Genomic DNA, 57594 nt, shown 5'->3' on the forward strand with positions numbered 1-57594 from the left:
ATCTGTTGATCTATTTATGTATTAATATAGACAAACATTCAAGGATATTACCGGATATGGCCTAGCTGTGCCTAGCAAGTAATAAGGTTACAACATACAGTTAAGTTAATATAGATGGCTCTAGGATTGTGATTTGTAAAATATTTCACTCGAACAGCTGTTGAAATCCGCATTTCTTGAAAATAAAATTTAGATACATTTCGCTGTATTAAGGATTTTCTCGAAAAAAAATTATCCGAGAGTACTTTATTTTTACATACAATAATATTTTTGATTATAGGTATTATCACAGACTTGGGTTGTTGAGGAAGTGATTATGAGGAAGAGGAGGAGGAAGAGGAATTTTCACACACAAATTTAGGGGATGCGGATGAGGAAGAGGATATTTTTTTGAGGAAGAGGATGCGGATGAGGAAGCGGAAGAGGAAGCGGATGAGGATGAGGATGATAGGAAATTATAATCATAATTAAAAAAAAAAAACTTTTAAAATTAAAAATTAAAACAAAAGCCATTCTCCTGTCTGTACATATTGATGTTTGGTTAGGGGAGGTTAGCTCGCCCGATCGCGAATTTACAAAGCCTCTAAGTACTATACTATTTGAGTCACGAGCCGGACTCAGATGAGCTTTTATTTATGAATATTACTCGAAAACTCTTAATCTATCTCAGTGCCAGAAGCGACATTAGGCGATTTCCACAAAAAAAAACTAACTGGTAGATATTATGTAAGCTTAAACAACTAGTTTGTTTTTTAATTTAAAATGACTTTTGACACACATAATTTGGTAAAATATATGTTTCTTCTGAGTATGAGAGAAAATGTTATATTATTACTAGCGGTCCGCCCCGGCTTCGCCCGTGGTACATATGAAAAATAGATGTTGGCCGATTCTCAGACTTACCCGATATGCACAGAAAATTTCATGAGAATCGGTCCACCCGTTTCGGAGGAGTATGGCAGACTAACATTGTGACACGAGAATTTTATATATAAGATGTTTAGAGATAAGTGTTAGGCGCAGATATAAATATTTCGGTAAGACTCTACTCTTGCTCGTTAGTAGAGCCCGACTCGTAACTCAAATACATAGTTAGTCTAAACTCTAAATAGGCTTTGTAAATTCGCCGCCCGATCGGATCAGCATCCTCATAAATTTCCTCTAAATTTTGAGGAAGCGATAGCGGAAGAGGATTTTTTTATTTTCATTTTTGAGGATGCGGTAACGGTAGAGGAACCCAAAATATTGCGGAACTTCCGCATTATGAGGAAGCGGAAGAGGAATCCTCAACAACCCTATCACAGACTAATAATAATATACTACGTATACAAGTATTATGTGCTAATGTGACCACTTCATGAAATTATCGGCTACAACATGACGTATAAACATAATAATTACAGTTATTCAAAAGGTGTATTAGTTCCTATCCCATACTGTATTAGTAATAAGTAATCTTAACTTATATCTAAGAAGTTCCTATAGAAATATCAAACAATTTATAACTTTATAGCCTATCAGCCTAGCATCATTAATCTTCAAGTTTACGATATAACTCATAACGATTTGGCAATCAATCGGCAATCACTATAAAGTGCAGTTATAAAATAAGGTTTATTAACACATAAAGTAACCAATAAATGGTTTATGGTAAAACCATCGCATCTCTCGAATATTTCTATCAATTTTGAACTAATATTATGATGAGATTTTGATTTGATCTCATGTATCAGTAACAAAACAATATTATATCAAGGTATTTTATATGTAGGTATGTAATTTGATTGATTTCGGGTGTACAAATGGTATAGAGCGCTTCTATGAGCTTTCAGGGGCAACCGATGAGGCCAGAAATTACTATTATAACCAGCCAGAAATTACTATATACTATTATACATATTTTAAAGGTTCGCACAGACCAATAAAGGTTCATACATTTGTGAAATTAATTACAATTAATTGAGGCTTTAATTTAGATACCATAGGTAATTTTCATGCCAATAGCTTCGTCTTGTGACGCTCTATTATTACTTGTTCTCTGGTCACGTTTTTATGGCGAATACAAAATGAATCGTAATTTAGAATTGATGGATATTTTTAATTGAAATATTAAATACTAAAAAAATTAAAGATGCCGTTAGTTATGCTTTAATGACGGTTATAAATATCGAGATCGGCAATCAATTCTTTAGTATCAATAGGAAAGGCGGGAAAATAATCAAGATGGCCGATTTTCCCTCGTTTTGGCAAGGATGTCGGGCGCTATTACAATATTTAAAAATCGAACTTGATTTATAAGTAATGTCAGATAAAAATAGACTTTTTTCAGTTACAATAAGGTTCAATTTGTTTCTTTCGCTTTTTTGGAATTTAAGAGGATATCAGCCACAAGTCAAGGAGCAAATAGAAAACATTATACAGATTAAACTTTGTGGGATTTATATCGAGTAGATGCTATTTTTTTCTTTTCTATGCTTTTATCAGAGGGATAATACTAAAATGAATGGGGTGAAATTTTGGTATGATTTTGTTGATATTTGAAAGGAATCTACGTTCAGGTTATAAATTGTATGTAGGTACATCAAAATAAAATACATCCGTAGAACTGTTTTGAGTTTACGAAAAATCAACTTAAAACGTGTGTGTCAACAGCCCTTATGTTTTTAGAATATATAATTCATTTTTAACAACTCTATATAGATCTTGATCCCCGAAAAGGCCACTAACAAATCCACAAAGAAATCTTGTATTTCCAACATACATATATGCGTGAAATTTACATATTATACCGATTCAACTAACTTATTACTGTTTCGAATGAGGAAAATCGGTTGAGAACGTAAATTAAGCGGGAATTTAGGGTGATTTCCGATTATGGTGTAGCCATTTATAAAAATTAATGTAATTTTGTTAATTCTTTTTTAAAGCGAAACAAATACTTTTTAAATATTGGTCTATATTATATATGTGATAAATTCGTTAATTCCACAACAACAAAGAAAACAAAAAAAAATTGCAAGTAACTAAGTACAAAAAAAATATGCATTCATTGTTAGTTTAGAATTAAGTAAGTAGGTACTGTAGTCCTCAACATATTATATTGTAATTTGTACTACAATATGATGAATTAATGCTAATATCCGTAGTATATTATTATTAGTCTGTGCTAATATCAATATTACTTATATATTTTTGCTATTTTATATTTTTATATGAAGAAGATATATATTTATTGCTCTCATACAGCGTGCGTATTTTAATGCCGATATAATAAAAGTATAGTGTATCCTATATGTATTAACAAATATGTCTGTATATAATGTTATAGAATAAAATCGAGTTCGCTCGCGCGCGTCTTATAGCCCGGTTGTGATCTATGTCACTCCTATAAAATAATTGATTTACAGTTAAAAATAGTAGTTTACTGGTGTTGAATGTTCATTATAAGTTTTAATATGGACCACAAAGAATAAAACATTTAACTTTTTAACTCAATAGTGTATAATTATAAAATAAAAACATTTACTAAACTCAAAGTGGTGTTCGTGTGTTAATGCTCGATGTAGGTGATTTGAACATAAAAGTATTCACTGTACCGACAATCATCGCTTCGCAACTAATACTCTCCCATCTGTTCGTATAATTCACCTTTAAGCGTAGGCTCACAATTAGCGCTTACTGAGTAGTGCGGTCTGCAAGTTCGGAGAACCCAAGTTCGATCCGCATCAAGCACAAATAATATATTTTTATTTTTTCTTTTGTTTTATTTTGCCAATCATGATGCAATGTGGTGCATGTCTGCAAAGTATGAGAGAGAGTAAAAATAAAATTTTAAGTTGCTCCAAATGTCTTGAAACTTTCCACGCTCTTTGTGTATTTCAAAAAATGGAAGAATTTAACAAATTATCTGCTGAATTTAAATCTAATTGGATATGTACGGGGTGCAACGTCAAGCAAAAGAGGAGTGGGAATAATTCTGAAACTCCTATCCGATCGCCGCTTTCTACACCTACTACAAGCTACGTTACTCAGCGCGCGAAGCCTAGCTCCAACGCGAACCTTTTAGCATCTGCCTCATCGCCAGAATCCGCGAATATATCAACCGATGCTCTCAGGATTCTAATTCGTGAAGAGCTTAAGTATGTTCTGCATAATTATATAGAAGAAAAATTAGGTAACCAATTAAGTGAAATCAGAAAGGATATAGAGGAGTTTAGAACCTCACTTTCATTCATAAATCAGCAGTATGAAGATATAAAGACGGAATATCAGACAAAATTTAACACATTAGAAAGTTTGGTTGCAGCTAACACTTCACTTCGCTCCTCTATCCAAGATATGAGTTCCCGTCTAAACCAATTTGACCAGCTTAGTCGGGCCAGCAATCTAGAAATTCAATGTGTTCCTGAATTTAAAAATGAAAATATTCCAAACATGATTTCGCAACTTGCTCGCACAGTCCAATATTCGTTAGATGATAATGATATCCATTACTGTGCCCGTATTGCTAAGATGCATAAGGAAAGCCAACGTCCTCGATCCATACTTGTTAAACTAAACAGTCCTCGTACGCGCGACAACTTTCTCCGCTCAATCTTCAAATACAACAGGGAATCGAAAATAAAACTACAAAGCAGGGACCTTGGCATCGGCAGCGACCAATCCTCACCGATATATGTAACGGAGCACCTTTCTCATGAAAATAAACTTCTTCATGCCGAAGCAAGAAAGAAGGCTAAGCAACTAGACTATAAGTACGTTTGGATTAGAGGTGGTAAGATTTTCATGAGAAAGGCTCCTAATTCAAACGCCATATTAGTTAAGGATATTCACGTTCTTAAAAATCTTAACGAATAATTAATGTTTCATAAAAAAGTTCATATTAACTTGGCGTGTTGTACAACCCAACCACTTTTAGTTATAACTCTGATTTCTTTTTTTTATCTTTACCAATTTTACCAATTGTTTCTAGTAATCTTGACAAATTGTTGCAAGATCTTACTTTTATTATTATGTAAAACTTCCATATTTATTTGTTATTGTTTATCCATAATAATCACATTCATCTGGTCTGCGTTTTCGTTAATTGTCTGTGAATCAATTATTTTTAGTGATAGAATTACCTGTGCTTGTGATGTAAATGAAATTGTCAGTCTTCTTACACATTTTACTGTTGAATATATACCTGTATTGATGGCGTTGTTTTTGCATTTAATTATTTATTATCTCCAATCGATTACCCTACACACTACACAACTTATACAAAAAACTTTATCATGATTGACATGTCTCTGATTCGCGATATAGATGGTCCAGATTTATCAAGTTGCTACTATACTGACACACCCGAGGAATGCCAAAAACATATCACTAAAGCACACAATATTAAAATCGTTACTTTTAATATTCGCAGTTTACAACGTAATTTTAACAGCTTTTTAATAACCTTATCTCGTTTTAACATAGAATTTGATGTCATTATCCTTACGGAATGTTGGTTGAACGAAAATTCTGTTATTTATCCAATCGATGGGTACATCTCGTATAAGACAACAAAATATATTAACCAATCGTGTGGTGTAGTCCTATATATAAAAAGAACCCTGAATCACGAAGTTTCGGAACCAACACTACACGACGCGAATTGCCTTTTGGCCAAAGTGGACAACTTATTTAATCTCATTGGAATATACCGTTCACCTTCATTTAGAAACTGCACAAATTTTTTACAATCCTTAGAAAGTCTTCTACAAAATATTAACTTGATTTCTTCTTGTACAATTCTGGCGGGTGATATAAATATTAATACGTTGATGTCTAATATAAACAACGACTGTAACGAATACCTTTGCTTAATCGCAGAGCAAGGACTAAGTCCAACAATTAATATTCCCACCCGAGAAACAGCGTGTTTAGATCATATTATGGTGTCCGCCAATACTCGCGTGAACACTTTGGTTTATAGGACTACTATAACAGATCATTACATCGTTATGGCTGGTATAAACACAACAAATAAACCCAATCGCTTAAGGGTTGACAAGTTTATGACCAAGTTGGATTTCCCTGCCATTGTTGAGGAAGTTAAAAACACTGATTGGACTAACTTGCTAATGAATGTAGACGTAAATGCAGCAGTTGATGATTTTTCCAATATGCTGTCTAATATTATCACAAGCAATTCACAACGCTTAAGAATAAATCGCTCTAAAACCATTCTGAAACCTTGGATGTCCCCCGGTCTCGTTAGATGTTCAATGGTAAGAGATATGCTACATCTAGAAGCTAAACGTAACCCTAATAGCGAAATAGCTCAATTTACATTTAAACGCTATAGGAATTTTTATCATAATCTAATTAAGAGATTGCGAGATAGTTACAATGAGAAAATGCTCACAGAAAATCAAAATAACCCAAGTAAGCTTTGGAATACTATAAAAGATATCGCATACTTACAGTCCCCTAAAGAGAACCCATCCATATCTGCTATTAAAGGTAATATCCAGGATTCTTTGAATTACTTCAATAATCACTTTTGCGCAATAGGTCTAAACTTGGCTAATGATATTCTAACCGGTATTGGAGAAACTCAAGAATCTCTGGCTTCCAACGTTTCCATTGAGAACTTTCCAGACTCATTCTTCATAGTACCTACGGACAAAACTGAAATCGAGAAAATAATTACTGATCTCAAAACAAATAGTGCAACGGGTATAGATGGTATTTCCAACCGCCTATTAAAATACATTAAACCGTACATCTCAGCTCCTCTTGCTTATATTTGTAATTTAAGTATATCACATGGTGTATTTCCGGATAGGTGGAAGGTAGCTGCCGTATCTCCTATACATAAAAGCGGTGATAAAAAAGTTTTAAATAATTATAGACCTATCTCTCTTCTCAGTGCAATCTCGAAAGTCTTAGAAAAAATTATGAATAGCAGAATGGTTGATTTCCTGGAAAAAAACAATATCTTAACAAATCGTCAATATGGATTTCGTGCAGGTAGATCTACCGTTGATGCCGTATCTGAACTTATTCATATTGTGTCCTCTTCTCTAGATAAGGGCTTGGCCTGTGTCGGAGTATTTTTGGATTTAGCCAAGGCCTTTGACACAGTGTCAATACCAATTCTTTTGAAGAAACTGGAGAGGTATGGCATCAGAGGTATAGCTTTGGAGTGGTTCAGAAGTTATCTTTCGAACAGAAAGCAATGTACCAAATATCGCGATACTTTTAGCTCTCTTTCACCAGTAATTTTCGGCGTGCCACAGGGGAGTATTTTAGGTCCTACCCTCTTCTTAGTATATCTTAATAATATCGCCAACGTTGGGTTGAGAAATGCTGATATTATCTGCTACGCGGATGACACAGCTATTATTTTTCAAGATACTTCTTGGGACAAAGTCTTTGACGTAACAAAAGAAGGAATGTCAAAGATTGCTTACTGGTTAAACAACAATTTACTTACTCTCAATGCCGCTAAAACAAAATATCTATGTTTTCACAAAACTGCAGCCTCACAACCTTCATCACTTCCGGATCTGTCTTTTCATTCGTGCAATATTTCCTCCTTGTCTCATCCAGTTCCTCCATGCCATTGTAAAAACACAATCAGTAACGCGCATTCCATTAAATATCTGGGCGTAATATTGGATGATAAGTTAAACTTTGAAGGCCACATACATGCAACAACTGCAAGAGTTCGTAAACTAATATACCCCATGAAACACCTACGCTCTGTCGCTAAGTACGAGTTACTCAGGAGAATATATATAGCTTTATGTGAACCTATAATTAGTTATTGTATCTGTATTTGGGGTGGTTGTGGATCCTCCAAATTATTGGTTCTGGAAAGAGCACAAAGAGCCGTGTTAAAGGTTATGCTGCATCTCCCTATCCGCTACCCAACTGACTTGCTTTATAAGGAGATTGGATTGTTGAGCGTCAGAAAATTATTTATTCTCAATGTAACATTACTAACCCATAAAAATATTCTCTCTTCAAGTGATCACGCTAACTTACTCAACAATAGAATATATAAAATTCCTTTACCTCAGGTTAATACCTCCTTTGCCAAACGATTTAGTCAATTCCTACACCCGCTTATATATAACCGCGTCAACCAGGCATTGCATTCTATTAGGCAGAGTGGTGTCGCAAAGGCCAAGAAAATTATTAAAAAATGGTTACTCTCTTTGTCTTTTCAACAAACGGAAAATTTGATTAGGTCTTTAATCTAACGCTCTTACTCACAAGTTTTACCCCATGCATCTCTTATTCAGCACACACACATATAAAAAGTATCTATTTATTTATATTTTATTTTGATATTTATTTATTATTTTTTGTTCATTTAAGTTTTATCTAATGAAATAAGGCATAAGTAATAAAATATGAATTGCAATTTATTCTTAAAACATTAATAAATCGACATTTCATTTACATCCTTGTCTAGTTTTGTTTGTTTCTTTATATTTTGTACTGATGCCCACAATACAGGCCACGAGTCTAGTGTGGGCATCTTGGTTCAAATGATGTATAGAGTATACTACATATTTACTGTGTTAACAGCCTTATTGTAATAAGTTCAACGAGATTGTATGCTTGATTTTTTGAATAAATATTTTTTACTTTTACTTTACTTTAAAATATGTATAACGTTAGTATTAGATTAGTATCACTTTACTCTTATGTTTTATTATTAGGTATATGAATATTTTCTAGGCATTTGAAATGTACAACACTCAAGCAAACTATAACATTTTGTCACAACAAATCCTTATTTATACTATCATAAAACAAATCGACCAAAAATCTCTATGTTACATTAAGCAAATTACAATCGTAAATGTAATTCCTACGAATATGTTTCTACCAACAATGAAATGAGATTAATTTAGATAAAAGCTTCAGAAATGGGGGCAAAGTGGTCGTAATGTTAGGAGTGGCCATAAATTGTAGAGCGCCATCTATACGCCGCGGCCATGTTGTTTCATTCATGAGATGTGCTAATAGGTGGCGTTAGTAGTGATTTAATTCTGAATTTTTATGTGTTTGACTCGCTTGGGTTGCATTTGGCATTTATTAGCTGGTTATTTTGGAGTCATCGTATTTATGCTGTTTATATTTGGCGAAGTCAATTGCAATTTTGTTAATGTTTATATGAGCATCACGATTTTGAATATTAGTAGGATAGAAATACAGACTGGAGGGTAGAAAGAACTTACATTATTCGCAATAACTTTCAGAACTCGGCCTGCTCGAAAATTTTTCACTAGATACTGTCAGAAATCTAGAAACATAATGTGTTTACAAATGTTAAATTAATACATACTTAATATTATCTTAAAAAATAGGTTCTATTATTCTATACCGTCATCTTTAGAAGAGGAACACCGAACACCCTTTAATTTTAAAAAGTGTAGGTATCTATTTATTATGTAGGTATATTATGCTATATAGGTAACTTCATGTTCTTGTAATGATGGATGAGCAATTTTTGAACAAGTCCTAAAAAACATATGTTTTTGGACTAGACGGAATAATTAAGACCAACAGTTATAACGATACTTTTTGCTATACATACTATGTAGGTACCCAATTGTTATTCTCATAAATAATATGCTAACCACATAATATAGCAGATTATAGGAAGGAAAATATAATATGCAAGTACTTATACTGATATATACTGATAAGTGAAGCCTCTTTGTGTAGGACGGATGCTTATTACTTACCTACATTAGGTACTAGTTTTCCGCCCGCGGCTTCGCCCGCTCTTCAAAGGAAATCTGGAAATTCCTATGGGAATGAGATATTTTACTGCTGTAGGTAAACCTAAATATCTCCGACCAAAAACCCTACTAATATTTTAAATGCGAAAGTTTGTGAGGATGGATGTTTGTTATTTTTCACACAAATACTACAGCTACTTTTTATCCCAGAAATCCTATAGAAACGGGAACTATGCGGGTTTTTCTTTAAAAAACGGCGATGCCGCAGACGGAAATCTAGTCATTCATAAAAAAGCTTAATAAAAAAATACGTGTGGCACTCGAGGACTGCCGCGGTAAAGCTATTGCATAGCATCGCATCGCTGTGCCGGTTGGAGTGGGGGTCCCTGGGGGTGTTAGGTTTTTCGTTACGGAATTTTTACATTCGGTTGCCGCGCTCAAAGTCTGAGATAAAAGCTATGCAATAGCTTAAAATTTTCGCATTTAAAATATGTCAGAATTTGATCGATTTTATGGAAAGAATTTTGACCCATATAGCTGCTTTTCTTGGCTACGCTCTGGAAAATCCACGATATAAAAACGAAATAAAATAATTAATATATTAGGTCTACATACTATGTTAAAAATAAATGCAATAATGTAGCTTTCTATTGGTGAAAAAGTTCAGTAGTATTGGTCCAGTATTTTTGGAACCTATTCAATACAAACAAGCAAAATAACATTTTCTCTTTATATAATATTAGTACCTATAGACAGATTTGTAGATGCGATTTCGTTCCACCAGAACCAGTGTACTCTTAGTTGATTCTACTTACTACTTCATAATAATCTAAAAATTAATCATCAAATACATACCTACTTTATCCCCAAAAATAGCTCGTCTAGTAAATAAACAGCATATAGAATAGGTATCCATTGTACAAACGGCTGTCTAAACGATATACTTTGTCAAACAAAGCTCGTCGTAACTTGGTAGAGTGGCTAAATCGTGTTATCGTATGTTGGAATTGTGTGGATATGCCTTTTTGTTTTTATAGAATGGACGGTAGTTTATATTATAATTATTAAGGGTTTATGAACCAAATAACTTGTGTATCTATACTATTTTCTAAACTTAATATTATACAGCTGAAGAGTTTGTTTGTTTGAACGCGCTAATCTCGGGAACTATTGGTCCGATTTGAAAAATTCTTTCAGTGATAGATAGGCCATTTATCGAGGAAGGCTATAGGCTATATATCATCACGCTAAGACCAACAAACAATGCAATGCAATGTTGGAGCAATGCGGGTGAAACCGCGGAGCACAGCTACTATTTAATAATATTTGTATGAACTCGTAAGGGAAGGCACTGTTTTCTCAGACACACGTAATAACCTAGTTTAGAAAACAGAGCAAAATCACAGCAAAATTGTGTGATCACATTTTATGCAAACTGCAAAATATATGAGATCTTTCAAAGGAAAGTAGGTACTTACTTGTTTCTTGCATTTTTTCTGTAGGTTTAACTCTAGATATAATTAAGTAGATATTCATTTTTGCTTCTTTCCATAGGGATGTAGTTGTTTTGTATAGCTGTAAGGAAGATAATATAATAAGATAAGCATTGCAGACATTTTCTTTATTTAACATAGACAAAAACCACAGAGTTTTATTACATTTAAATTCAAATTCAAATTCCAAATTACCAAATTACCATTTTCCTAATTCAAAATTACCTTTAACAACTTTAATGTCAGTTATATTTAGAAAGACATATTTTAATGATAACTGTGTTAATATTTATAATATATAAAGCTACACTACCACTGACTGACTCACTGACATCGGGTTTCTCGGAAACTACGGGGAAAGTGGTGGGGATAATTATGTGATTGTGTAGAGGTGCGCCGAGTGACCAGAGGAAAAATATAGCGATCTCGATCACCTTCGAATACCGAGTGGACCCCTGGAGGTGCGCAGAAACGGTGGCACCTGGAGGGGGGGTGTCTGAACAAAAAATGCTCGGAACTGGTGGCGATTACCAGGGGGGGTGGAAAAATGGGGATTTTCGCGAAAACAAGATGGCCGCCGTACTTTGCCAAAATCGCCGTTTATGAATCCTTACGTCTCAAATTTGGCACACGTGCTCTGTTTGAGCCGGCGAATCGATCGGTGCCCCGTTCGAGTGGCTCCGGGCCCCAGTTTCCGACTTCCATACAACGTAAAATCCAACGGCCCGCGGAAACGGTGCGAGTTGGGTGGAGGGTCCCGGAACTAAAAATGATCACCACCCTGGGACGCTACCAGGGAGCTATAGTGGGTCGCTCGATTTTGGAATTTTTCCATTTTTGGCGCAAACATAAAAACGTAAATTTAGACGAGGTGGCGCAACGGAGAAATACACCAATGATGCATTCGTACTCGCCCAGCTCCCAGGATATCCAGAAAAATACGAAATCTTAAACTTTCCCTCATCTCTCGAAGACGGTCAACGGCCCGCGCAAACGGTAGCAGCTACATCTGGGGTGCTCGAACTAAACTTGTAGTAGACCTCGAGCAATTACCACAGATAGTGAAAAAAATTCAAAATGGCGGAAAAAATGGCCGCCGCCATACAAATGCTAAAACGGCCATCGCTGGTCCGATCGCGCTGAAACTTGGCACAGGGGCTTTAATCGAGCCTCACATTACGTTGGCATACTCATCATCGAGTTTCCATCGCTGGTTTCCGAGTTTCATACAACGCGAAATTCGACGGCTCTCCGAAACGGCGCCAGATAGGTGGGGGGTGTAGAACTAAAAAATGATAAGGAAGATGGGGCGCTACCAGGGCAATGGAGAAATTTCAAATTGGACGCAATTTTTTTTTCAAAAATGGCCAATTTTTCAAAGCAAGATGGTGGCGCCGGTTACTTTACGATCGGTCTGAAAATTGACTTCTATGCTCTAATCGGCCAGATTTACAAAACTGCATACTCAGAATTTCTCTCCGACCCCCGGTTTCCATTTTTCATACATCACGAAATTCAATGGTTCTCTGAACTGGTGGCAGGTAGGTCAGGGTCGCCGAAGTAAAAAATGCTTCAAAACCTGATCCGCTTCCAGATATATAAAAATTTTTGTTAAAAAGCGAAATTTTTTTTTCGAAAATTTTGTATGGAAATTTCCATAGTAGGAAGGGTAATAGGAATATAGCAACGGAAAAAGATGGCACCGCGGGCTGCTTGCTGCCCGCGCACCGCGCAACCTCGAAGGTCGACAGCCTCCCGGAGCAGAAAATATTTATTAACTTTTGAACTACCGCACGAGCCAAGCGAGCGAAGCGAGCGAATCACGGCAGCGGCCGGCGTAAATATTCAAAGAAGTAGCGAGGAGCGCAGCGACGAGCGAGTTAGGTTAACTTTTGAACTACTGCACTAGCCAAGCGAGCGAAGCGAGCAAGTCACGTCAGCGGCCGGTGTAAATATTCAAAGAAGTAGCGAGGAGCGAAGCGACGAGCGAGTTAGGTTAACTTTTGAACTACCGCACTAGACAAGCGAGCGAAGCGAGCAAGTCACGTCAGCGGCCTGCGTAAATATTCAAAGAAGTAGCGAGGAGCGAAGCGACGAGCGAGTTAGGTTACTTTTGAACTACCGCACTAGCCAAGCGAGCGAAGCGAGCAAGTCACGTCAGCGGCCGGCGTAAATATTCAAAGAAGTAGCGAGGAGCGAAGCGACGAGCCAGTTAGGTTACTTTTGAACTACCGCACTAGCCAAGCGAGCGAAGCGAGCAAGTCACGTCAGCGGCCGGCGTAAATATTCAGATAGGTAGCGAGGAGCGAAGCGACGAGCGTGTTAAGTAAACTCTTTAACAGTTTATTATGAAAAGTCACTGCCCGCTATCGATTAGACACCTCAAAATGATGAAATTCGGGGATCACGTTTCAAGAATTTAACCAATATTTGAATAAGTAATTTATAAACAGTTTCGACTGACTGTAGAATCGCTGTTAGCAGATGTAACAAATGGACAGGAAATTCAAATGCATTTTCAAATGACTGAAGATTTCTGCCCTGGGATGAGCCGCGAGCTGCTTGCAGCTCGCGCACCACGCACCCTCGAAGATAGACAGCCCCCCGGAGTAGAAAATATTTGAATGGGAAATTTATAAGCACTTCCGATTGACTGTGGAATCGCTGTTAGCAGATATTAATAAATTGACGGGGAATTTTTATGCATTTTCAACTGACTGAAGATTTCTGCCCTGGGATGCTTCGCGGGCTGCTTGCAGCCCGCGCACCACGCACCCTCGAAGGTGGGCAGTCTCCCGAAGTGGAAAATACTTGAATGGGGAATTTATAAGCATTACCGACTGACTGTAGAATCGCTGTTAGCAGATGTAACAAATGGACAGGAAATTCGAATGCATTTTCAAATGACTGCCCTATTGCTTCAACCCAGGGGCAAAAGAGGCTCGCGGGCTGCTTGCAGCCCGCGCACCACGCACCCTCGAAGCTCGACAGCATTTCAGAATAGAAAATATTTGAATTGGGAATTTATAAGCACTTCCGATTGACTGTGGAATCGCAGTTAGCAGAAAATTACAAATGGACTTGGAATTCTAACACATTTTCTAATGACTGCCCTATTGCTTCAACCCAGGGGCAAAAGGGGCTCGCGGGCTGCTTGCAGCCCGCGCACAACGCACCAGCTAGTTAAAAATATATAGATGTTGATAGTAAAATGTTAAAGCTTCAATTGATTTCACAAATGTTAAAGCTTCAATTGAGCTTGCATCTAAATTGAAAAGAAAGAGAATAATAAAATTATAAAAAGGTTTTGTGACAGATTCTATTCAATATATTGGCACTTACTTAATTCGTTATACACGAAGGCAATAGAGATAGCAAAGAGCTACTACCTATTATATTTTTAGGATGGTATTAAAAAATATTCAGCGTCATATCTACGTTATGCATTTGCGCCACAAACGAGCAATCAGCGAGCAATCGACACGACAATACCCCTCTTCGCGCCAAATTCAATTTGCACCAATCAACAGCCGTCTTCCCGCCTCCGGGCGCGCTACCGCACTGCCTGGACGTGAGCAAGTTGTTCGATTTTTGAACGCAATTCCGTGACTGTTTTCTTTTATAGATAAAAAAATAAAAAAATGGGCGATGGAAATCCGATGGACGGACGTGCTGGCTGTTTGTTGTTTTTTTTATTGACTGACAGGAATAAAAGGAGAATCGTAAATAGTAAAAGTAAGTGAATAGATCCCTGCATTGATTTTAATTATTTACAAACATTAAATATTTTAATGTTTAGTATCTAAATTATGCAATAACACAGCAATAATAATAATAATATAATTTTCGTATGAAATATGTGAGCAAATTGAGATGAATATCATAATGTTTTCATAGATAGAAGATATTAAGCATGCTAATCCACGCCCTACCACAGGGAATTATTCTGGCGTTTCCTGAGGGATTTGAACCCAGAGCATTAGTTAGATAAAACGCTAACATTGCAGTTAATTATCTCAATAAATTCATTCATTGCAATAAAATAATTATATGGGATATATTTATCTAAGCCCTGATGGTTTATTCGTTTAAATTCGTGTTTACTGTATTAATATATTTTAATAGGTAGGTACCACTAATTAATTATTTTTTACATAGAGGTAGGTAGGTATACGGCCAAGTTCTCTGTCATTACATTTGTGTATAATGTATATCTATTATCTACCTATAATAATACTTACGTACTTATAAAAAATTCAACATAAGTAGTTACTTACCTTAATATTTTTTTTTTGATAAAATCAATTGTTTGTTTCAAACGTCCGCATACCTATACCTAATTGCGTAGGTAGTGTGTTTAAATTATTGATAACTGATAAAATAAAAGCTGTCAACCGATAATAAATTTTAAACGTCAAAAAAGCGCGGCAATATGGCCGTTCGCTGTCACGAAATCAAATATCAAATATTGATATTCGCGTCTCAATTCTGTATTCTGTTTGAGGTGCCGGATTCTGTTTGCGCTCAGAGCGATCCGGGACATGACACCATTCTGTTATATTTTTGCCAAACTATTTGCATACACAAATGATACATTTCTGACAAAGGAAAGAGGGATAATAAAACAGAGGATACATACTTATTTTTAATATTTTATACAGATACTCTTCATATATGATTGTCAATAATAAATAATGTATAATTTTTTTTATAAATGTTTTTTTTTTTCAATTACATATTTATGTTTTTGAATTATAACGTAATTAACTGTACATTTTTAAAAGTATTTCAATTGATACGATAAGTCCAAGATGGCCGACATAATATTATCTTTGGTATCTAGGCGTCAGTTTGACATTTCTTTTCTTTTCGGTAGACGGTTCACGGTAAGTATTTTTCTCTACGCAAAGTGGAAACTTTATGATCGAATTAATTAAAACTTTAATAACGCAAACAAAGCACATTTACAATGGAACGTTGGCAAAATTGTGGAATCTCACTACTGCTATTACTAATAACAAGAATATTAATAACTAAGTTAATTCAAGCTAAAAAGTTCATTGAGGGAATAAAATTCAAAATGGGAAGAAGAAAATACATGAGTGAGTATAATTGTTTTAATATTCGCTAAATTTGTAATCCAAACATGTATAAAATACATTTTGAGTGTTTATTATTATGTTTGCATTGTTTCTTTCATATTTTTTCACGACGAGAAACGATGTCGTAGCTTCTAGTTAAATATGATGGTCCGGGAGCCAGCAGCAGATTTTATGACCAAGTTCCTCTCAAGCGGTAATTAGTAAAATGCATCAAAGTATAGTATTATGAAGCCTCGTGAACGTCAGCTGGAGCTCGGTTGGGGGGATGAGCGGCTGTAGCCTCCCGTATCAGCTGACGGTTTTTCCACCAAGATACAGCCAGCTGACATATATATTTATCCACAGTTACATATAAGCTATCATTAGGTAAATTTTTGTTTGAGAGGAAATAACGGAAAATAAATTTTTCTTTAAATTTAACTTTCATGTTCGAGACACCAGCTGACGTATAATACACCATGTTGTAACCAGCTGACTATTTTTTTTCGTTGAGATATTGGGTTAGCTACAATTTGACAAATTTTTAGCTGAGAGGAAATGAATGAATGAATGTATTTTCTTTCCTATGTGCGTGGGAGGCTACAACCGCTCACCCCCCCAACCGAGCGCCAGCTGACGTTCACGAGGCTTCATAATACTATACTCTCATGCGTCTGACGAATTATCTCTTGAGAGGAAATAGTTAACCAAATTTGCACCTGGCTCCCTAACCATGAAAATTCGTCCCAACAATCTCTTGGCATAATATTTTATTAAAGGTAGGTATAGTACGGAGTACCTAATTACTTAGTAATAATCTAAAAATCTAAAGGTGTTCAATTTTAACTTTTAAGGGCAAAGTTAAGTGATACTTAATTGTTTAAATCACGCGTACCTACAAGATAATTATTATTCTCTAATTAGGACCGTAGACATAAGTCTTATCATCAGGCTGTCTTCTTTAAAACCAACAACAAATCATCCAAACAGCAACACAGAATACCAAAGTTTGAATACCAATTCAAGTTTTATGCATTTAGAAGCTGTATATAATTATAATTGTAGGTACAATCCGTCGATACGGCGTCCGTAACGAAGCGGCGTAAGTTGTTTAAACAAAGGGCATCAATCACGGCTATACACGCCCTCTTGCGTATTTATAGGATTGACGTCAGTTTGGGATAAAAATGTAAGAAAAATTTGAACGAATTTCGTATGTCAAGTAAGTACCTAGATTGAAAAGAAGTTTCACTGAAAATAATGTATTACATTTGGTCAATTGATAATTGATTGGTATGAAAATTATAAATAGTGCAATTAGTGTAATTTTGACAGAAATGACACTAACAGATTAATTTTGTTGCTTTCAATTTAACGTTAATATATTCCGTGTTTATTTACAAATGTTTTATAGCCCTCTGAACTGTGGCATGTATAAGTACCTAGGTGCATTTTGTGTCGTGTCACTGGTTTATTTGAGATTTTTTTGTTGATTTTCAATGAAACTCGAATTCATAACTAAATTATTTTTGGTGCTTTAATTTACGATGAGGTCATTAATTTATTGAGTATAACAGTACAATCTTCAGCAAAGAATTCTCAATTAAAGACCTTTTCATACGTATCTTTAATCGTACGAATTCAATAATAGACTAATAGTAAATAAAATTTTGACACAAATAATATCTATGCTCACATTTATTACATTAAGGGCTGATTTTTCAATCCTTGGTTAAAACTTATTCGTCGAATAATGTATAAAACTACCATTTTAAAAACGTATTCTAATTGCCCGTATTTGACTGTTTACGTGACATTTTAATATTATCGTGTAATACTTTATTGGACGGATAAGTTTTATCCAAGCATTGAAAAATCGGCCCTAAAAGCCACAATTCCGTCCCATGTTTAATAAAAAACTTCACACAGAAACAGTACACTCTTTAATTGTAGGATTACATATTTTATTTTTGAATACAAATAAACTTAATTTAAATAACCCTGAAAATTCGAATTTCAGAGTGTATGTAGGTATCACTTAATCCTCGTATACACGTTCAAAAACAATGAAATTTTCCTAAAAATTTTAACTGAAAAATAATTTAATCAGAACAAGGTCTTGACTATAAATACGCGGCATAACAAGATGTAGACGAAGACAGTAAATATCGCCGTCTCGTTTCGACGAACGCGCGGCGAATGTTAAGAGGCGCAGTTTTTCCTACGTAATTTATACCGCTTGCGTGTAGGGTGGCCACAGATAATTAATATTATTTATATTTATTGTGCAAATAAAGAAAGTGAATGTCAGTAACTAATTATGTATTATATTTATGTGTATGATAATTATGTCGTGACAAAATCATATCACAATATTGTATTATTGAAGTGAAACTTCTTTAGGCGAGTTGAGAGTAAAATCTCACTGTCGCAATGTCATGGCAATACCGCCACGTAATGGAGTAAGGTGACGATTTTGGTATCTTTGAATCTTGCCAAAGAAGTTTCACTTCCGACACGTGTGCTCGACACACACGCTCTATTTTAATAAGTAAAGGATTATGGGTTTTTAGGTTATCGTAAGTGGCATAATTTAATTATTCAATCACTCGAACTAACTCTTTGAAGTTGTTTATAATCTTAATTTCACCATTCATAAATATTTTCATCTGATACATTCATACGACTTTTTTTCAAACTAGGCTTAGTTTGAAAAAAAAATGTTGTGTGGTTTTATGAAACCACGGTAAAAGTGAAACTGTTCGAACGGTTCCGAACACTGCTTTGTGTAGCGCATGTCGCGTGACGGTCGGCTGCCGAGTAGGTATACCTACTACCTACGCGATACACGCGACATGCGCTACACAGACCAAAAAGTTTGAGACGATGTAATAAAAGTTTCACTTTAACAAGTCACTTTAACATTTCATCCGCTTTCGCAATAGTTTTTATTTCTACTCCGCTCCTATTGGATAAAGCGTGGTGTTTATCTAAAGCACTCTCTTACAAAAGGGATCTTCAATTTTAACAAGTACATATTTCCTAAAATTAACGCGATCATCTACGAACAATTAGTCTAAGAGCCAATCAGTAGCTGAATGTAGGTAAATGTGTTACAGTTAACGTTGTTTCCATTTTCGTAAATCGGTAATATTACGTAATTTTGACGTGATGACGTCTTTAAAATCGTTTTAGTCGGGTGACATGTTCAGAAACTTGTGTCACACCAAAACCTCACGAGCGCGATCGCAGGTATAACGAGAGAGAGACGGACCGATCTCCCGTCTCATCTCGAGCGCTGCCACTGCATTATGTTATCACGTAAACATCTCGATCGTAAACCTACTTTACAAACAACCAATTTCTTTTTTATCTAAATGTCTTTGTTAAAACTAGAAGTAACTAATGCACAAAATTGAATATTAAACCAGCAAGCAGTGCTTAAAAAGTTTAGCGATAATGTTATATATATATGTATTTGAATTGACTTGGGTTTTGGTAAAAAAAGACTGCTTCATAATATCACAGTATTACCATTATTTCCTACAGTAGTGCGACGAATGTACTTGTGCAGAGAAACGGAGGGGAACTGGCGGGGGTCGGGCGACGCGGGCCGCGTAAAGCAAACACGCTTAGTTCGCTTTACCTAGCGCGAAAGGATGACGCAGTCGTATTTTTTGTGTAATAATTTTATTATACATAGGTACTTACATATTCTATTATGGCGCGCACAAACTGTTCGGTTTACGGATGTAAATCTACATTGAAATCCCAAAAGGAAACAATATTTCAGAAAGATCTGTTGAATTAAAATCAAAGCTGTAACTATATGTTGTCCTCATTATTTTCTAATCAGATTGTACATCCCAATGCGAATGCATTACTTAGTTAAATGTTATAATATACAATTAAGAACATCCAAAAATAAAGTGTCCACGTAAATAATATTTAGCAGTGCAATATCTGTAATTATATATTTATGAACAAATAATTACATCAGATATTTTAATAATCGCAATTATTTTGAATGTACATATGAATAAAGATTTTATCATAATAGTAATAATCACAATTGTTTTATTTCCCATTTGTTGCAACCCTAGCGTATTTTCGTGTGGCAGCGTAATTACCTACGCTGGCGGCGGCATCGCGCGACATCAAAGGCGATTCCTTACTGTAGGAAATAATGGTAATACTGTGATAATATTCTGTAAAGATTATTTTTTTAATCCCACAAAATCAAAACGCATACTCACCACACAATCCGCCGCCAAGCCCCTCTCCTTAATTCAGTGTAAGCGATCTGTTACCAACAGTGCTCCAACTAATATCGTCTGCTATTCGTACTTATTTGTATGTATTTAGTTTATAGAATAGTATACAATTATAAGTTTAAGTAATAATGAAAAAAAATCCCCTATATTCTTAAATCTTCGATACGCTAATTTTTTGGGGTCTTTTTAACTAGATAGTGTTTCTCGAAAAGGTTTTAGTATACAATTTATGAGGTTTTGAACAAAGCGGGTGAAGCCATGCGCCGAAAGCTAGTATGCATTTGAGAATTTTCTTACGATGCATTGATATAATACCTATAGCCTATAGCCTTCCTCAACAAAAGAATTTTTCAAAAGGGACCAGTAGTTCCTGAGATTAGCGCGTTCAAACAAACAAACAAACTCTTCAGCTTTATAATATCAGTATAGATATATAGAAAAAAATTAATGACGTATTTCCTTAGCGAATTTCGCGCTCTACATTGCTTCATTTATTTTCATACATGTTATTTTTTCAGTCGATAAAACTTAAAATAATTCTTAAGTATAGTAAAGTCCATATTTTTCTAAAATAACTTCTACTCTCGTTAGGTTTGCTTCCAGCCAATACGAATGTTTAAAAATGTTTTTACGTTTAGGTATCTATACCTCTAAACGGAATTTTTTAAATTGTGACAAATTTTCACGACTCTTAATTTTAATTAATTTTTTGTCTGTTGATAGAAACATATGAGACGTATGAGACCTTCTTATTTTTTCAGTTTTAGATTATACTTTTCAGGTAGTTTATTCATATTATAATATGTAGGTATTTTTGTATATACCTATGTATGTTTGTCCACGCACAACTCAAAAATATGAGTCGGATTGAAATACTTTATTTTATTTGTGTTGTATATTTTCCAACTTAGGAATCAGAGCAAGTTTCATCAAAACTGTTTCAGTAGTTTTTTAGATAGAAGGCTTAACAATGAAAATAGCGTCACATTTAACCCACTTTTAACGGGCAGATTAATTCAAATTTCAAACTATTTGAACTTATCAAGAATCGGTGTTAATACAATAATTTCCATTACGATTAATAGAACATAATATAATATAGAGATGTACCTTATGTATCATGTATGACACTAATTTACTAAACAAAGGAGAATGGGCAAATTGGGCCTGAAACTTGGTCTAAGACCAATACACACGAAATATTGTTTTTGTGATAGATCATTACACATACCTAACGAAAAAAATAAAATAAAAAAATAAATCGACCGGGTTCTTGTACAGTCAAGGCAAAAAGTTTTATTTATTTTGCGCACAATAACGGTGTTTTTAATTCGAGTGAAGTAAATATAAACCTAATTGTCATTGGAGTGACTGAGTTTAACCATAAAAAACGTCTAACTACGTTGAAATATAATAAACACGGTATAGGTACCTGTTACAAAACATAATATTAGTGTATTTTGGTTATTAGAAGGCTTCAGATTAGTACGTCTTTGTAAGTGAAAGTGAATAGGAGTAACATAAAGATATTGTCATTGTCTTGCAACAGTTATTAATTGCAAAAAATAGTATACACAAAGTAATAAAACTTGATGTGACTGTACAAAAACCCGGTTGATTATTTTTTTATATATATTTTTCCCGTTATGTATGTGTTATGATCTATTATAAAATCAATATCTCATGTGTATTGGTCCAACTCAAGTGTTCAGGCCCAACTTCCATAGTAAAATGCCCATTCTCCTTTATATTATTTGATTGAATATTGATATTATATTTTGAAAATGTGTATAATGTATATCGATTTAATGATTATAGTAGATTGATTAGCTTTTATAATCCACTTTAGAAAGTCGTGCCATGGACGTAAGCAATTAAGTTTTGCCAATCAATGTTCTATGTTCTAAGCTATGTTTATAGCGATTTAATTTCTTTTTGTGACTGACCGGTTGTCTTGGTTGGTAGTGGCCCTGCCTTCCAAGCCAGGGGTCTTGGGTTCGATTCCCACCCGAAGCAAATATATTTGTGTGATGAACATTGATGTTTGCTCTGTGTCTGGGTGTTAATCTTCTTATATATAAAATTCTCGTGTCACAATGTTAGTCTGCATACTCCTCCGAAACGGGTGGACCGATTCTCATGAAATTTTCTGTGCATATCGGGTAAGTCTGAGAATCGGCCAACATCTATTTTTCATATGTACCACGGGCGAAGCCGGGGCGGGCCGAAAAATTATATAGGTATATGTATGTTTATCAGCCATCTGGTTACCATTAAACAAGCGAAAGCTTAGTATGGGATCAGATTCTGCCGTGTGTGAAAATTGTCCAGAAATATATATTTATTTTTAACTACCTTTTCGCCTGCTCTGACTGAAACCTAATAAATTATATGCGAAAAGCTTCCTCTTGAATCACTCTATCTTTAAAAAAAACCATCAAAGTCGGTCAATTGCGTGACTTTATAGATCCAAGCATTCAGACACAGCGGAAAGCGACTTTGTTTTATATTATGCACCTTAATGATAAAAGAAAGGCAGGAAGGGATGAATAATAAATAGCATGTATAGTTCAATATTTTATTATAACTAAATATACACAATAATTTATATTATTATTAAGATCTTGTACATGTTCACCTAAATTTACAATTAAGTACTCTACAAAATAATACTGATCAAAGATGTCTTATAAAAATACAGTAAATACACAAATAAAGATTACAAGAAGAAGGTATTTTTCACAATTAACGTAAACTTAGCTTCTTGGCACTGGTTCCATTTTCTATTTTTATACAATAAAAATTATGAAACATATTATGAAGTATCAGGTACATAAAACTGCGTAATATTATCAATTTGTAGCCATGAATAAGTATAAGAAAGAGATGAGGACGCAGAACGTATCCTTGTGGAACACCGAATATTATTTTAAATCATGGGATGAGTTTAACATGTGTTTTAATGAAATTTTATCATACAATAGGTTGAAATCGACAAATTCAAGTTTGAGACAATATTGATTTTGTTTTTTTAGTATTATAAAGGTGTTTTAACACCACAATTATTGTGTGTATAGGTTATAAAAAGTTCAATAAAAATCCAAATAATATTTCATGTGTGATATATGTACATAACCAATGTTAGAGACAAATAAACTATCAAACAAAATATAATACTATAGTGTTTTGATTCTAAGTTTTAACTAAAATAGATACACGTAAGGGTTATATTTTCAATATTTCACATCAACTTGTAACTTCCAAATTGTGATATTCAAGTTAAATAAATCAAATTAATACATAATTGTAATAGACTAGATGTAAGCACTTCCAACTTTAATTGTAACTTATATGTAAAAAAAGAAATAATAGCAACACTATCTTACATTTACAATACATATTATATCTTTATAATTAAACTTAACTATATTTGGCCTGTATCAGTTCATATAATATACTTATAAATAACATTTTGTTCGTTAAATTAAGGGCCGATTTTTCAATGCTTGGTTAAAACTTATCCGTCCAATACGTAGTACATATATCTCGATGGTCCAATAAAGTATTACACGATAATATTAAAATGTCACGTAAACTGTAAATATGGGCAATTAGAATACGTTTTTAAAATGGTAGTTTTATACATTATTCGACGAATAAGTTTTAACCAAGGATTGAAAAATCAGCCCTGATTCATTTAAAGTTTTTGTTGTGAAAAGAGGGTAGATACATATTTAGGTATATGGTAATGTTACAATATTAGGTAATGTTCTAAGAGAAGTCAGTCAAAAATTATATGTTAAACTAGCTGTGCAACGCGATTTTACCCGCATTGCTCTGCTCTTATTGGTCTTAGCGTGATGATATATAACCTATAATAGCCTTCCTCGATAAATGCACTATCGAACAGTGAAGTAGTTGTTAAAATCGGACCCGTGCTTCCTGAGATAAGCGCGTTCAAGGAAACAAACAAACTCTTCAGCTTTATAATATTAGTAGTACATACATATGCACCCTTTGCATGGATGATACAAATAAAGATACCTACTTAACTATTAACTTAAATAATACATTTTCATCTCAACATTAAATAGGAATATTGAACAATTATTATCTACAATTATTAAAGTTATTTAAACATATATTTGTACCTTATACTTATTATAATAATGAAAGGACGTCGATATATTACTTTTTAAGTTTTTACATAGTGAGCCGTTAAAATAAAAAGCATAAACTTATGGTTTAAAATAAATAAAAAAATTGCACTACTCACGACCTTTACTTATTATGTACAGTGATACCCAACTTAGTAATAAAATAAAAATACATTTAATTTCATACTACATACGGCTTGAACATATTTATACCCGGTCGGCCATCTTGGTTCATAACGAGTCCGCGTCTATTGTTTTCCAAATTCGAATTAAAGTTCGCCGCCGCCATCGCTCTCTCCCGCTCTAGCGCGATCATTCTGTCCCTGTCGAGCAGGGGAGGCGGTTTGACAGGTGTCAAATCTCCCGCCATTTGTGGGGGCTGTTTGTCATGGTCGTGTAGGACCTCCTTGTTTTTATTTTTTTCCTCGCTCGGGTGGTCTTTGCTTTTGCTGTCTTGTTGCGCCTTTTTCGAGCGTTTCCACTTCATTCTGCGGTTTTGGAACCATATTTTTACCTGTGGGCAAATGAATTGATGTTAATTAACAGAGTCTGGCAATTCATTATAGGAAACAGTTTGATTATGTTCGAAACGATTAGAAGCGCAAAATATCTGTATTCATGCAATTTGCTGTTGTTTGTTAGTTTTATTTTTAGCGGCTTGTAAGATTTTCTTCATTCTAAACGTGCACAGTGTACTGTAATCTATGTGAAAGATGTCGTCAACCGCTTGAATATTAAATTTAAAACGTCTGGAATCCAATGTTAGATTTAACAACTGTATTATTACATACCTACCTACCTACCTACTTCCAGTATTTATTACCTACATACTTGACAAATTAATTATTAATCAGATATAATTTTAATTATACATAGTTGTCACTTAGGAAACTGTATTTTATCTTATTTTGATTTAGTTAGCAAAACTATACTTTAGTATTATTTTCCACCCTGTATTTACAATCAATTTATTATCTACGGGCTCCAGTTTACTAATCATATTTTATACCCAAACTTTTTCAATCTACGATCATATATCACGTCTACCGTAGCCGAGATTAATCTTTAAACCCACATAAAACGCCCGGAACAATAACCTTTATGGCAACAATCCACCCCTGTAATCTTGTAAGCATTTGTACCAAATCCGCGCTTGACATGACTGGTTGCCGCCATTTTGTAAACGTCAAAATGACGTCGTTTTTGGCGGGACAAGTGTTATCTGTGGTCTATGGGGAGGTAAGGGTTAGCTTGGGTTAGCTTATGCTTTGATAGTTTAACAAGGATAGTAAAATTTTAAGAAGGTACATAAGGGTCTATTTTTAAGGATAGGGATTGCTATGATTGCTCATAGCATGATGAGTTATTATTGACCATTTAATGATTGTATATAGCGGCCTTTTACGAAGGCAATAAGTAAGGAATAAAAGAAAATAGGTACATCAATTCCTTTAATAAAAAACGAGATTAAACGGTTGCAGATTGACTCGGGCAATAAAATATCCAATGTCACTCCCGAATAGTGTATCTAGCCTTCTGTTAGTGATCCCCTTTATTGTATCATATCATATTCCACTAAATTTATAAACGCAAAAGTTTTGTGAGGATGGAAGTATTTGCAGTGAAAAGCTTATGTACCAGAATAACACACGAGCTACAAAATTACGTGCTCTTGCCTGCGGGTCCGTCCGCAAGGAATATAAAAGAAACATACCTGAGTTTCAGTAAGCATCAAGCTAGTAGCCACTTCGAACCGCTTCGGCCTGGATAGGTACTTGTTCATTCGGAACTGCTTCTCGAGTTCTAACAGTTGCTGTGACGTGAAGGCGGTGCGCGGGCGCCGCGTCTTGCCGAGCAGCGCGTGGGGGGCACCTGGGAAAGATGGTTATTAGTAAATTATGTACGTTATAGATAGTTTTATTAGTAATGGTGCTAGGTTCTCCCTTAGCTCGCGTTCATGTAGTGAAGGGAACGGTTACCCTAATAGTGCGTGAGCGTTGAAATTATAGTGCTAAAGATGTTCAAGTTCTCAGAGCAGTACGTGGGGAACATATATGTATAATATATCTGGGAAAAATAGGATAATTATTTATATTACAAGGTAGTTTCTAGCTTCGCTCGCGTTACGCATTACATAGAGAATGACTATTATGTTCGTTAGTCTCGCTTCTCTTGCGTATACATTCCTTAGGGAACAGAAATAAACCTAGAAACCAATAAACAAGTGGGATGCGTTGTGTAGTACACCTGGGAATTATAAAACATTTTTGTGTTAAATATATATTTTATTGTTTTAATGAATGTTTTAATTAATGTTTTTGTTTGATATTCTAAATAATAAATTTGACTGTATCTCTATTTTGAATCCTTTAAACTTTCGGGTTCCAAGTCAAGGCACTCGACTAAAAAATTTGTTCTTAGTGCCGTCAACGTCAACAAATTATCTGAAAAATTCTCCATATTTCAGACTCCCTGATGTATATAATAATAAATTTTGCTCAGCGGATATATTTAGTTTATCACGCCCTAGATTTAAAAGTGCAATTCTTCAAATTATAAATAACTTAAATAAGTAACACACACACACACACACGCAGACCCTAACACACACACTCATTTACACACCCACTCTTTCTCTCACATAGTCACCTTAACAGGCTCAATTTCATTTCTGTTTTTCTCAACTTTAATGCTATATTGTTGATATTGCTTGTTATCGAGAAGTCACATTTAATTGAATTCATTTATGTTTGTGTTTCATCAAGAATAATTGTATTTTTTGTTAAAGTAAAAGAAAACAATTATTGCCCTTGTAGTTTGCCGTTTTTTGTCACACAATTTTACTATTATCGGTGTGCCTTGTAATTGGCGTTTTTATATGTAATTAGTATAATTTATCTTATCAACAGCTGTAAGGTACCTTTTATGAATAAAATAAAAAAATAAAAATAAAAAATAAAATGAATATTCCGTGGCACTTGGAACAGTGAAATTAAAAATGTCTATAATATGATCCGCTTCGATCGCGTTCATAATAAATGCAGGTAAGGATTGCTGAAACTTCGTTCATTAGAATGATCTTGAATTATGTTTTTATTAACACAAATGCGTCTATCTATTACACTCATAGAAATCTAAAAAAACAAATTTAGATTTATATATGATTATACTCCACAATAATTTGGTAAAAAATACTTAATTGTATTTCAAAAGAGGCCGCATATCTTTAACAAAAAATTACCACCTCTAATTAATTCCACTATCAACACGTGATCAACACTGATTTGTCATCTAATTACTTTTGATAACATTTTATCAACTCAATTATGTTGTATTGCCCAATTCGTGACTACACACAATCGATGACGACATATTGTGATTGGCTTTCGGCTGTAGGGTACCGTACATACGTAGTTTTATACTATGGTACATACAAATAAGAGAATATAATAAAAAAAATAAAAAAATAAAAATCATTTATTGAACAAGGTTCCTTACATCAAAATATAGACCCCAGACTCCCAATATAGCTTTCGCTGTGTTTCAGGAGTCTGTGCCTTCCCGATACAATACATTAGAATAGTTCAATAAAATACATTAAAATAGTAATTAGTTACAAAGAAAATTTTACTTAAAGTTGACACAAGAAGAAAATTTATAAATCATAATATGCATTTAAAAAAAAATTTAATAAATTAAAATATTTAAAACAATTTACATTTCATAACATAATATTTAGTTCCACAATATTTACTGTTTAGCAATTAAATAATAAATACAATTAAAATAATTAATACAATTAAAATAAATATTTGATTAGTATCATTTATAATAAACGAAGTAATTAAAGATTAAAAAAAAAAAGTGTATTTTGAAGACGTAGTGCAAGTAGTGTGTGTGTGTGTGTGTGTGTTTGTATGTGCGTATGTATGTGTGTGAATGTGTTCCAATGTCGTTTTTAAAACATAAAAGAAAGCTGATATAGTTAAAAAAAAAAACATATTTTAAACTTATCATTATAGGTGGATAAATAAAATTAAAGAAAAAAAAAAAAAAAAATAGTTTATAGGTATATTTGGTAATTATTTTGTATTTTGTATATAATATAATCCTATATAATATAATATAATCCTTTTCTTCTTCTTCAGAAAGTATTTTTAAAGCAGTACTAGCTGTTCGCCCGAAGCTTCATCTGCGTAGTCAAAGGAAATTTCCATGGGAAAGATATTAACCCCGGTAAAATGTAGCCCATACCCCTCCCCTCTCTCGGCTTTTAACTATCTCCAGAAACAAAAATCGTATCATAAAATCGCTTCATTGCGACATGAAGGAGAGACACAACTTCGTATTTATAATATTGGCAAGGGGCCTTAGATAAAGTAACAATTAAAAAACGATAACGAAGTTAGAAAAGGCAAAAATGTATGGGATTGACATACGCCGCGTTAGATGACGTGGTCTATCTAATGTCAATCCCATACATTGTTCCTTTTCTAACTTCGTTATCGTTTTTTAATTGTTACTTTGTCTAAGGCCCAAGGAAAAGGATTTAACAGATTGCGGTCCGTAGTTAAGATAAATTGTTTTTTTAGACATATCACAAACGCCCTTCTTAGAAGAATTTATTTAAAAAGTGACCAAGGTTAGCTAACGATTATATAATAAATGCATAACAATTCGTTGATAAATTTCATTGAATTATCAATTTTGTAATACATATTAATATAGACAGAACCGAAATAGTGTTGCCGCAACCAATATTTACGCATACAATTACCCAAAATGAAATTACTAAACGCATTTATCACAAACGCCGCCAGCACTGCCCATAAAAATGATAATTATCAATTAGCCTAACAGGATTGCTTGAACGCGACATTTGGCCGTGTTTGCACAAGCCGATAAATTCCCGCCTAAATCCACGACGCATCTGTCATTGAACATTTCGGCGGAATGTCAATGAGACGTTTTGGTTTTTTTTTCGTTGGAAATGCTATGCAAGTATGTTAGGTATGGATGAGTGGTTTAGTAAAATTAGGCCATCTTTATATTGATTTACGTAATTACCTAATTGCTTAGTTTATTTGTATATAAATATGCTTGAAATAAATTGTATAGTTTATACTATTCAGGCTTGTTTATCTTACCATAAACAAGGTTTTGTTTCTATTTTATGGTAGATAATTATTAATTATTAATTACTAATTATTTAAAGAATATGAATCCACTATGAAAAATTTTACGTCTCCGTAGTTATTTGGTTGTTAAGACACGGACAGATTTCTACCAATTAGAACCTGTAAATTTAATAATACTTACTTGTGTAGGTTTACAAATACCTAAATAATTTAAATAAATTTTATGAATATCTGAACAAATACATATTCTTTGTATTCTGTCATTTTTTCTTCTGTAAAACGTGCTCAAACTTCCAACTCATTTTCAATGCGCTTTTAAAATCGTTTAAAACTCAATAACAATAAGTAAGAACGGTACCATCGAGTACAAATTAAACATTTGGAAATTAAAAATATATTACGATGGCGTGCGTTCAAAAATCAATACACAGTCGTGCTTAAGAGGTGAATTTAAAAATCAATATTAATGTGTACTGAACGTGACTTTTCGTATTCATATGATTCCTTTATTTAATTTGGGCCTATTGATATGTTATTGATAATTTTGTTCGTGCTTTATAAATCACTAGCAGTCCGCCCCGGCTTCGCCCGTGGTACCTACATGTTTACGTTTTTTTTTCATAACAACCATCCTTGTACTTCAAGGAATAGGATTCCGCAGCGCACGCGATGACAGAATTTTTATTAAGGAATTTTTTACACCTTGGGTTACATTATTGCATTTTTGGTAAGGATCTCTATTTTTTTTGAAAATGCAATATAGCCTGTTTTGCTCAGTGAAGATGCAGCTTTCTAATAGTGAAAGAATTTTTGAAATCGGCCCAGTAGTTTATGCGTGAAAACCATACATATACATAATTACAAACCTTTCCTCTTTATAATATTAGTAGACTAGATTTCCGCCCGCGGCTTCGCCCGCGTTTGCAAAGGAAAACCCGCATAGTTCCCGTTCCCGTGGGATTTCCGGGATAAAAACTATCCTATGTGTTAATCCAAGTTACCCTCTATATGTGTGCTAAATTTCATTGTAATCGGTTCAGTAGATTTTACGTGAAAGAGTAACAAACATCCATACATCCATACATCCATACATCCATACATCCTTACAAACCTTCGCCTTTATAATATGTATTAGATATAGCATAATATAATATTATCCGGTTTGTTGAGGAAGCAATTATCTATGGAATTAATAGCTTAAGCGATTAATTGCCTGAATAGTTTTTTGCTAATAATTGAAGTGTTTGACGATGTTTTATTTGCATATGTATTGATTTTTAGAATGATGTAATTTTTGGCATGGCTCATGGAGAAAAAAACATCTTTTTTATATTGATTTTTAAAGCAATTAAATGCTTCATAGTCGCTTTTAACCCACCTCAGGCTAACGACGCGGGCTCGAATCCTACCTCGTGATCGAATATTTCTATTCTTAAAAAAATTTCCTAACATTCTTTTCGATTTATAAAAGAACATTTTGTACCACTATTTATTAAAATTGTGATTAAAAGCTGTAACTTCTATTCCTTACCCGCCAAGAATATGTTCCACAGATTATGTAATCTGACTGTACAGTGTAGACAATGTCTTATATAGGGAGCAGAGACAAATTGAATAAGGTTGATTGCAGACTTGCGCTTGGCAGAGCGTTATAACTCTATTGTCTATTGTTAAATAAATGATATTCGACACGATGTACTGTTAGAATTTAGGCGGGTTTACTCGAGTAGAATTAAGACTTAATTTAAAAAATAAAATTTGATTACTAAGTACCTACTACCTATATCAAATACTTAAAAGTGTAAGTATTATTGTGATTATTTTTCCGACCCAAATATCGACCAATAGAATTGCACCATTCGACGTCACGTGGTATTATACTGATAATTTTTTGAAAATTTTCTCTGGTCGTTGACGTCAAACTGACAGGTTCAATTCAATTGTGATTATTATTGGCCGACATTTGGGACGGAAAAATAATCTCCCGAATACCACACGAGCTTCAAAATTATCTGGCATTTCCCTCAAGGTTCCCTGCAAACAAATAAAGTCGTCAAGTTTTTCAGTTTTACCCTTGACTAAAAACTTGACTCCTTCATTTGTTTGCAACCTTAGCAACGAACCTATCGGAAAATACCCGATAATTTTGAAGCTCTTGTGGTATTATAAGTGAATAATAGTGTATGTTGCGCTGATCGATATTATAATAATGATGAAAAAGTAAGTAAGTAAAAATAGTATAAAAGATAAGTACCTACTACTTTACTACATAGTATAAAACAAAGTCGCTTCCCGCTGTCTGTCCGTCCCTATGCTTAGTTTTTTAAAACGACGCAACGGATTTTGATGTAGTTTTTCTAATAGGTAGAGTGGTTCTCGAGGAAGGTATACAATTACTTATCAGTTATTTAACAATTTCTTAAGTTTTAGACAAAGCATGGTAGATACATAATATATGTGTTATATTATCTGTGACAAAGCGTGCAAAACCGCCGCGCTGCGGCCGGCGGAAAGCAGGTAGGTAAATATACCTATTATAGTATAAACCTGTTTAAATTTTATGTATACGGTACTCAAAGTTGTAATTGTATTTGTTATATAAATATAATTATGTATTCATTGCTTTAATATTTATTCTGCGGTTACGCAGAAGTAGGAAGACATTTTTTAATTTTTGTTTGAATAACAACTACAAATAGGTAAGTATAAATGATAATATCGGTGTATTTGACAATAAATTAAAATCACATTAAACGTTATCATTGGTTTTAACTGATAAAAGATATTTCGATTCGCGGAATTTCCTTCCGTCTCTTTTTGTACTCGCAGCTGCAAAATCGAATTTTGTAAAAAAACCCTACTAGATATTATAACATTTAACTTATAAGTATAAATACAACAAGAAGCCGTGACTTCATTCGTGAACTTCCAAACTCAAACTCAAACTCAAACATTTATTTATTCAATTAGACTTCTTCTAGAAGCACTTTTGAAACGTCATTAAGTACATATTTTTAATATTTACCACCGATTCGGAAAGCAGTATCTACGGAGAAGAATCGGCAAGAAACTCCATAGTTGCTCTTTTTAATCATGTCAGATTTACAATTTTACAAATTACATATGTAATATCATAATATATTATCATAATATGCTAAAGAACTGTCCTGTGGTTTTTACGCGACAACCCTCCATGGGTTTTTATCGTCCATATATTCCTTAATACTGTAATAGGCTCTCTGGACAAGTACATTTTTTATATAAGTTTTAAATTTAGAACTACTAAACTCTCTAATATTATGAGGAATTCTGTTGTAAAAGCGTATACCTTGGCCCATAAATGAATTTTTAACTTTAGCTAGCCGGAAAAATGGCATTTCAATTTTATTTCTGTTTCTTGTGTCATAACAATGTCTATCTCCTACTTTTGTGTGTAAGTCTTATAGTAGAGCCATTTTAATAGGCAACATTTGACAGTTCAACAAAATTCAACAACGTAACCTAGTAACGACGACATAGAATAATATGATATTTCGTTTTGTTAGAACTGCACATTTGCTTAACTTTTTTCAATTAAGATAACATATTTATAATAATAATGACCGATACAAGTAATTTTAGGATTTGATTTTACTGATAAATCATTCTAAACATAATAAACAATTTCTGATTTAAAGAACTGACGTTGCTACAATTTTGTGTCAATAAACCTTTTTTCTTTTTAAATACCAGAGACGTTACTCTAAAAATCGAAATCTGACATCTAGAATCGAATGCATTGATTACTTGGGAATAAAAATCATCATAAATTATTGACATGTGTTTCAAGTTCGATTGACAAATGTTTCAAGTTCGTATCGATTAATTCACTTTAATCGATGTTTTTAAGCAGGTTACCACCCTATGAAGATAAAATTGATAGACGTCAAATGTTGCCTATTAAATTGGCTCGACAATAGCTAAGGATACCAGTATTCTTAAAGAGATCTCTTAGTGAGTCTCGAGCACGCAAATTATATATAGAGCGTATGGGCTATGGCTCTTTTCTGTAATATAAATATAGTTTCTATATCTGCAGCCCTGCCCCATAGCAGAATTCCATAGGACATTATGCTATGAAAGTAGCTAAAGTAAACCAAATCATTATTATCCAATGTTCGATAAAAGGGTGAAAATAATTTGTTGATTGGTTTAGTAGGAGTAAATCTAGTTTTAGTGCCACGCTATAGGTACGCTAACCACACTGACCGTCGCCTCGGTGTTGACGGTCGAAATTGAACCTCTATGAACCTACGATTTATTCTAAAACGCATCATAGATGGTCGTCTTCGACCGATCAGCGCCGACGGTCAGCATTGCACTTAAACCAGACGATATAGTATACCTAGATTATTTACTAGCTGTGCCCTGCGGTTTTACCCGCAGTGCTACCACTCCTGGAGTCCTGGCTATTGTATAACACCGAAAGAATTTTTCAAATCGGACCAGTATAGTTCCAGAGATTAGCGCGTTCAAACAAACAAACAAACTCTTCAGCTTTATAATACTCGTATTAGTTATATAGATTCATATCTATATAACTAATGGAATAATGACGGTATTTACTATTTTTATATCCTAGAAGATTTGAAACAGACCTAATTTACATTCGCTGTACCTATTTAGTTTTAAAAACTATGATTTCAAAATTCAACAAATTTTGCCGACCTATCTTAAATCATAAACTTATATCGTATATAAATAAAATGACAAACTAATTTAAACTACAAATCGGCCATATGCACAGATCATACAATTAAATGAATTATAATAATGGGGCCCTAAGATTAATCTAATAGACCATAAAATTGGAGCCCCGCCAATAAAATTAGTACAACCTCATCGTATGTCCGCACTTATTGCAAAAATGGTTAAGCGCGATATTAAATAACGCGCGGGTTCCGTAGAATACCTACAATTTCATATTTTTAAAGGGTAGTAGGGAATTCGGGGAACGTAGGAAATTATTTTTGGTTAGAATATAGTTATTTTATAGAGATCATTAGTATATTATTATTATTTAATTAGTTAATAAAGTAGCATAAAGTTGAAAGAGCAGTTGTTGTAATAACATAAATTTTAAAGGAATATACGAATTTATAACTAATAACTTGGTATACCTATCTATACTAATATTATAAAGCTGAAGAGTGTGTTTGCTTTTTTTAACGCGCTAATCTCAGGAACTAATGGTCCGATTTGAAAAATTATTTTGGTGTTAGATAGCCCATTTAACGAGGAAGGCTATAGGCTATATATCATCTCGCTAAGACCAACAGGAGCGGAGCACTGCGGGTGGAACCGCGGAGCATAGCTAGTTGTTCATATTTGGGAAGCTAAATTTATTAAATTTAATAATTCACACAAATTTAAATATCATGAATTAAATCATCATTATAATATTTGTAAATAAATGATCATGTAGCGATTTTTCATATGAATTACGGAACCCTAAAAACTTAAGACCCCTCAATATAAATCGTTGGGGTGTCTAATGGTCGACAATTTAACTATTGTTCACTTTGTTTGTTTATTGCAAGTGTGAAATTAAATTAATTATTTGTTTTTCGCGCCCTTTGAATTAGTACTTAAATATGAGGGTATTATAAATTATTGTGATTATATTTGCTATGAATAGTTATTTAGATGTAAACTTTAGTTATGTTAAGTATAATAGATAATACACGGACTTGTCTATACAATAAGATTTGTATTATTAACTAGCCGCTCCGCGCGGTTTCACCCCCGTGGCTCCTCTCTTGTTGGTCGTAGCGTGATGGTATATAGCCTTCCTCGATAAATGAGCTATCTAACACCGAAAGAATTTCAAATCGGACCAGTAGTTCCCGAGATTAGCGCGTTCAAACAAACAAACAAACAAACTCTTCAGCTTTATAATATTAGTATAGATTTATACTTAATAGAAATGACTGAGTTTTATAAAATAAAAATTAAAAGGAAGATAAGTGTATCCTATCATATTAAACAGCATTTATTTGTTTCATAGATCTATTTAAAACTAGCGGTCCGCCCCGCCTTCGCCCGTGGTACATATTTATGTTTTCTCTACATAAGAACCATCCTCGTACTTCAAGGAATATAATAAAAAATAATTATCGAAATCGGTTCACCCGTTCACGCGTGATGCCGTGACCCAGGAAAACGGGTTTCATTTTTATATATATACTAGCGGTCCGCCCCGGCTTCGCCCGTGGTTCATATGAAAAATAGATGTTGGCCGATTCTCAGACTTACCCGATATGCACAGAAAATTTCATGAGAATCGGTCCACCCGTTTCGGAGGAGTACCTATGCAGACTAACATTGTGACACGAGAATTTTATATATAAGAAGATATAGATTAAATACCTACTATATCTAATAAGTACGAATATAAGAATACAATATTCGATCTATATTCTTCTATCTGATCTATCTCATACATACCTAACGAAAACATTTAAACCGTGATTTTTTACCGTTAAAGTACCCAAGCAATAAAGATAATAAATTTCCACCATACATCACCCTTGGCCACTGGAGCAGCTACATGTTGCCAAAAATACACCCTTTTGGGACAAATAGAGTAGTGATGTGCGTAATTTTTATGGTATCGATTTGTTACCGTTTTATATTAGTAGAACATTTATATATCAGGGTAGAAAATAGGACGAAGAATTAATAAATTTTAGAAATAGTATTGAATGGAAGGACTATGTATGAATTGTAGTAAATAATATAAAAAACAGCAAGTATAAATAGGACAAGGAGGTAAATAAAATAACTAACTTAAAAGTAACATACCTACAGCTTATATCTAAGAAATAAGAATTTTAACATTGCTTTTCTGCATACGTTGCATTTAACAATTTCATTCTCTTTATTAAAATGGGATAAGGTAATTACAATTTAAATAATAGTACTTTATTCTAAAGTAACCTATTGCGTGGATGTTCAGTACCTATCGTATTAATTGATAAATTACTTATTTTATATCTATTAATTGTAATGACGCGGACGGTAGAAATAAAGTAAAAAGCTATAAAATTCCTCAAAAATCTAATATCTTAATACTATTATAAAGGCGAAAGTTTGTATGGATGTGTGGATGTGTGGATGTATGGATGTATGGATGTATGGATGTTTGTTACTCTTTCACGTAAAAACTACTGAACCTATTACAATGAAATTTAGCACACATATAGAGGGTAACTTGGATTAACACATAGGATAGGTTTTATCCCGGAAATCCCACGGGAACGGGAACTATGCGGGTTTTCCTTTGAAAATGCGGGCGAAGCCGCGGGCGGAAATCTAGTATATTATAAAGGCGAAAGTTTGTAAGGATGTATGGATGTTTGTTACTCTTTCACGTAAAAACTACTGAACCGATTACAATGAAATTTAGCACACATATAGAGGGTAACTTGGATTAACACATAGGATAGGTTTTATCCCGGAAATCCCACGGGAACGGGAACTATGCGGGTTTTCCTTTGAAAATGCGGGCGAAGCCGCGGGCGGAAATCTAGTATATTATAAAGGCGAAAGTTTGTAAGAATGTATGGATGTATAGATGTTTGTTACTCTTTCACGTAAAAACTACTGAACCGATTACAATGAAATTTAGCACACATATAGAGGGTAACTTGGATTAACACATAGGATTGTTTTTATCCCGGAAATCCCACGGGAACGGGAACTATGCGGGTTTTCCTTTGCAAATGCGGGCGAAGCCGCGGGCGGAAATCTAGTAGTTTATATTAATGCAGTCTAAGGATTCTTTAATATCTAATAGGCAAAGAGATCTGTAATTGTAATAATGTAATAGTGTTATTCAATAAATAAGTCAAGCCGATATGTTAAAACAATGGTAAAATTTAAAGAAAATTCATATAATGCAAAACGCGTAAACTTGATTTAAGATTAAAATATTTTATTCATCCCTATTATATAATTATATGCATCATAATTAACTCTATACTCTGATTTATTTTAATATCTATTCAATCGCTATCTAAATACTGTTCTATTTAAATCACTATTACAACGCTATAACAAACTTGTATACAAGTACATACTTATACTTATATACCTAAGTATTAAGTATAACTGCGTTAAAAACAACCGACTTCAAACTTGCACTTGCAACATTTACAAATACAGACAAAAATGCTCATAAAATAAAAACTACTGGGCCTATCCGAATAAAATTTTTATGGGACCAATTCGACACCATCCCGCATCGAACAAAAAAAGAATCACGTAAATCGGTTCAGAAACCACGGAGTAATCGGTGTACATACATAAAAAAAAAAAAAACATACCGGCCGAATTGATAACCTCCTCCTTTTTTTGAAGTCGGTTAAAAATTCACTAAGAGTAACATTCACCAATAACAATTAAAACCCATAGAGAACACAAAACTATCGACAACACCCCATCACTAGCCCCTGGATCTAATTTGTCAAGGCTTTGTTTGTGCCAGCAAATTGGTGCTCGCTAATTGGCTTAGAGCCGGCGTGTATGGTGTCACTATGGACGGTATACTAGCTTTTATTCACGGCTTCACTCGTGGTACATATATTATGTCGCAGTTGAATTATTATTTGATTGAATGACTAGCGCCTTCATTATTTCTTATTGTACTTCATACAATAAGAAATATATCACTATTAATATAAAGTTTGGGACTTTTTAAACGTAAGATACATGAAAATTGTGACTCTACAGCAGAAAAATGCATGTATGCAGTGCGCATTGTTTATGTTTTCTATTTTAAGACAGGCAACATTAAAATTTTGTTTACCCTGCAATATTCACAAATAATTCATTACTACATAATATAAAATTGATGTAATAAATATATTTATTGACTATTATCCTCGATCAAACGCACCACACCATTGCAACGGAATTAAGTCCCGTCCCGTGGATAATTTTTAAATCGAGTTTGCAAAAGACTAATTATTTAATTGGAAAGTTAATTAAACGTTTTGTTTATGTGTTTATTACTGTATTACATAGTAACGGAATTGTATTAGTTATACTTACATATTTGGATATTTATATAAAACTAGCTTCCAATATAATAGGTAGATAAGAATTTCCCGGCAAAAGAGTAATTTTTAATACGAATTTATTCATTTCGCTAATTCTTTACTGTTATATTTGATAGACAGGTATAGTTGTTGTGCCCGGCAAAAGAGTAATTTTTTGATGTGGAATACGAATTTATTCATTTCGATAATTAATTCTTTACTGTTATATTTGATAGACAGGTATAGTTGTTGTGCGTTAATAAGAAAATTTAAAGGTCAGCTGAAGAAAAAATCTGCATGATTCCCGAATACCTATATATTTTTTTCTTTATTATTATCTATGGTCCGTTTAATTAACTTATTAAATTATAAAGACGAAATTCAATTAATAAATATTGTCACAGAAATGCTTACAAGAATTCGCTAAAATGGTAACAAGGCAGCTTTTTATGAATTGTTCACAATCTATTAGTGCAATGTTTTATTTCTAATATACCTACTTATACTTACTTTCTAGTACTGTTTATTTTTTTCTTTTTAATTCCATAATATAGGTGGTATATTATAATAGGTCTAATTTATGTCATATATAATTATTGAGGGGCGACCCCGCGACTAATAACTAGTCATTCTATAAGCTTTTTGACCTTTCTATACAAATAAAAGACCAGAGTTTTTATCAAAAGATTAAACAAGTTAAACAGATGACAATTATATGTTTATCCCTTTCAAACGTAGCGAGGGAGAGGGACAGACTGCTAGTTGAGCCAATTATTCAATTTGTAACAGATGGTAGAAATTGTTGACGATAATTTTTATTTGAGTTTTGCATCGGTAGATTCGGTGGGTGCAGTAAGTGTGGAAAGGGCTTTATTATTTTATTAATTTAATTGATTTTGTAATAAAATTATAGGTTTACTTTTTAAGCTGTGAAGATACAAATTTTAATTTGTAATAGGAATCTAATAGTGATCATAGGAAATACCGATTACAGTAAAAATTTGTATAAAGTTACTCATTAGCACTGTGTCCAGACGCAAATATAGCTGCATAAAAATCGTATCGTTGCAACGTGAAAGAATGACAAACGAACAAACAAATATACTTTCGCTTTTATAATATTAGTAAGGTAATGTAGTAATATTTGGATGACGTATTGTTCAAATACGCCTTCGTAGGCTATTTCACAAATATTAAAAATAACATGTCGAATATGGATTTAAATGATCGATCATTATGTACCGAAATTTTAGACATTGATTGATTGTTTATAACCTATTTATTATTGTAAGATTGAAGTAAATGGCTTTAGATATGTACTGAGATAAGACTAGTTTAAGTTCAATGATAATTTTAACAACAGTTCAGAAGCGTAGCGTGCCTTGGCGGGGCCCCGTATAAAGATTTCTCACAAAAGAAAAAAAAATGTTTGCATAAAATTTAAACGAAATATTAATTATTCATCATAATTATCTATCTGTCACTTATTCCAAAATTTTTACAAACAATTCAAATTAAATATACACACAGTAGGCCAGAAAATTGTTTTTTTTTTTACTTTTATCATTTCTGAAAAAAAATTTGGGAAGTTTTTAGTAATTTTTGCTTACGCACGGCGAGGCCCCCTTGGCGCGGGGGCCCCGTATAATTGATACGGCAGATACGGCGGTAGCTACGCGCCTGCAACAGTTGAAAGTTGATGTATCATGAGTTATGATATCATACGGAATTTTGACAGTCATTGATGTTGGAAGAGGGAAAACTCTTAGCTAAATTTTTCATAGAACATGATACATGTAATAAACCACATCAGTGTGTTGAAATGAATTTAAAATTACTATACAATGTCTATTTTTTACGCATATTCCACCTAGCCACCTAAAAGTGTAAGGAATAGGAACACCGCCAATTAAAAACGATCTTGATAATCACGTAATAAGCAAGAAAAATGGACGGTCTGCTTTTTAAAATTTCAACTATGTTTATTTTTATATTCAATCACACTTAAAAACATTAAAAAGTGTCGCCTCCATACTTAGCCATTCAACGCATAGTTGGGGTCGTTAAGTATGGTGAATTCGCGACATTATATTTATTTGAGGGGTGTTAATGCATTTTATTTATAATGTCTAATGTGAGCTAATCACTCGGACGCACATGTTATTTGCGTTACAATTATCCTGTTTGGGGCAGCCCTGAGGATTATGATTACGTTTATAGGGCTGGTACTAAAAGGAAATTAGGCAAGTGCATTTGAAAGTCGAATTTAAAAGTTAATTTGTGCTGTTATCTAGGTACCTATAACAAAATTTTTGTTCACACAAAACTAGCTAAGGAGCGCGGGTTGGTTTCTATGTAAGCCGTATGAATAAAAGCATAAATGATGATATTATTATAATGAGAAAGGTGTAGATAGGCTCCGAGAGTGGAACGTTGAAATGTGGCTTATTAGCCATATTCATATAGTTAAATGTTACCATCATACTTTGTTATCTAATCGTGTGCGTTAGCGTGCATTTTTGAAAATCGAATGTTGTAATAGATTTTTTAAGCTATTGCATAGCTTCTATCGCGGGCCTTGAGCGCGGGGACCGAATCCCGAAAAACCTCACGCTCCCCACTCCGACGGTCGCGGAGGTGTGGCTTGAAGGCACGCTATGCAATAGCACAGATTAGAGAATAGTGGCAATAGCTGTATCGCGGCAGTCCCCGAGTGCCACACGTCTTTTTTTTTTTAAATATCACTGAGTTCGGTTATCAAAAAATAAAGTCAGGTCGAAGTTGGTGCTACATAGGTATTACATATTTTAATTATTTGTAGCTATACCTACTTACTTACTTTAATCATATTTTGTAAATTTTTGTTTCAATTTAACAGTAACTACCCATACGTGTATTATGTTGCCTACAACAATAAAAACAAACCAGCATTGAATAAAACACGCTTCACTGTTTACCGTGACAATAAACAAGCCACAGGGCTCTATGAAGGGTTGCAAGCCGGAGGGTGCACATAATCTGTGCAAATGTGACACCTGTCGCTGTTGACAGTGACATATTCGAACACTTCTTTTTATTGGTGACAGGCGTGGGATGATGACAAATTACGTCAGGTGATTTTTTTTATATTTTGTATTAGTTGAAAGTCCGCGATTTTGATAGATTTTCTTCCAAATTGTCTTAAATTTACTGCCAAGCTTTATTCATGCGAAACGAAGTACCTACTTAAGGTGGCGGTTCGCGCCGCGACAGAGACAAGCGACCGAGACAGGAGACCGCGGCCGAAGACCGCGACCACAGACATGTATCAAGATAGACTAAGCGAGTGTATGTACTTCCCGTGTCCAAACTAAGATTATGAAACTTACTTGACGCTGGCCTACACTCAGTCCGCGCTTGCAGTTCGCCAAGGAAAGACGTGAAGCTGAATAAAGTAAAATGCCGAATTACGCCGTTATAAACTGTAGAAACTCCACAGCTGTGAGTGGCCGAGTTAGCAGAGATGTTTCCTTCCACCGGTAAGTAATTTTCTAATCAGAATATGCACTATTAATTTTAAAATCAAATAAAGAATATCTGTGGAAAACGATCGTGACAAACACGGATACCAAATCATACGAAATGATTCGGAATACATTGCGGCTTTTACTTGGCACGGTAAAGATCGAGTCGTATGACAACAAGCAATGAATAGCGTCTTCTCATTTTTCTGTTCTCATTTTTCTGTCCAATTTTGTGGTTAGTGATGTTCATTTGATGCAACAGTTCTCGATTCTAATCGATTTTATAATCGAACAGAAAAATGATAATTTGAAGGAGCAATTTTTCAGAAAAAAAGGCATAGATTTTTTTTTGTCAAAACTCCTTATTGCTTAGACTATGTTTGTTTTTTCAGTTTTCCAAGTAACCCGAACATAAAAGAAAAATGGATTGATGCAACGGGACATAAAGATTGATTGATTGACAGTTTCATTACTTTCTTTCGATGGCCTCTCTAGTACGTAGTACACGGTAACTCAATGGGCATATGTAAGAAAAAGCTAAAACACATTAGTTTACTTGTTAGAATATTAAAAGGTTTATAAATTTATTTTATCATTCCTCTGTCTATGGTAATTATCATTTTTCTGTCTTGAATCGATTTAGTAATCGATTACGATTCATTTATTTAATTACCTCTTAGACATAGATCTAGTTTGATCTGATTTCTTTCGATTTACTTCGATGGGATAGGACGATACTAGAATCGCCGCGCGAGTGGCGTCCTAATCGATTTAGCGTAAAATGAAATTACCATCACTAAAAAGCGCTCGTGACGTCATAACGCGTCAAGGTCAGTACAAAAAATATGACACGCTTGGTTTTCATACAGATCGCGGTACTTGCGTAGTCTATCTATGTCTGTGACCGCGACCGTTACTTGACGTTCGGCAATGTATAGGCGACAGTTCGCGAGCGAGACAGAGACAGGAGACAGAGACGCGAGGCGGGAGACAGCGAGACGGTCGCTGCCCCAGACCAGTAGTGTCTCGTGTCGCGCTCAAAAAGCACATGTGTTTTTGTCATCAAACATTAGGTGCTTGTTTACTAATAGCGAAAATGATCCTTCTTGGCCTCTAGTTAAATATAATTCTTTAATAGGTAATATTCTTTTAGTTTTGTATTTGTAATAATAATATAATAGCAAATCATCGTCTTCTTCTTCCTCCAATAGAACTTCTACTACTTGGTTTTCCATCATGACACAAACACAACTGACTACATCGACAGACTCCGATACTGATTAACTTTTCGGTCGTGAAGAGCCTGAGACACTTGTCGCGGTATCCGGTCTCGGTCTCGCCTTACAGTACATGCAGATGAGAGCGAGACACTTGTCGCAGTCTTCGGTCGCGGTCTCCTGTCTCGGTCGCTTGTCTCTGTCGCGGCGCGAACCGCCACCTTGTCTCTTAATATCTTTTTCAAGAATTGATCTGTACACGGAACAAGCGGAATAATTCATCCTCATTGAGTAACATACGGATAAAAAAATAATTTTATGTAGTACCTGCTTGTTGTAATATAGGATAACACTTTTTTATTAGTTTTATTTGCTTCCTGGAGCGAGCGAAGCACTTAGGTTTTTACACATGTACTAACATTAAATCGTGCGTTACACAAACTTACCTCCCAACTCCGGTATCCTATGGTAGAACATCCCCGTCCTGGCGAGCCACTCCAGCTGCATATGATGCAGTACCCTGTCGCCCGGGTGATGGAAGGCGGACGGCATCGGGCCGCTGGGCATGCCCATTTGCGGGTAGTTGAATAGAGATGACTGTGCTACGAGCGCCGGGTTTTGTGGTAGGAGACCCGGCTTTGGGACTATACCTGTGGAAAATGTAATAAGTTGTAGTTTTGGTTTTTTAGTTTTGTGGTGAGTTATATCTGTGGTTATATATTATCACAGATATTATTTGAAAGAAAAATCGATCATAGACAAGATTCAAATACGCTTCTTTCGAGTTTGAATGATTCTCTAATGTTTAAGTAGTGACAAAATAATGTAAGTTTTATTCAAAACTAGAGGTCCGCCCCGGCTTCGCCCGTGGTACATATTTCGCAATAAAAGGTAGCCTATGTCCTTTCTCGGGTATCAAAATATCTCCATACCAAATTTCATGCAAATTGATTCAGTAGTTTAGGCGTGATTGAGTAACAGACAGACAGACAGAGTTACTTTCGCATTTATAATACATATTAGTATGGATAAGTTATGTGATGGTATTTTGTTCTCATGAGAACTCTGATCATGCCAAGGTATGCGCACATTAATTTTAATTTAATTGTAATTACTAATAATAATTGTAATTTCATAACCTTATATAGCTGTATAATACAGTTAATAACGAAAATCGGATTAGTAGTTTCGGACTTCACTTCGAATAAAGCTATTAAATATTCACTGCTTATTTAGAAATTAATTCGCTACCTTTCGATTCATTAAATAATGAGAAGAATGTTTTATCGACAAAATTAAAATATAGTTAAGCTCTACTTTTTACAATAAAACCTTACCAGGTCTATAGCTCTCATATTCTTCATTCCCACCCTCAACGCCTGGCGAAATCGGAGGACTATAGGACTCGGATCTATTCCCATCTTCCGACCCTGGCGATACACTCCTACTACTCCCACTTTTAGGACTCTCACTGACCCTCTCCCTCTCCATACCTTCTGTTTGCTGTTCCACTCTCTCATAATCATTCTGGTATCTTGCTATGTAATTTTTATTCATTAACGCTACGTAATTCTGCGTTTTCTCAGCGTCGGAATCTATATGTTTGGATAGCAAGGCATCTATGCAAAAGGACTTTTTCTGGTTAATCACTGTTTTCTCTTCTTTGTAGAACATTTTGGGAGTGTTGGATCTGCTGTGGTTTGAGTCTTGGTCGATGTCAATTTGTTCTGTCTCGTGGTACATGGTTAGTTAGGTTCTTGTTTCATTGTTGGTCTGTAAAGAGATGGGCTGTTAGTTTGGTATTGCGTTTTTCTTGTACTAGAAAGTGTGGTGGTGCGTTCCACTCTTGGTAGATTTTAAACTAAAGGATTAGTATTATTTGCATAATCCTTTTGATGTATATTAAAAACCTTTCAAATAAGTGTTCAGTTTTTAAAAGTCAATTTCAATATTTTAATCTCATTTCTAAAACCTGCAGTTTCATTGCATGGTTGGTGGTATGCAGTTCCGTTTTAAAAGTAGCAGTTCTTTTTTGGATAAAACTTATCCGTCCAATAAAGTATTACACGATAATATTAAAATGTCACGTAAACTGTCAAATACGGGCAATTAGAATACGTTTTTAAAATGGTAGTTTTATACATTATTCGACGAATAAATTTTATCCAAGCATTGAAAAATCGGCCCTTAAAAATTTCATCTAATTCTAATGAGCACTTTAGCGTGGTATAACGTAAACTTTATATGCTTTTCACGCAACATAATATGTTTTAATAATACTTTACGGCGTAAATAATTATTATAAGCTGTTATTTTCTGTAATCTATTAGTTCGTTGAAACGAAATCTTTCATAGTATTTCTGAAAAATAATCGGGTGGAATTTTTTCGTGAATACAAGCGTTCATTGATAAAATAAGTTATCAATTTATCATCTCAAGTAACGCCAAGTCCCTTTATAATCTAAGATTTGACATTTGATATTTATAAAGTATTTATATTATAAGTAATTAAAAATGTGAGTAAAGCAGCGGGATAAAACTAAGTACCTAGAACCTACGTGATATTTAGGGTTATTTCACGCATAAACTATAGTTTCAAATAAAAGAGGAATGTTTAGTGCTCTCTCATGGATAATTATAGAATCGATTTGGATAAAATTTGAAATGTTGAGGGTAGAGCTTGTTTGGGCCCGGCGACGGGCTGCCGCTGATGGGGTTACGGATGAATTCTACCAATACCCGTGGCCCTCTGGTTGATGCGGCTTGACGGAACACAGTGGGGTTTTGGTCGGTAGGAATCCGACATAACCCACGGCCCCTCCCCCGGAGCCCGTGCGGGTATCTATGCAAGATTTCCCGTGTCCCTTCGTCCAGCATACTCACCATGGAATCCTGATATTTCATGAATGTCAAAAAACTGTTCTGAAATAGTGCTAAATAGTGCCCAAAGGAAAAAAATAGTGCTCTTGTACTTGCGAAGTTATAGCCATAGTTCGATGAGTATGCTGGACGAAGGTTTCGCCCAGCATACTCACCTCCGTCCGGAGAATCTGTATACGCTTCAAACATAATTCATACTTCAAAAAATAGTTCCCAAATAGTGCCAAACGGTGCCCAAAAAGAAAAAACAGTGCTCGAATAACTTCGGAGTTACAGGCTTCGTTCAGTGAGTATGCTGGGCGTAGGTTCTACGCCCAGCATACTCACCTCAGTGCGCGAATATCGAACGAGCTAAAGGTACAATTTACGTCTCAAAAAATTGTGCTTGAAATAGTGCCCAATATCAGTCCAATTTTTGCTTGACTTTTGACCTAGAAAACCATTAAATTTGATTGTAAACTTCTACATACATTACATTGAGTATACAGTCGAATACAATATATTATTAACTTTCTTTCTAACAATTTTTGTCTTGTGTAAATTATTTGTTTTGTTATATTGTCTATGTAAGGGAGTATTTACTTTAGAATCGCAATATTATTAATTACACATTATTTTAATAATACTTTATAATAATATGATTAAGCCTTCGCGCGTCGCATGGGACCCCGGTAGCTAGGAACAATGATTTTATATATTTGTCTAGATCACGGCGCTTGAAGGATTAAGATATCAAATGAAGTAAATCATGCATGAAAAATAAAGTTGCTGTTATTAATGCTTACATTACAACTGACAAAATTATTCAAAATAATCATTTTCCGGATCAAGGACGGTACCACAAGGTTTACGGAATTGACCTGTATTCCTCATGTGATAAAGTTCAATATAGTGTGGCAGTAATGGATGCACGTACGGTCAATAGGTATGGGGCTTACGACGCGCGGCGCCCGCGACGCTAAACATTTTTTTATATGTATATTATATACAATATTAAAACTACAATTTTTTCTATTTACATTGATTATATTATGAATGTTAACAAAAGCTGTGAACTAGTTAACTAGAATTCTGATTACTTTGGCCCTTTAAATAGTAATAAATAACGTAAGTAATTAAAAATGTTTTTTATTACTAAACCTTTCATTGATGAAACTATTGGAAAGAGTTTTAAAAATTTGTATAACTATGTCACAGTACTAGTTTTGACTGGTTATAAGTTTTGCCTGCAACATATATACAAAAAGAAACTGTATAATTTCCTTTTTACAATTTTTCAAGATATTAATTTTATTGGCTGCAAATGACTGTTTTTATTCAGACAAACACACAATGCAATGAAGTAATAGACTTCATTTACGCTTAAAGTTTCATTCATTTATTATTATTTATAAAATATATAATAATGCATTTAATCGAAAGTTTTTGACATGTGAGAAAATACCATAATTATTTCCAATAACATGAAGTCTACAATTAGAAAGTTTAATATTTTTGTCCAAAAACATGTGTCGACGACTGTACCCCATTTTACGTTAGTATGTAGAAGTTTACATTAAAATTTAATGGTTTTCTAAGTCAAAAGTCAAGCAAAAATTGGACTGATATTGGGCACTATTTCAAGCACAATTTTTTGAGACGTAAATTATACCTATAGCTCGTTCGATATTCGCGCACTGAGGTGAGTATGCTGGGCGTAGAACCTACGCCCAGCATACTCACTGAACGAAGCCTATAACTCCGAAGTTATTCGAGCACTGTTTTTTCTTTTTGGGCACCGTTTGGCACTATTTGGGAACTATTTTTTGAAGTATGAATTATGTTTGAAGCGTATACAGATTCTCCGGACGGAGGTGAGTATGCTGGGCGAAACCTTCGTCCAGCATACTCATCGAACTATGGCTATAACTTCGCAAGTACAAGAGCACTATTTTTTTCCTTTGGGCACTATTTAGCACTATTTCAGAACAGTTTTTTGACATTCATGAAATATCAGGATTCCATGGTGAGTTGTGGTGAGTATGCTGGACGAAGGGACACGATTTCCCCACTTAAAAAAAATTCAAACAATCAGGTTTATATTATTAGTACTTATTTTATGTAGGTACAAATAACTAAGTAATAAGTATACCATAATATTAATATAGGTATATAATATGGGAACTATATTTTCTATCACCAAAATTTATATTTATCATCAAGTTGTATCACCTAATAAATAGATCTATCACCACGAAATATTTTCGTTCTCAGATAAACAAAAATTGTTCCCAGGTATGAATTATCAAATTAATGTTAATATATGTGTAAAATAAGAGATCGATAACCAATAAAATTATATTGCATTACATGAATATAAACTTCGTTCTTATAATAACAGTTTTGTTACTTAAATAATAGCTCTGTGCTCAGAATGGTAGATCTGTCACCAAATAAATCGATTATCGATCCCTGACTGCGACTCCTTTTTATTTGATATTTTGTCACCAATACAGTAGTAACATTTTATTTCGTTCAGATATTAAATTAATAGTATTCACTACCAATTTAATACATCAATTTATAATTTTAATGAAAAAATGATCAAAGGGGCGGAGACAAATTGGCGCGCTTTAAAAATTGATTATTTTAACTTTAATTAAGTGTTTTATCTACAATTATGCTAGCCATAAGCCAGCTATTAAACCAGAGCTGATTATTCAGTGGTAATATTCAAACAATAAATATTGATTATTTTGACTTTAATAATTGTTTTATTTACTACTCTGCTAAAATTTTTATTTAAATATAATTTATGCTACCAGTGGACATTTAGAACCTTGGGAGTCTAGTTAAAGTAGCAGAATCTTTTGGTTGAAACGATCATGACAACCCTAATTTTTTATTTGAACTTAATGCAATTTTCTAGTAACATAATATGATTTATTGGTGGTCTCTTTAAATTAGTTTGCTTAAATACTTATTAGGACACACCTATTATAATACATACAAAAACATTTATTTGGTATAGACCTTATATCTCAGGATTTTAGGTTATTTATTGTGGAACTGATTTTGCATTGTATGGTGACTACATTTTGGTGACAGATCTACTATTTTGAGGACAAATCCTATTATTTAAGAAACACAAAACTAATTAAATTGGTGATAGCTTAAATGATACCCATATAATATTATCACTACTACCGCCTGTCTGTCACGCGTCGAATATTAAATTGATAATAATAACTTTATTATTAACCGATTTGAGCTTATCAAATTCATTAAGTATATTATGCAGTGTTTTTATCGATATTTTATCTGTTTCCATTCATTAAGTGGATTTCGGTTATTAAAATTAGGGATAATATACCTAAATTGTTTATTTGATGATACATATTTAATTAAGTTTACTACGGAAAAAAGCTAGAGACGTACCTACTGACCGTTATCTTGTCAAATAAAATATTAAAATAACTAGCAAACCCGGCGAACTCCGTTTCGCCACCAGAGACATCTTTTCTTTGCTATAAACGTCACGGAGCCCGAGACCTTTCCAACGAATGCAAAACCGCGTGCGTTCTGGAGTTATAGCGTCAGGAAGGAAAACCCGACTTATTTTTATATAGTAGATTGAAGCTAGAATAGAATTTAAGTTTCAATTTCAAGGCTCATGCATGCATGATTATATTTAAAACCACAATAAAGAACCGTTTAGAAGATGTTACAGGCAGAAATAATCCGCGGTAGGTAAGTATTTACTAATAGGATTATAAGTTTGTTACGCTTTCACGGCCAAACTGCAATTTACGCTTTTAATGAGATTTTGAACGAAAAATAGTTAAAAATCTTTCAGTAGAAGACTATTTTTTTAATTATCTCCTAAAGTTGAGTGACCACGCTCGCTCAACGATTCCATCACTTTATAGTGTAATCGTTGAGTTATTAATTAATAATAAATTATAAAATTAAATCAAGAAAACACTCACAATTTTTAGTATCGCAACAACAATTTCGTTCGGGTCTATAAAATACCCAAGTAAAATTCTATTTTTCCAAAAGTACGGTGAAAAATTCTTAATCTATATTACAACTGTTTACGTAGTAACGAAACGGACACTTTTAACTAAAGTAAAGAGGTTTTAAGTTAATTGAAGAGTTAATACGTGTATAGTTTAGACGCTTGGCTCTACATTTTATATATTTACTAGAGGTCCGCCCCGGCTTCGCCCGTGGTACATATTTCGCAATAAAAGGTAGCCTATGTCCTTTCTCGGGTATCAAAATATCTTCATACCAAATTTCATGCAAATTGGTTCAGTAGTTTAGGCGTGATTGAGTAACAGACAGACAGACAGAGTTACTTTCGCATTTATAATATTAGTATGGATAGCTTTCCGCCCGCGGCTTCGCCCGCGTTTTGAAAGAAAAACCCGAATAGTTTCCGTTCCTGTGGGATTTCCGGGATGAAACCTATCCTATGTGTTAATCCAAGTTACTCTCTATATCATCATAGTAACCCCCTGATAACTTTTTCAGAATGCTATCTATAGATGAAATTTCACATGAAAATGTTTTTGGTGAAATTCGACTAAGTATATTATACGCAATAAGATTGGCTTTAGTCAGCCTACGTGAAAATTCATTAAAATCGGTTCTGCGTTTCACGCGGTTTAAAAAGTCCGACGGAGTTTTTTTTATATGTGTACTACTATATTATATGCACCTAAACTACTTTACTATATACCTAAGTATAAATTTAAAGAGAAGGAATTATTCAATACTAGAGTTCCGCCCCGGCTTCGCCCGTGGTACATATTTCGCAATAAAAGGTAGCCTATGTCCTTTCTCGGGTATCAAAATATCTCCATACCAAATTTCATGCAAATTGGTTCTGTAGTTTAGGCGTGATTGAGTAACAGACAGACAGACAGAGTTACTTTCGCATTTATAATATTAGTATGGATTTAATATATATGGAATAAGATATATAATTTATTATGATAGAAAAATAAAAATTATCTTCAGTTGACATAATTTAAGAAGAGCAACTATCCTACCTATATACCTACGGAGTTTCTTGTCGACTCTTCTAAGTAATAACTTATTTCCGAAAACGCTTCTAAAGGAAGTCTAGAAGTCTATTTGACTAATGTTATTTTAATTTAATCCAAATTGCATGCTAACAATTTTCTTGCCACAGTTATTGTTATCAATCTCCTTCAAAACGGCTTGATCGATTTTCATGTTTTCTCCGTATCTAAGGTTGTAAATAAAAACATGTTAAATCATTCGTAGGAAAATAGTAGGTATATACCTAACTAGCTTCCGCCCACGACTTTGTACGTGCATCCCCGTTTTTCCCTGATCCCGTAAGAATTTCGGGAAATCCTTTCTTAGCGGATACCTACGTCCGAACATCTACCTGCATGCCAAATTTCAGCCCGATACACGAAGTAATTACTATTCTCTAATCTGTGCCGATACGTCCAGTGGTTTGGGTTGTGCGTTGATAGATCACTATATCAGTCACCTTTGAGTTTTATATATATATAGATGTTCTTCCCATAAATAATCGTAATATTATTTATCTATACAAATAAATACCTAAATGCAAAAAAATCATTAGGTAGTTAATTAATAAAGCCTTCTTATGAATTGTATAAAGTTGATTGTTTTCTAGAAAGTGGCTCTAGAACTCATGGCTCGAACAGGGGCAGTATTATGACATCTTATTTCCAGACAGTTTACGCTGTGAATTGAACTGACTGACAAATTCATATTATGGTCGCAACAATCAGCCAATGGTTATTTCAATCATATCATTATAAGCATGAATTTGCCAGTCAGTTAAATTCACGGCGTAATCTGTCTGGAAATAAGAGGTCATAATACGGCCCCAGACTAAATTATTTTAGTGAGACTTTTACTGATAAGTAGTTAGTATTTTTATTTTAGCCGATTAGTTGCACATGGTTCTCATTTAGCATACAGGTAGCCTCGGCAAGTGATATTTTTTATAGGGTTAGTAGGTATTTTATGTTTTAAAAATGTCCGGTGGGTCTGTAAGCGCGTCGAAATCTTTTCATTTGAATGCTTGTATAAGCTCTCTTGTGTATGTATTACATAAAATATGAAACTATTACTATTTATTACCTATCATTTATGCAGCACCTATTCTTTATTCAAAAAAAAAATAATCGATTGCAGTTAAAATTGATTATTTTCTTATATAAGTAATAAGTATGTAGATACCTAAATTATCTAGATAGAGGAAAATAAGTTTTTGTCAAGTTTTGGTTTTTACCCTTTGCTTCAGGGAAATTTTTTATCTTTGAATTGAGAAAAATTAGGAAAGCTTCATAAACAATCATATAAATAAATAAAATAAACTTATTGCACGACTCATGATGCGAAGCATCAGAGAGTGCTTTACGATCGAAAAATTTTTTTCGCCTCATTTTTGCAGCTATTCTTATTATTATAGCCTTGTTAGTTCACGGAATCAAGATATTTTGCATACTATTGTCGAGATAATTTAATGGAGATTAATCCCATACTTTTTAAAAATTGATTTACTTCAATAGAATTGGAAAAAAAACACCGAAATAGGTCAAAAAATTTTCCTGTCCGTCATGTGTGAAACCTGAAAACACTATAACTTGTGAAAAAATCCATCATTTGAGTTGAATTTTTTTTTTAAATATTCTAATCGACGATTGTAGGTCACTGAATGCGAATGATTAATTAATTCAGTGTCGTTTAATTGCAATTAATAAAAAACGAAAACTTCAATAAGTTTTTTTTTTATTTCATAATTAAATGAGCATTATGAGTCGTGCACTTTTGGATTTTCCAAACTTTCTTTGAATCTTGCCAAATAAGTTTTTTATTATTTTGCACATAAAATCGTATATTTATTACATTTGAAAGTTATTTAATAACTACGTAATAAAACCTATAAATCTCAATTATCTTACCGGAAGCTATGTAAAGAAAATAAAAGCACCATAAAAAACAATAACACTAAACCCTTCACGGTCCAAAATCACAGCCACTGCGTCAAAACGCGATTAAAAAAAAAAGCGAAACGTCAAAATTTCCCGCGCGCGTTCGGAAACCTACTCCGACTAACCGTCGGTAACAACTGGATTATTTCATTATGCCCGGTATCACCCATTATCTGCCCATATCTTATCGTATGTGGACATGGGCGGTACAGACCGTTATTATCTGATACCAGCCATAATCCAGCTCAGTTGGAGCAGAGGTTCAATAAACGCTGGTTCGGGACGCCCCACCCGCCATTGTCTGTCTCGCTTCCACATTGTCTATTCTTTTCGCGCGCGCAGCGATGAAATTTACGCATGAGACGACCAAATTTACTGCTTAACCGCGGCTTGATTTCATATTATTTGTATCTACAATAGAGCTTTGTTCTTTGATTTCGGGAACATTAACTTTTTTGCACAGATAAAATAGAATGAAAAAAATATACACAGATTATATTAGAGCGTTAAAATAAATTGCTTCGGCTATTGGCGGGGATTTTTTGCAATTCATCTTGTTTTCTTTTGAGACAAAATTGGTGATGTCGTAGAAATGAGATGTTGTTTTATCGATTGATAAGTTGATGATAAATGATATTGTTTTATTGATATAACTTTACACAATAGTTTCCTTACTTGTTATACTTACCTTGGTTTGTGATGGGTTAATAAAGATAGGTACATACTTACGAAATTACGAATAGAAACAGAAAGGGTGGCCCAGTGGGGGCAGTAGGTACTAGGTAGGCTCTACAAATGCCAGGGTGAAGCCAAAACAGATGTAGTTTATTTACTTCTCTTTGAAGGTTTAATTATGATTTGAGTAGTGAGGCCAAGATAACTTGCCAGTCATATTTTTTGTATACACAAGTACCTACTTATAATATTAATACCAGTGCAGCAGGTACATGAATATATAAACGCTCACACCAGCCTCGGCTCGTCACTGGAGAGATGAAGTCAAAATGATCGACATTCTTCAAGGAGAAGACCTTAAAAAGATGTTAAGGTGTGATTCCTGGAGATCATTGGGCCAAGATATACCATAGGTGGTTGCAGCGTTGAAGTAATTATCTAAGTAAATAGTAACTGCAGAATGCTAACCATATTATCGACCAGTAAAATACATCTGTTCTTAACCCCAAGGAAAGTAAACTTCATTAAGTTCTACTAATATTATAAATACGAAAGTTTGTGAGGATGTCTGTGTGTGTGTTTGTTACTCTTTCACGCAAATTCTACTGAACCGATTACAATGAAATTTAGCGCACATATAGAGGGTAACTTGGATTAACACATAGGATAAGTTTTTTCCCGGAAATCCCACGGGAACGGGAACTATGCGGCTTTTCCTTTGAAAACGCGGGCGAAGTCGCGGGCACAAATCTAGTATCATTATAAATTAACAACCTAACACATTGAAAAGTTCTAAATAGCTCCTAGGTTCTATTATGAAAAGCCAATCATCAATGGTCTGCAATCTGTAAAGGAAATTGATATTTCGGGAAATCCCCTGAAATAGAAAACAATCTTGAATGACATCATCATCATCTTCGCTTGATCACTTCGTTTTAATTGGCTGAAAATGTAATCTACACTTATAGACTTATGCGTGCGAATCTCACGTACCTGCAGCAGGGGCAATATTGGAATTGGACCCTTAATTGTGATGTGTATAGGCAAGCACGGGCAATTTAGAGAATAGCCGAAATTGCTCCAATTGCTGTGTAACCGATATTGTTGTAATTTTATGTTAATTTTTAACCGTTACCGTATGTTAATTTTTAACTGGTGCCTTTTTTCAGGACATGACAGAGGGATGGGCTGACGCCTGACGTGCTATTGACGTGCTGTGTGGAAACTTGTGAAGAGTCTCCTAGGTTTTTCCGGAAGCAAATATTTAGCTAATCTAGCTTATTACATACTTACCTACTTATAAATCATATGAATATCAATGATATCTTTTGTTTTTGCAGGTTGCAGTCGTATCTTCGGGTAGCAGGTAGGTACCTACCTAGTGTTCTATGTAGGTACTTAAATATTAAAAAGCCCCATTCGTAGAGAAGAAAATAATATTCAAGTCATTTTTTTCGTGAAACTCCAATAAAATAAGCATTATTGCAATCTAGGTTGTTAATTGAAAGAAATATGAATAATTTTCAGTGATACATTCTCGAAAATAACTAAAGACAAAATTTGTGAATTAATTACATAAGTAGGTATTACATATTATCTCAATCTGAAATGTAAGTATTTTATTGAGCGTTGTAACATTTTTCAAAATATGTCAACTTGTGGGCTACATTTAAAAAAATAACAAAACACGACTTAAATTCGCAATCAATAAAAACAAACCAAACGTAAAGTGAACAACAAGCGCTGTGTTGCGTTAAAAATCGCCAATTCCAACTAAATCGAATTGCTAAAACTTGCAATCGGCGAAATTTCATTACGCCAAGAATTTCTACTTAAAACAACGTTTGCCCACGTCTCCGAGCGCGCCAAAACGAGATGGCCATGTTTTTTCTTTTTTCAACTCTATTGTCTATTAATGAGGGGCGGAGTGGAAACTTTTTGGACCTATCAGGGCTGTGTGCGAGCGAGACGGTGGATAATTTTGTATGGGTTGGACAGAGAGGGCGATAGGGTGTTTCGTTTGACATATTTATAGGTTAGCCCGGGAACTTGGACTGTAGTTCGTATTAGCTCAAATTAGATAGATTAGTAGCCGGTTTGCGCTTCAATTACGGTATTAAAGATAGTAGTCTGTTTTATATCGTTTTTTGATTTATTTTATTAAAATTAAAGGATGTTTTGTTCAAATTTTGAAGTCTGAATAAATATAAAAAAAAACAATAATTTTCTTTATAGAACACTGGCTTTGTAAAGCTCTACTCTGATAGAGATCTTTAAGTTCGATTGTCAGGGCTTTAACATTTGATCTTTCTATAGCAATTTTTACCAAGATTGCATTATTGATATCTAATAATTAAAATAAAGGAAAGGATGCTGACTATGAAGAATTTCAGCCAATAGAAGGAGTTTGAGTTAATAAATGTTATAGGAAGCCTCATAGGATTTAATAATAACTTATGGATAAGACGGATTTAAAAAAATATCACACTGTTAGATAGTCCATATTTTATCGAGAAAGGCTATACAGGGTGTCCCACTGTTTGTATACTAAGCTCAAAGGAGGTTATAGTTTTGCATACGCTGAGAAGGTACGTAAAAATATTTATAAAATTCCAGACTCAGTTTTTTTTTTTCAAATATGTAGATGAATTCTTATAAATCTATGTGTACACCCATAACAAGCAACCTGCCCAGCTTTGCTACCAGCACGTGACCTGTCGTGATTATGTTTTCATAGACAAAATGCTCACATTAGCGAAGCGGTATATGCCGGCTGCGCGAAGCTAGAGAAGAAAATATGGATTTTCAGGAAAATTTAGCAAAAATTTTTTGGTGTAATTTTGTTGTTTAAGTATTTTTTACGTGATCAGTGTATGCAAAACTACAAGTCCCTTCACGCTTAGTATACCAATAATGGGTCACCCTGTATAATATTATGGTACCTATATCATCACGCAAAGACCAATAGGGAGCAATGCGGGTAAAACCGCGGGGCACAGCTAGTTCTAAATACGACGTTTAGACAATTTCGAAGCGCGATATCTCAGGAATGGTAATTCTAAGAAAAAAGTAGTTGGACCACTTTTGTAGATTATTTTAAGATGTGTAATTTTTATCTAAAGTATTTTTTGATAAAACCTAAGCATTTGAGATAAAAATATTTTACCAAGTGTACCTTAAATATACCTTTGACCCCGAAAAACGTTTTTTGCGCAATCAAATTTATTAGGTCCTTATTAGGTCTGATAGCCTAGGTCAGCTAAGATCTGTAAGAACAAAATGTATCTAACTAGTTACTTTGAACAAAATTTTAAAATGTATAGGTAGATATACTTAAATGAAAAAAAATGTAAGCATTTTAAAGTGTATT

The 57594-nt window shown here is 34.0% G+C and overlaps 1 protein-coding gene across 1 annotated transcript; it reads right to left on the reverse strand.

The window, feature by feature from the left end:
- Positions 1-24860: 24860 nt before the first annotated feature.
- exex (motor neuron and pancreas homeobox extra-extra) lies at positions 24861-53668 on the reverse strand. Its single transcript, XM_090117404.1, has 6 exons — positions 53520-53668; positions 45018-45453; positions 44127-44330; positions 43809-43916; positions 26457-26614; positions 24861-25256 (listed from the first exon to the last, which is right to left on the reverse strand). Exons 2-6 carry the CDS (start codon positions 45421-45423, stop codon positions 24924-24926), a joined length of 1209 nt encoding a protein of 402 aa, XP_089973530.1. The 5' UTR covers positions 45424-45453; positions 53520-53668; the 3' UTR covers positions 24861-24923.
- Positions 53669-57594: the final 3926 nt, after the last annotated feature.

Source organism: Colias eurytheme, chromosome 28 (assembly GCF_061535395.1).
Source record: "Colias eurytheme isolate Ceu_HAF_F1 chromosome 28, ilColEury1 Martin Lab GWU primary, whole genome shotgun sequence".
NCBI classification, from domain to species: Eukaryota; Metazoa; Arthropoda; class Insecta; order Lepidoptera; family Pieridae; genus Colias; species Colias eurytheme.

Coding starts and splice junctions, on each gene's coding strand:
- exex (XM_090117404.1), bottom strand. CDS start 45,423: ATGTACCACGAGACAGAACAAATTGACATCGACCAAGACTCAAACCAC. Junction 26,615..43,808: donor CGCTCTCATCTGCATGTACT/GTAAGGCGAGAC, acceptor CATCTTTCCCAG/GTGCCCCCCACGCGCTGCTC. Junction 25,257..26,456: donor TGATGCTTACTGAAACTCAG/GTATGTTTCTTT, acceptor ATTTGCCCACAG/GTAAAAATATGGTTCCAAAA.